At 53.3% G+C, this 68590-nt stretch overlaps 3 protein-coding genes and 1 pseudogene across 5 annotated transcripts in view; 2 read left to right on the forward strand and 2 right to left on the reverse strand.

Moving 5' to 3' along the window:
* The first annotated feature begins 17024 nt into the window (after window positions 1-17024).
* Window positions 17025-33655, forward strand: COL1A1 (collagen type I alpha 1 chain). The gene is made up of 51 exons (XM_004377940.2): window positions 17025-17241; window positions 18990-19184; window positions 19300-19334; window positions 19443-19478; window positions 19570-19671; window positions 20412-20483; window positions 20727-20771; window positions 20940-20993; window positions 21177-21230; window positions 21755-21808; window positions 21926-21979; window positions 22311-22364; window positions 22453-22497; window positions 22615-22668; window positions 22785-22829; window positions 22991-23044; window positions 23283-23381; window positions 23471-23515; window positions 23619-23717; window positions 23850-23903; window positions 24084-24191; window positions 24289-24342; window positions 24635-24733; window positions 24910-24963; window positions 25052-25150; window positions 25849-25902; window positions 26113-26166; window positions 26283-26336; window positions 26443-26496; window positions 26984-27028; window positions 27124-27222; window positions 27459-27566; window positions 27987-28094; window positions 28282-28335; window positions 28475-28528; window positions 28749-28856; window positions 28945-28998; window positions 29113-29166; window positions 29300-29461; window positions 29581-29688; window positions 29857-29964; window positions 30062-30115; window positions 30214-30321; window positions 30723-30776; window positions 30890-30997; window positions 31366-31419; window positions 31790-31897; window positions 31990-32272; window positions 32414-32604; window positions 32908-33150; window positions 33272-33655. Exons 1-51 carry the CDS (start codon window positions 17151-17153, stop codon window positions 33416-33418), a joined length of 4383 nt encoding a protein of 1460 aa, XP_004377997.1. The 5' UTR covers window positions 17025-17150; the 3' UTR covers window positions 33419-33655.
* Window positions 33656-42942: 9287 nt separating this feature from the next.
* On the reverse strand, window positions 42943-53460 carry SGCA (sarcoglycan alpha). Of its 2 annotated transcripts, XM_004377942.2 has the most exons (9): window positions 53382-53460; window positions 52437-52556; window positions 52167-52321; window positions 51210-51282; window positions 50611-50809; window positions 49926-50088; window positions 48387-48595; window positions 48106-48132; window positions 42943-43144 (listed from the first exon to the last, which is right to left on the reverse strand). In XM_004377942.2, the coding sequence occupies exons 1-9, from the start codon at window positions 53416-53418 to the stop codon at window positions 42964-42966; spliced, it is 1164 nt and encodes a 387-aa protein (XP_004377999.1). In that variant the 5' UTR covers window positions 53419-53460; the 3' UTR covers window positions 42943-42963. The 2 variants fall into 2 exon arrangements, with proteins under 2 accessions (XP_004377999.1, XP_004378000.1); XM_004377943.2 differs by lacking the exons at window positions 48387-48595; window positions 49926-50088.
* On the reverse strand, window positions 51760-51859 carry LOC111820887 (uncharacterized; annotated as a pseudogene).
* A 13774-nt stretch (window positions 53461-67234) lies between the features above and the next one.
* PPP1R9B (protein phosphatase 1 regulatory subunit 9B) overlaps window positions 67235-68590 on the forward strand; it is a 16951-nt gene continuing 15595 nt past the window's right edge. For both annotated transcript variants that reach the window (XM_004377944.2, XM_023732770.1), the window contains exon 1: window positions 67235-68590. This exon is cut by the window's right edge and continues 389 nt beyond it. In XM_004377944.2, coding sequence (XP_004378001.1) covers window positions 67615-68590 — 976 coding nt within the window. In that variant the 5' untranslated portion in view covers window positions 67235-67614.

Consider the following 68590-nt stretch of genomic DNA (forward strand, 5'->3'; position numbering starts at 1 on the left):
AAGAGATAAAAGGAAAGAGAAGCAAGTAGAGAGTGGGGGACCTCATACCATCAAGAAAGCAGCGCCAGGAGCAGAGTGCATCCTTTGGACTGAAGTCCCCGTGCCGAGAAGCTCCTAGTCCGGGGGAACACTGATGAGAAGGCCAAGAGAGAGAGAAAGCCTTGCCCTGGAGCTGACATCCTGAATTTGGACTTGTAGCCTACTTTACTGTAAGGAAATAAACTTCTCTTTGTTAAAACCATCCACTTGTGATGTTTCTATTATAGCAGCACTAGATAACTAAGACACCACTTACGATCATTTTTCCGATTTTAAATAACTTGCCCAGATGGCAATGTGTTCAGTATCTGTAATAGTCTAAACCTCTCATTAATGCTCCTAAGAAGTAAGGATGGTTAAGACTTTGGCTTGCTTACTTTGGAAACATCATCAGGAAAGACCAACTGTTAGAAAAGGATATCATGTTTGGTAAAGTAGAGGGTCATCAAAAATGAGGGAAACCCTTAATGAGATGGGTTGACACAGTAGCCTCAACAATGGACTCAAACATACCAACGATCATGAAGATGGCGCAGGACTGGGCAACGACCTTATCTATAACGACCTTATAGATAAGGCCGCCATGAGTCAGGGCCGACTCCATGGCAACTAACAACAGCAATAACAATCCTTAAAGGAAGCAAAAACTTTACAATTTTTTTTGGTGCATTTAAGATAACAGGATTTCTTAAAACCAAACTGCCTTCTCATAATGTATGGCATTGATACTAGGTGACGTCCAGCACTGTCACTGGATAAACGGAATTTATCACAAGCCAGTTCTGCATTCTGTCTGAGAGGAATGTGTGTGATTAATAATGTGGCTGTTTTACAAGCTTCTCAGCAATAGTGTTCCTGGTATCTGTGTTTTACCAAGAGGAATGCTACTTAAATGCTGCCTTTTTAGTTTTATTTTTCTTCCTGCCTTTAGTAAGAAGGAAACCCTGGTGGTGTAGTGGTTAAGAGCTAAGGCTGCTAACCAGAAGGTTGGCAGTTCAAATCCACCAGCTGCTGCTTAGAAACCCTATGGGGCAGCTCTACTCTGTACTATAGGGTCGCTATGAGTTGGAATCAACTCAACAGCAATGGGTTTGGGTTTAGTAAAAAAAAAAAAAAAAAATCCATCAATTTCGTCCTGGAAAGCCTTATTTTGCTTTTGTTTGGGGCGGGGGTGGGGGGGAGAAAAAGCACTAATGATTTACCAGAAGGTCAGTTTGATTTGTTTGAAAATGAAGTGAAAGTCTTGATGGCTTTGTGCCACTATCTGACAAAGTTTCATAACACACAATGTGCCGGGGATTAAGATGGAGCAGATTGCCAGTCCAACGAAGTCCAAGTTCCAATACTGAGCATCATACTATTTATGCTTCTCTTCTTCAGCAGCATGTGTGAAACCATCAGACATGTCCCAGCTCTTAGACATTTACACATTTTTGAACTAGATTCTTGTTCACTATTTACTTTTATAACACTGTTCTCCATCGTAGTATTTGGGTTACTATTTTAAACACTCCTTTAAAGTTTTAATGAACCACTTTTGAATCATTGACTTATTTGGGTTGAGGATATTACCCATTGCAAAAATAATAATCAAAAACCCATAAATGCTATGAAAATATACTGCCTGAGACAAACTGCTCAGACAGTTCAACCAAATTCAGACCCCGTAGCACATGCACAATGTTGAAGGATGTGACAATCGTTAACAACATAATGAGATTTCTGGGAAAATCATAATCGATTCTATATTTCAAATTTTTGAATGAAATAATTGAACTGTACACATAAAATGGTCGAAGTGGCAAATGTTTACATATGTATCAATAAAAATTAAATTAAAAAAAAGAATGCACACACAAAGTCTATTTTTAAATGAGGGAAAATAACAAAAAAATAACATTAGGAGATTGTACAAAATACCTGAACCAGTACTCCTCAAAATTTACAAGACTGAGAAACTGTCACAGACCAGGAGAGGCTAAGGAGACATGGTGGATAAATGTAGCATGGTATCCTGGATGGGATCCTGCAGCAGAAAAAGGAAAAACTAGTGAAATCCAAATAAAGTCTGGAGTTTAGTTAATAGTAACGTACCAATGTTGGCTTCTTAGTTTTGGCAAATGTACCCTGGTGAGTTAGGATGTCAACATCAGGGGAAACTGGGTGAGGTGTATATGGGACTATTCTGTGCTATCTTTGAAACTTTTTTTAAGTCTGAAATTATTCCAAAAAAAAAAAAAAAGGTTATTTGAAAAAGAACACATTAGGAAACCATTAGATGGTGTCATGGATTGAATTGTGTCCCTCCAAAATGTCTGTCAACTTAGCTAAGCCATGATTCCCTGTATTGTGTGATTGTCCACCATTTTGTCATCTGATGTGATTTTCCTGCGTGTTGTAAATCCTATCTCTTTGATATTGATGAAGTGGGATTAGAGGCAGTTATGTTAATGAGGCAGGACTCAATCGACGAGAGTAGGTTGTGTCTTAAATCAACCCTTTTGAGATATAAAAGACAGAAGCAAGCAGAGAGACAGGGGGACCTCATACCACCAAGAAAGTAGTGCCAGGAGAAGAGTGTGTCCTTTGGACCCGGGGTCCCTGCGCTAAGAAGCTCCTTGTCCAGGGGACGACTGATGACAAGGACCTTCCTCCAGAGCTAACAGAGACAGAGAAAGCCTTCGCCCTGGAGCTGATGCCCTGAATTTGGACTTGTAGCCTTCTAGACTGTGAGACAATAAACTTCTGTTTGTTAAAGCCATCCACTTGAGATATTTCTGTTACAGCAGCTCTAGATAACTAAGACAGATGATTTAGAAACAGATAAGATCTAAGTACTTCCAGAGCTGAGGAGAAAGATAGACAGACTTCCCAGAGGAGGCCAAGCTTGGATCTTGGGTGGGATTGGAATGTTGGGACATTGGTGATTGGGTAGTATCCCTGCCCACGGATTTCTTTGTGGACTGTTGGATCCTCGTATTCTTTCTTTCTTTCTCTGTCTCCAGATGCCCCAGGAAGAAAGAACCCATCTGGGCAAAAGAGGGACAGGACTGAGGAGGGACTCAAGCTTTACCCTTAGGGACTCAAGGAAGTAGGCTCACTGGGGCAGAGGGGTGGACATGCAAGCATTCAAGTTTGGACTGGCTTTGGAAGTAGAGCTATTGGAGGGTGGGGAGTGCTTCAGTCCCTTCCTCCCTGCTAAATGATTACTATGGCAGAACCCAAGCTAGAGACCAGGAGAATCCAGGCAAAGGAGGAGACAAAGGCTCTGCCCTCAGTCTGATAGGGGAAGCCCAGGTTATATCCTCAAGGAACTCCAATCTCGTGGGGGAGGCACAGTTCCTGCCCTCAGGGAGCTCTCCGTCTGTAGAAGGAGCCATAACCCCTACCCTTAAGGAGCTCTCTGTCTGATGGGAGGGACACAGCTTCTTCTACCAATCTGAAGGGAAGACAGGACACATTCCAGATGCATAGATTGGGATGCTTGAACTGACCTTTAGACATTATTATTCAGGGACAGGAGGAGCCTGGGAGAAAGGCTCGAGCAGGACAGGACTAGGGAGCAGTGTCCTTCGTAGAGAGAAGGCCAGTATGAAGGGTCCTGGGGCAAAGCTGATGGGCCCCTGGAAGTGTGTCCTGCTCAGACGTGGATGTCCACTCTGACCATGAGTGAACAAGCCCTGACCCATTGTCCCTACAGGGGCTGATAGCAACTGATAAGATAAATGGCAAAGGGACAGGGAGAGACAGGAGATAGATGGATAGGTATGAAGAAGGTAAGTCAGTTTCCAGAAGATCAGAGATGGAGAGATAAAGAATGCGTGTGAGAATGAGACCAAAAGGGAGGCAGAGAAACATCCCTGCTCCCACCCCTACCCCCACCCTATCCCTAGCCCCAGCTGACCCAACCCATTTGCATCTTCTTGCCTCTCTGCTCCCCATTCAGGCTTCGGTGCTACCTCACTGTTGCCCCTCACTAGGTGTCAAGTGCAACCCCGAGCGAAAATCTGCATGTCCCAGCTCACCGAGAAGGAAGAAGAGTGAGAGCTGGCACAGCCCCCATTTACCATGCGGTGTATGCTGGGCAGGGCCAGGTGGAGGACGGCAGGGAAGGCCTGTGCCCTGTTCACCTGTGGGCCTAGGGCGTGACACATTGCCAAGCACCACAGGGCAGTCAGGGACAATTGCTGACTGACTGACTGACCAACTGAATGAATCAGTATTAGAGAATAGGGTGTAGCATAGTGGCTAAAGCCTAGGTTCAAATTCCAGTTCTGCAACTTCCTAGCTGTCTGACCTTGAGCAAATTCCATAACCTGTCTGACCCTCAGTTTCCTCATCTTTAAAATGAAGAGAATAATAATAATAATGGAACCCACATCACAGATTGTTGTGACCATTCAGTGAGCACTGGTACAGTGGGTGGCACATAGGAAACGCTCAGCCGGGATCGGGTGGTTGCAATATGGGTATGATTTTCCTGTGTCTGTTACATACATGTATGCTTGGGGGGGTGTACAGGGGTGTGTACAGTCTGGATGAGTACTGGGGGTGACAGGTGCATAGTGCAGTGGAAAAAGCGCAGGAGCTACAGCCAGCCAGGCAAGGGCTCTTATCACAGCATCACCACTTCCCAGCTGAGTGGCCCCAGCAAGGGTTTTCCTCTCGTCCATATGGCTGCTAACCAAAAGGTTGGCAGCTGGGATCCATCAGCCGTTCCTTGGAAGCCCTATGGGGCAGTTCTACTCTGTCCTATAGGGTCACTAATGAGTCAGAAATGACTCGATGGCAATGGGTTTGGTTTTTTAATGGGTTTATAGAATGAGTGGCACTGTGGTTAAAGTGCGACTGCTAACCCAAAGGTCGACGGTTCAAAACCACCAGCTGCTCCTTAGGAGAAAGATAGGACAGTCTGCTTCTGTAGAGATTGACAGCTTTGGAAACCTATGGGGTCGCTATGAGTCAATTTGACGGCAGTGGGTTTGGTTTTTGGATAGAATGAGTATAAGACCTTCCTCGGGGGATTGTCAGTGAGGAGGATCAAAGTGCTGCTTAAAACACAATTGAGAACTATAGTTCTTCCCAGTGTTGATGGTTTGAGTCCACCCAGAGGCACCATGAAAGACAGGCCTAACAATTTACTTCCTAAAAATCAGCCATTGCATACCCTATGGAGCAGAGTTCTACTCTGACACACATGGGGTCACCATGAGTTGGAATCAACTTGACTGCAACTGGTTGGTTGGGGCAATGTAAAGAAGCCTGATCTGGCTGCCAGGGCACCTGGGTTCTCTCTCACCTCTAGGAGTGCGTCTTAGGCAATGTCCTGACCCTCCGGGCTTCGGGTTCTCTGCTTGCAAGATGGAGTTGTTGAGACTGACCTCCCAGAGTAATTGTGAAGACTAAATGAGATGACGTATGTGGTGTCAGCTCACAATGGTTCCTTGGCAAATGTGAGGGAGATGGCACTGCACAAGAGCTTCCGGGCTACTGCTGGACTTTGATTGGTTTCCAGTTACACTACACTGCGCTTCTGCCTGTGTGTGCACACAGATGGACTGTGTATATGTGTGCAAATAGCTTCTTCTTCAGACTAGGTGGGAGCGACCCTTTGGCATCACTTCCTCCATCCCAGGTCTCTGATTTTCCAAGAGTAGCCGTTAAGCATGAGGGCAGGGTCTGGAACCAGGCTGCCTGGATTTGAATCCCAGCTCGGCCACTTCCTTCCTAGTCTGTGACTTCGAGCAATTGACTTAACCTCTCTGTGTCTGTTTTTCCTACTCTGAAATTGGAGAGGATATTAGCACCTACTGTGGAGGGCTTTGTGAGGAAGACGTTAGTTTAAACGTGTGAAGTGCTTAAAGTAGAGCCTGGTACAGATGTTTGTTGTTATTCCTGAGTCTGGCTGGGTCTGAGGGGTGTGCTCTGCTGCCCAGTTCCCACGCCTTTCCTGGCCAACAGATAGCTCATCCCCTGGAACAGTCCTTTCCAAGCTCTGACCAGTCGCCCTAAGGCTGTAGTTCCTAGAAGGGGGCAGCCTGGGGCCACTCGGCCACGGCCTCCTGCTAAAACCATTACACTTAAAAGGAGGCCCCAGGATGTTGTTCAGACCAATTTTTTGAAAGTGAATGTTGATGTTCAGAACAAAAAGGAGAGGCATTTCTTCTGCAGACTCCCAGTTGGGTGAAGAAGAGTAAGCCCTTCTCTGCTCTTTTCCTTCTCCCTCTCCCATTCTCCCTTCCACTCAAAACCTCAGAAGGAGTCAAGTGCCCAACGGGAGTGGTGCGAGTGGTCTTTGGCAGGGTCAGAGGTCTGATACTCTGAAGTCCAAATATCACATCTCACTGTTCCTCATGCTGGTGATTGATGGAGGGGAAGAACCAGGAATAGGAAAATGCAAAGGAATGGGGAGGGGGTGGTGGAGGTGTGATTGGAATGAAAAAAGAAATGGGGGTGCTGTTTGAGAGGGCAACAGAAATTGTGGAGGTCTGCTGCACCCAAACTAGGCAAAGGGCCATGTGTCTGTGCAAATGCATATGTGAAAGAGTATATTTGTGAGCGTGCGAATGAATGCACACGTGTGTGTATGTGTGTATCAGTGGGTATGAGTAAGCATGTACACGAGTGTCTGTGGTTTATCTGTCTGACTGAGAAGAGACAGAATCTCCAACCAATTCCAATGGTATGGACTTTTTCTGTCCAGCCCCACTATTCTACAGATGAGGAAACTGAGGCTTGGCAATAGGAAGTGAAATGCCCAAAGTCACTAGGCAAGTCACGTTTTAGACCCTTGGCCTCTAGACTGCTAATCCAAGGTTCTTCCCACCCAATTCTGGCAAGAGCTGGGAGGTCTCAGAGGAGAGACATGTTTGGGGAGGAGAGGACTGAGGACTTTTCCTAACTCCTGCCCTGCCCTCTGTCTACCCTCCTCCCCCCAGCTGCCTCTGTGGGCTGGAGGGAAAAGGCAGGGCAGGGCTGCTGAGGAGGGTCAGGACAGGAGAGGGTGGCAGCTGTCTCACAGGGTGCAGGGGCTTCATAGGAAGGGTCCAGGCCCCAGCCTCCACCTGTTATGCAAACGTGGACTCCCTGCCCAGTAAGGACGTGTCACCCTGGAGTCCTCAGTGGCAATGGCCTGTCTCCAGCTTTCCTGCTGGACCTAGCCTTAAATGTGGTAAGGCCCTTCAGAAGGAGGCTTGGGCAGGTTCCCAACTTGGCAAAGTTGATCCCTAACAAGGATAGGGGAGGAGTCTGGATTCATCAAAGTCCTGGCCCTCCTCTACCTGCCCCTCCTCAGTTTCCCCACCTGGAAATGGGAGAAAGGACTGGCAATTCTGCTAGGATCTGTGATCGGGAAAGTGGAGTCTGGGGGCGGGAGTGGAGCAATTCCTCTAAGCTCCGCTCTCACTCCACTGAGGGAGCAGAGCCTCAATGCCATATGGCTTCCCACCCTGTCCAGAGCCTCCTCCTGGGAGGGGCATCCTCTGCCCTTAGTTTGGGGGAGGAGGGGAAAGAGGGTCCAAGGCCAGAGGAGGGGCGCTGCATCAGAGCAGACATTCCTGATGACTCACAGGCCTGGAACGCCTTGAGAGGCAGTGGGACAGCCCCCTGTTCAACTGGGGCAGCAAGAGACCAGGACTTGGGGGCAGGGAGGCATGTGAAGGCAGAAGGTCTGAGGCAGAGCCGAGGAGAGGCCTCTGGCCTAGAGACAGGGTTGGAGGGGAGGTCACGGAGAGGTGTCTGAGGAAAGGGACACAATGTGTCTCCCCCACCTCTTCCATCCTAGCTGTAAATCATACTCCCAATGCAGCAGGAGGGATGAAGGTTAGATCTTACAGAGGACCCGCCAAACCTTCAGGGAAGCCCTCTTCTGGAGAACAGTTTGAAAAGAGGAGATCTCCTATGTCTACCCTTTCCTGGATCTGGAAATAACACCCTTCTGCCCTGAGGAGGCAGAGGGACAGCTGCAATGACCTCCAAAGAACCCCATTCATTGGTTCTGGCCCACTCCAACCCACTCCATTGTCATGCTCCCCCCAGGCCCTCAGTCCCCTCCATTTACTTGTCCTTGTGCTTGTGGAGGGGAAGCGAGGCCTAGAGTGGTCGGGGTTGGGGGGCGGTTGAGGAAGGCATTGCTCCCCCCAAGCCTGCCTGACCTAGCAGAGCTCTGGCCTCAGGGAGGGGCCTGTGTCTCTGCCCTTCCTCCCCCAGTAGAAGATGCAGCTCAACCTCAGTCTACGTGGCAGGGAAAGGGGGGCCTGCGAGGAAGGGGAGCTGGGAATGAGGTCAGCGGGTTGGATGGGCCAGGCCTCGGCTGTGAAGGCATCTGGGCTGCAGCAGTCTGGAAGGTCCGGCCACTCCCAGCCCCAGACCGCCAGCGCCCGCCCACCAAGGCTTCTCTCCCAGTTCCAGCTCCTCCTCACAGCCTTCGCTCCGCCCAGGCCAGATGGTTCGCATCAAACCTCTTCCATGTGGCGGTTCCACCCTGCCCACCAGGCTCCCCTCCCCCTCTGGCCACATGGCTCAGCAGAGAGTTGGGGAGCAGCTCTCTTGCCCTGTTCTCCCAGATCTGAACTGGTGTAAGGTGAGTTCCCTGTGTCATGCCAGCCTCCCAGCCCCCAATTGCTTCCATGGCAACTACCAGCTCCCCTCACCCCCAGTATCCAGGATCTTGAAGTACAGCTGGGATCTTGCCTCTGACAATCTCAGCTGTGTGACCTTAGGCAGGTCACTTCCCTTCTTTGGACTTCAATCTTCTTATCTGTACAAGGAGGGGAGGGCAAGATGAGCTCAAGGTTTCCTTCCAACTGAATGTCTCTTGTTCTTTGATAGCCCCACCTTGGGACTCTACAGGGAAGCCTTACAATTCTTCAACCCAACAGAGGGTGGGCATCAACTTTGGAGGAGTCATTTAGTCTGCCTCCTTGCCCACTCCCAAGCTTCTTCTTCTTCTTGATCCCCAGATCCACAAGTCCCACCCATTTTCCTTGAATCCCCCCCTTTCCCAAGGGCCCCAGCTTTCTCACTTGAGTCCTTCTGCTGTCACCCAGGTGACCTCTATGACCTGAGGTCCTCTGAACCAGTGTTTGGCAGAAGGGTCACAACCAGGCCCTGCTGAAAAGCAGCCACTGGCTCCCTGTGGCCACCAGATTGAGTATAAATTCATCTCCAGAATCCCAGGCTTCTAGAAGTTGGCCCAAGGAGACCTGGTGACACAACAATTAAGCACTGGGCTGCTAACTGAAAGGTTGGTGGTTCAAACCCACCCAGCAGCTCCATGGGAGAAAGACCTGACGATCTGCTTCTGTAAAGATTACAGCCAAGAAAACTCTATGGGACAGTTCTACTCTGTCACATGGGGTCACAATGAATCAAAAATCGACTCAATGGCACCTAACAACAACAACAAGATAGGTTGGCCCAGCCCACATTTCCAGCCTGATCTTCCACTTCCCCTTGCTTAAGGCCTTGCCTTTCTATCTCTTCCTCTGTCAGGCTTCCCAAAAACACTTTCCCTCCCATCTCCCTGCATTTGAATCTTGTCACCTGCCTCCCAGGCCCAACTGAACTGCAGCCTCCTGCATGAAGCCTTCTGGTATTCCCCTCTGGCATTCTGGTAACCTTTTGTGTCTTTCTGGAGGCTTCCATTTACTGTGCATGACATAGGCCATCAAGGTCAGTCTTGTTATTGTCCCATTTCACAGACTGGGAAAACGAGGTTCAGAGAGATGAAGCAACTTACTCAAAATCACACAGCCAGTGCTGACGTGTCTGAGAGACATTTCTGTGTTTATTTTCTCTTCCTTCCCACCTCATACGCTCTCTAAGGACAGGGACTGTTCTCCCCATGGTGCCCAGCACAGAGCTGGCTCAAGGAGGCCCACATCCCTTGAACAAAGGGCTCTTGAATCCACCCTTTTCTCTCTGTTTCCATTTCCATCCACCTGGTCCCAGCTCAATCAACTCTTACCTGGGCTACCATAGCAGTAGCTTTGCTGGTCCTCCACCTTCCACTGTAGTGCTCCTCCAGTACCTACTGCACCGAGTGACCGTGGTGATCTTTCACAGTGCAGATCAGACTGTGATCCTCTCCTGCTTCAGACCCATCACCAGAGCCTATAGCTCTACGGATAAAGTCTAAAACCCTTGATGCGGCTCCTGTGGCCTGCTGGGCCTTTGCTTTCACACTGGACTTCTCTGGATTCCTTGGTCATGCAGAACTTGCCATGCTCCCTCCTGCCCCACAGCATTTGCCCATGTGATATCATCACACCCACCTCCATTCCCCACCCTGCCACCTTCCCCTTACCTTAGTTACCTCCTATTCATTCATCCACTCATTCAGGGAAGACCTACTGGGCCCCCAGGACTACGGCAGACCACCTATGATGCTGGCCCACTCGGAACTCTGCGTTCCTCTCCTTCAGGAACTTTCTAGTTGTTGAGTACATGTCGATGTGTGTGATTTCACTAACAGCTGTCTCCTTCACTGGACGTAAACTCCGCAAGGGTAGGCACCAGGTCTGTTTTGTCCACCACTGGATCTCCAGTGCCCAGCAAAGTGCCTGACATATAAATATTGTTGAATAAATAAATTGGTAAATGAATATGTCCCCTCTGTAAAACGGGAAAGGGGGCTTCTGGAAAGAAGGTAGGGCCATGTCATCCATACAGGATCCTTTCTGTGTCCAAGCCAGACTCTGGCCAAAGGGGTGCTCCACCCAGGGCTGGCTCATGACCTGACTGGGATCTCCTGCCCTCCTCACCCCTCACCCACCCTCCTATCCCCAAAAGACTCCAGAATCCCAGGTTTGCCGGGAGGAACAACTAGTGACTGGTGCAAAGGGAAGAGAGGAGACACCTGTGGCCAAGCCTTACCTGGGCAGTGGGGTGAAGGAAGAAGACCAGGATTTGCACAGGTGCCTCTACCTCACAGAGGTTGTCCTCTCCTCCCCTTCCCCCACCCGTTCTTTTAATTCAGGCTTCAAAGGAATCTTACGCATTTATCTCCTAAACACTTCAACCAGACATCTGGTTGTGATGCAAGCCTCGGCCGCCTTCTCCCCCGCCTTCCTTTGCTGCTGCAACTTTCTCCTCTGTGGACAGCACGCAGCATCAGGAGACCGGCTCAGAACGCCGCCCCCCAGGATGGATGGAGGCCGGAAGTGGAGATAGATACCAGAGATACTGGAAGGGAATATGAGAGAAAAAGAGGGAGGGAGAAAAAGGAGTGCGTGGGTGGAGGGGTGGGACAACGGGCCAGAGGCAGAGGAGAGAAAGAAAAGGACTGAAAAAAAAGCAGACAATTCAGTGAAGGAGAAGAAGGTTTGAGGGAGGGAGGATGGGGCTGGCAGAGAAAGAGAAAAGACAAAAGAAGAGAAAAAAGAAAGGAAGAAAAGGGGCTGGGATAATAAAACAAGAACAGAATTGAACCAAACCAGAAAGGGGTAAAGAAAAATGTATAGGACATTTTAAGGGCAGCGAAACTATTCTACATGATACTATAATGATGGATACACGACATTAAGCGTTTGTCAGAAACCTTTGTACAGCAAGGATGAACCCCAAAGTAAACTATTGACTTTAGTTAGTAATAATGTATCCATAATTGGTTTATCAACTGAAACAAATGTACCATGAGAAGCTGTGTGCAGGGGGGAGAGGGAGTATATTGCAACTCTGTACTTTTTGCGCATTCTTTCTGTAAACCTAAAACTGTTCTTAAAAAAAAAAGCATATTAAAAATCAAAAAGAATTTCAACTGATACACTCAACCAACCTTTAACGAGAACCTACTCTGCCTCTGGAGTCCCTGGGTAGTGCAAAGGATTAAGCATTCAGCTACTAACTGAAAGGTTGGCAGTTTAAATCTACCCAGAGGCCTCCTGGAAGAAAGGCCTGGCGATCACCTTATGAAAGGTCATAGCCATTGAAAACCCTATATGCAGTTCTACTCTGAAACACATGGGGTGGCCATGAGTTGGAATCTACTCGATGGTAACTTGTCTGGAGGTAAGATGAGGAGCCTGACAGCTCTCTGCCTTGGGGAGCTCATATGTTAGCGGGAAAGAGGGACACCCACCCGCAGCAAGGACTGGGATCCCCAAGCCCAACATCATCCCCCATCCATGCATCATTCTCCATGAAGACCTGATGGGGTGGCTGGAGTGGGCTGGGGGAGCAGCGTTAGCATTCCAATGTCACCTGTGGGCCATGCCCCAGCCTGTCTCTCTCCAGCCCATCCCAGCTCCCCCACTGGCTCCTCCTCCCCTAAGTTTCCTCTCTTGGACTGGACTGGGGGTGGGTTCTAGAGAATGGGGCAGGGGATCTGGCCAGGACTGGGAATCAAGCCTCATCTCCAAGAACCTGGACTCGCGTCTAGCTCTAGAAGAGAATGAGGTGGGGTCAGGGCCTGGGTGAGGATATCTGAAGCTTCAGTTCACCTGGAAGAAAAGAAAAGGGGAAGGAAGGGCAAAAAAGAAAAAAGAGAGATCCAGGAAAAGAGGCTCCAGAGAGGGGAGGGTGGAGAAAGCAGTCATACAGAAGGGAAAGATAAGGGAGGCAGAGGAGGGAAGAAAGAAAGGAGTAGAGAGGGGAAACAGTGTAAGGAGAGAAAGAAAAAGGGAAGGAGGATGAAGTATCTACTCTCTTTGACAATGGAACTCCTCTGTGGACTTGGGTGCACTCTGACTCTGTTTCCTCACCTCCCACTCACTCCTCAGCCCACTCCAGTCTGCCTTCCTGGCTGCACTCCACCAAAACAGCTCACACTTGGGACACCAATCACTATCGTGGTGCTCAGTCCGGCGAACGTGTTAGTCCTTATCATACTCGTCCTCTCTGCAGGATGTAACTCTCCCTCCTTCTACAACAGTCTTTCCTCAGCATTCATGACACCTCCACCACTCCCATCCTTGTCCTTCTACTTCTCTGGCTACTTTTTCCCATCGCCTGTGCAGGCTCCTCTACAAGAAAAACCAAACCAGTTACTGTTCAGTAGGTTCCCACTCATGGTGACTCCATGCGTGCAGAGTAGAGTTATGCTCCATAGGGTTTTCAAGGCTGTGGCCTTTTGGAAGCAGATCACCAGCAGGCTTTTATTTCAAGGCACCTCTGGTTCGAACCACCAATCCTTCAGTTAGTAGTTAAGCACTTGACCATTTGCACCACCCAAGACAGAGACTTCATCTCCTCCTTCTCTAAACCCAAACTAAACCCATTGTTGTCGAGTTGATTCAGACTCATAGTGACCCTATAGAACAGGGTAAAACTGCCCCATATGGTTTCCAAGGCTGTAAATCTTTATGGAAGCAGACTGCCACATCTTTCTCCCAATGAGGGGCTGGTGGGTTTAAACTGCCAACTTTCTGTCAGCAGCCAAGCACTTAACCACTGTGCCACCGGGGCTCCTTCCTCCTCCTCTACCCATCCTTTAACACTGAGGGTCCTCAAGACACAGTCCTACCTGTCATCTCTCCTCAATCTCTGCTTTCTCCGCAGACAATTCCATCCACACCCACCCCTTCAGCTACCATCCTCTTGGGAATCCAACATGAGTCTCTCCTCTGAACTCTAGACCCAGATACTTAGGGCTTCCTCTACATTTCCAATTAGATATCTCACAGGCACCTAACACTCAATGTGGACAAAACTTAATTCATCATCTTCCCTCTAAGCCTGGAGAGGAAGGATAGAGGACCCGAGTTGAGGCTGAGGCATAGAAAAAGCAGAGCTATGCCTATGCCTGGAAGCTAAGCAGCCCTCATACACAGACAAGCAACACAGGGGAAAGGGAAGGGGAAGGGATCTTGCACACCCGGATCTCTTCCCCAGGGTCCTTCAAGAGGACTTCATGCAGGGCTCCATGATGGGGACAAGAACCTCATGCTGGTGGTCTTGTCTTAGACCTGCTTCTCTTTTCGCTTCTCAACCCTTCTCTCCCCTTCTCTCGGGAACCTGCTCTGCTTTCCACAGCATCAGCCTGGAGCCAGGGGTGGGGAGAGAGGAGGATTCTGTGGGGCCAGAGCAGTGAGGGAGTGGGTAGAACCTCAGCAGGAATGAAGGGGGCCAGAACAACTGGCCTGGATGTTTGGGAGGGGTGTGCCCTGCCCACCCCCCAGCTGTACCAACACCTGCAGCCACCTCCTCAGAGGTGCTCTTCTCCCTTGTTCCATACCATGGAGTCCAGACTGGGGAACTGGGGGACTCGGAGTGGGGAAGCTAGGGAGCCCCTTCCTTCTGGGGGCACTTGGGGAAATTTGGAGAGGGGGAGAGCTCAGAGCTCAGCACTTTCCTCTTTCTGTTTTTCTTTTTGAGGGTTTTTTCCCTCAGTGCTGATGACTTTACCATTTCTTGGGTGTGGGGCTGTATGCGGGGGGAGATTTGGGCTTTTGCTCCCCCCATTCCAAGTCCCGGACGAAGTCTTACATTCCACAAGAAACCAGAACTTCAGAGTTTCCTAAAGATGAGGTGGCGTCTCCTCCCCTCTCAAGCCCACACTCCCCCAGCCCCTCCCCTCCCTCCTGTCTCCAGCCCTCAGTCCTGTCCAGGGAGGCCCAAGCAGGCCGGGAGAGACCCCAAGCACATTCTTGCTCTCACTGTCATATTGCAGAAATTAAAGACACATCTTTGGGCTGGGTGTCTGCCAAGCACTTAGCCAAAAAGCGGCAGAAGAGGCCCTAGGCCTCAGCTCTGTGCCACGTGTGAAGAGTGCTTGGGAACCGTCTGCCTGCAGCTCCTGGACCGAGGTCTGGAACTGGACATTGGGGCAGCAGCTGTCACACACCACACACATGGATCCCCCCAGTCCCAGGGGTCCCCAAACACCTCTCAGAACCCCAGGCCCATGACATAGTAACCCCCAATCCGCACCTCTGAGGCTTAATCTTTTCTCTCAGGTGGGTACAGGGGAGCCCTGGACAGGATGCATATGGGAAGGGGGCTGCAGGCAGGAGCCCTTCTGGCTACAGAAGCTGTCACACTAACTTTCACACCAAGCCCTGTGACACTCCGCACCAGACAACCACCCCAAGTGTCTGCTCCTTCTGAGGGACAGGATCCTTGTCCCCTGGTGAGGAGGGAGTGTTCCTTGGAACTGACCCGCAGTGGAGGGCAGGATTTCGGGTGGGTCCAGTGACTGCCATCTCAGCACCTCAGGCCCCCAGTCCTGCCCTGCCGTCGCTGGCACTAGGCGGGGGCAGATCCTGGTCCACAAGTTGCTGCCACATGGTCAGGATAATTGATGAAGGCCCGCCCCCACCCCCCACGCCATCACTGTCTCCAGCCCAGCCTCTCTGGAAACTCTATATTTTCCCTTTAATTATAGCCCCTGCAGTCTCCCTCCATTGCCCCACCCGCCCCGCTCATCCTGGCTGCCCACAGCCGACGTGGCTCCCTCCCCTTCTGTTCCCTGGGTCTTTTTTTTCGCTCTGCCTTCGTTGCACAAAACCAGCTGGGGGAGGGCGTGGAGGGGAGGGAGGCAATGGAATCTTGGATGGTTTGGGGGAGGCGGGACTCCCCTCTTCCACGTTTGCAGCTCTGGAGTGACCTGGGAGTGGGGGAGCGTGCAGGAGGAAGAGGAGCTGACCGGGCATTGCAAAGAGACCCCCATTGCCTCTGCTTGGGGCCACAGATTTTGGCAGACAGAGTGGCTTGGCTAGATTGGGGCTGAGGACAGAGCACTGTTGGGAAGATAGGATATTGGGGAAGGGAGGACACTGGCTTCTGGAGGCACCTCCCCCAAATATCACCTAATAAACCAACTCTCATTCCCAAAGCACTTTGTTGATGTGGTTTGCATTGCTTTTGGGATACAGCGATTCCCTCCTGGTTCCGAAGGCAGACAGCAATGGTCTGGATTTTCAGGAAAAAGTGGGGCAATGGGAAACGTCCCCTAAAATAAGATCACTCATCCCCCTCTCCTGCCATTCCACCCCAAACTCCCAAGTTCTCCCACACATTCCTAGCAGAAAAGGGGCTTTATGCAGCTCCTGCAGAGAAGATCAAACGCCCTCCTTCCAAGTTCACTCTGGTTTAGCTGTGCTGGCTAGGAGGGTCTCTACCCAGCCCCTGGCCACAGACTCTAACACAAGACCTCTTTCTAAGTCACCTGTAGAAACTCACAGCCCTCCCCCTACAAACTCACTCCCCATTTCTGGAGTGGATAAGCCCCATCACCCCCACCCCTGCCCCATCACTCAATACCAAAGCTCCCTTCTGAAGGGCCACGTCGTCAAATTTCCCACTGAGCACCTCAGCCTCGCTGCACCATCTCTCAATCATGCCAGGGCTTGGGGAGGACATTTGAGGCCATCTAGGAACCTCAGGCATGGCAGAATGGCCATCCTCAAAATAAAAAACCCTTGCCTGCCCCTTCCCCCCCGCCGAGTAACTGATTCTTAGTGTCTATAAAGGAATCTAAGCTGTTCCCCAAATTTCCAGCTACACCAGAAGACACCCCAAACAGGGACATATTTTGAATTCCCAAGTTCTCCTGTTTAGGAGAAGTCATCAGCTGGCTTCTTTACACCCATCTCTAGCTCTTCCCAAAGATGTCTCCCGTCTGTGTCAAGAGGGCGACTGAGGCATGGCCAGGAGGACGCCTCCCAATTACCCCCACCATCCCACCTTTGGAGTTCCCCATCCAGCTCCTCAACTCCCCTCCTCCAGATTGAGGTTCCATGGAGAAAGGCAAAGGGGCTCCCCTACCCAGTTCTTAGCCCACATCACGCTGAGGACCCAGCTGCATCCCAGCGGCAGCATCTCTGGCCCAGGCCGGGCTGGGGGCCTGGGGGAGCAGAGCTTCGAAGAGGGGGATGTGGGGTGGACTCCCTTCCCTCCTCCTCCCCCTCTCTGTCCCAGCTCCCAAACTGGGGGCCGGGCCAGGCAGTCCTGATTGGCTGGGGGGCGGGCAGCCGGCTCCCCCTCTCCGAGGGGCAGGGTTCCTCCCTGCTCTCCATGGGGAGGGTATAAAAACGGCCCCGGCCGGACGTCGGAGCAGACGGGAGTTTCTCCTCAGGGTCTGAGCAGGAGGCACGCGGAGTGTGAGGCCACGCATGAGCGGACGCTAACCCCCCACCCCAGCCACAAAGAGTCTACATGTCTAGGGTCTAGACATGTTCAGCTTTGTGGACCTCCGGCTCCTGCTCCTCTTAGCGGCCACCGCCCTCCTGACGCACGGCCAAGAGGAGGGCCAAGACGAAGACAGTAAGTCCCAAACTTTTGGGAGTCCTGGGCTACTTGGTATCGCACCCTGCACTAGGCCCCGGGGGTTCGCGACTTCCACAGAGGCTCGGGGTGCTCCGGAGACAGGGATAGGAGGGAGACGGCGAGGGAGCCTTCCCCTGCCCCCGGGAGAGAAGAGAGTTTACTTTGGGGTGGGAGTGGGGCTGATCGCCTCCTGGGAGTGGGAGATGAGGATGGAGCATAGCTTGAGTTGGCACAGAAGGGAGTACCGAGCGCTCACTGTGCGGCGCAAGGGGGAAAGTAGGGGTCTGGCCGCTGTTTGGGGGGCGGGGGGGAAGGCACGTCGAAAACGGGGTGGGGGCGCCGAGCTGGGATTTGGAGCCCAAGATGTAAAAGCAATCAGGAAGGCTGTGGGATGATTCATATGGAAAGATTGCCCTCTCTGCAGGCTAGACAGTGTTCCTGGGGCCGCGGGGGTGCTGGGTCGAGGGGGAGGGGGCTCGGTGTGTGGGCGGGTTGGAGGATGAGAAACTTTGGCTTGGAGTTGGCAGGGCGGGGTCCTTGCGCCCCCTGCTGATTATTACTAAGCACTGCGCCTCCCTGTCCCGCGCTTCCCTGCGCAGGGGCTGGAGCGGGAAGACCAGGGCTGTTGATGGGCGTGGACTCCATTCCTTGACCGAAAGAATAACGCAGGGAATGGGTTAGCCTCTGTCTCCAAAAGAAGTGGGTAAAACCAAAACCAAACCCTTTGCTGTCGAGTCGCACTCGCAGTGACCCTATAGGACGGAGTAGAACTGCCCCATAGGGTTTCCAACGCTGTAAATCTTCACGGAAGCAGACTACCGTATCTTTCTCCTGCCACATCTTTCTCACGCACAGCGGCTGGTAGGTTCAACCGCCAACCCATCGGTTACCAGCTGAGCGCTTAACCACTGTGCCACCAGGCCCTTATTAAAGAAGTACCTAGTCCGGGAAAAATTGGCCCCTCCCAGTCCCCATTGCTTTGCGTTGCCTGCCACCTAGTGGCCGTCTGGGTAGATGCTCGCGTGGTGGGCTTGGTTAACTATTACCACTGGCAGACTTTTCGGTTCTTTGGGTAAGGAGTGACCCAGAGAAATTGGCTGGCTTTGGGAAACAGGGCTTGGCCCCAGAGCGGGCTTTTGAGATGTCTTAGCGCTGGAGGTTGGGGTGTATCCTACTTTTGGGGTACATCTTCAAGTCTCGGGGCGGGACCGAACTTCAATCAGCCCCGCCCATCCATCTAGACTCGCCCATGCCATCCCACCTGCCCAGGAATGGGGTGTGATGGGGGGCGGACCTCCCTTCTCCCTCCCACCCCTCTTTCTGTCTCCATCCAAACCACGCCCCACTAGCCTGCCCTCTCTGTGGGGCCCCTCCTGTTCTCCCTACCCCAACCCCCACCCCATGGCTTTTTATTTCCCTTGGCTTCAGTGCCAATGAGCTGAGGTTGGAATTGGAAGCAACCCTGGCCTAAAGCTTTGTTTAAATTCCTAAGAACTGGAAAGAGTTATAGCTGCTCTGGCCTGGCGCCTCGGCGCTGTCACTGGCGCTGATGAGGAGCAGATGAGCTTTAAAGGATTTAGTGGGCGGGGGCGGGGCGGAACCGAGAGGAGGAGGCGGGAAGTGGAAAATCTAACTGTGTCTCTAGGGCAGAAGGGCGGGAAGGGCTGGGTTGGGACCTCTGGAGCCCCAAAGTGGTGGGAGGGGCTCGGGAGCCGCTGACAGCCGCCCCTTCCTTCCTGCCCCAGTCCCATCAGTCACCTGCGTACAGAACGGCCTCAGGTACTACGACCGAGACGTGTGGAAACCCGAGCCCTGCCGGATCTGTGTCTGCGACAATGGCAACGTGTTGTGCGATGACGTGATGTGCGACGAAACCAAGGACTGTCCAGGCGCCACAGTCCCCGAGGGCGAATGCTGTCCTGTCTGCCCTAACAGCGATGGTATTGCTCGGGCCTAGGGCTGTGGGCGGGGGGCCTCGCCCTTGCTCCTTGGAGGCCTCTGCCGCCAGGAGCACCATTAGCTGAGCCTGCCTCTAACCGGCCTCTCTTCTCCTAGCGTCACCTACCGACCAAGAAACCACAGGAGTCGAGGTAATCCTCTGCCCTGGACTCTCGCCCCCCGCCTCCCCGCCCGTGACTCCTCATTGCCCTCCCTTCTCTAACCCGACTTCTTTTGTCTCTTCTCCCCCAACTCCATAGGGACCCAAAGGAGACACTGGCCCCCGGGGCCCGAGGGTAAGCGTTGCTAGCTCTTGGCTGTTGTGGGCTGTAGGTGGGCGTGGCTCCTGGCGGGCTCTCACCCCGGCTCCGCCTTCTTCCCCTGCAGGGACCTCCCGGCCCCCCTGGACGAGATGGCATCCCTGGACAGCCAGGACTTCCCGGACCCCCTGGACCCCCTGGACCTCCTGGACCCCCTGGCCTTGGAGGAGTAAGTGGACAGTCAAGACACCCACCTGCGGAAAGCCTGCTGCTTCTCCTTCATTTCTTCCCCCTTGCAGATGACATACCTTCATATTTTGAAATAATTTCAAGCTTACAGAAAAGTTGCAAGAATAGTTCAAACAGCTGTCGTATACAAGTCACATTTTGCTGCAATTGCTGTATCAGTCTCTTACTGTGTATACATATTGTTATCATTATTTTTTTTCCAAGCCACGTGAGAGTAAGTTGCTGATATCATGCCCCTTTGCTCCTAACTACTTCAGTGATACTCCCTAAGAACAAGCACATTCTCTTACACGATCATAGCACGATAATTAAACTTAGATTTGACATTGATACAATACTATTATCCAATATACAGTCCATATTCAAATTTCACCAACGTCTCAATGATGTCCTTTATAGCAATTTATTTTCCTAATCCAGGAACCAGTCCAGGGTTATGAAATGAATTTGATTTTCATGTTTCTTTAGTTTCCTTTCATCTGGAACATTCCTCAGTCTTCCTTTGTGTTTCACAACACTGACATTTTTTAAAGAATTCAGGCCCATTGTGTCCTCATGACTAGATTCAGGTGATGCATTTTTGCCAGAATATCTCACCGGTGATGTTATGTCCTTCTTACAGTATCACATCAGGAGACATGATATCAGCTTATTTTATTATGGGTGATGTCTTCTGCCTTTCAACTCACTCATGCACTCCCTGTCTCTTGTTTTTTCTAGAACTTTGCTCCGCAGCTGGCTTACGGCTATGATGAAAAATCACCTGGAGGAATTTCCGTGCCTGGCCCCATGGTGAGCCTCCCAGGGTGGCAGGATAACAGAAGAGGAGTGGATGGGGATCTAGAGGAGATGGGCCAGTGTTGGGGGCATATATATCTTGGGAGGTAAAGACCACCCTCGGGCCCTCAGAGTCCAGAGGAGACACAGGATAACTGGGTGCTCCCAACAGGAACCATTGAGAAATACCGAGACTGCAATAATGTTGTGCTTTCCTACAGACATGTCACCATGATCCCCTTTCTTTTCCTTCCATAGGGCCCCTCTGGTCCTCGTGGTCTCCCTGGCCCCCCTGGTGCACCTGTGAGTATCCAGGATGTCTATTTACAACAATTTGGGCTTAGGGCTTTGGGCTTTTGGAGGGAGGATTGGAATGAAGGTAGGGAAGGTGCTCAGAGATCACTTGGTGAGATGGGGAAAGGTTGACAGAGACTGGCCTTCTAATCCCACCCCTCTGTCCTTGTTCCCCAGGGTCCCCAAGGTTTCCAAGGTCCCCCTGGTGAGCCTGGCGAGCCTGGAGCCTCAGTAAGTGCCCCCCAACTTGTGCTCTCTATACAGATACACATCCCTCTGCAAATGTGTGGCTTCTGCTATTGAAGGACTCCCACACACACTTGGGGTCTTCCTCACCTCCTCTTTCTAGTCCCAGCCTTCCCCTTCTTTCTTCCTTACCCTGATGATTCTAACCTCCTCTCCTATCTCCTCTAGGGTCCCATGGGTCCCCGTGGTCTCCCTGGCCCTCCTGGCAAGAACGGAGATGATGTAAGTAGTCTGAGTGAGAAGATCCCATCTGACTTCCACCACCTCTGTAGACTAGGTCACCAAAATCTCCACCTCGGTGCCCCCACCACCTTTGGGGGTGATACCCTGAGGAAGGAGGGCAAGTTCTCCATGATGCACAGGACTGCCTGGGACCTTTGAACAGTGATCTTCACCCTTCAAGGGATGGTTTTCCCCATCTCCCCAACAGGGGTGACTGTTCCTCCCTTGTCTCCAGGCACCTTAAAACAATTCCCAGCCAACTCCCTAGGGTAAACAACTTCCTGGGCACCTCATATTTGGTCTCCATCTGGTGATATTAAGAGGCATGTGACAGAAATTCCTTCAGAGGGACTCAAATTTCACCAAACAAAAGTTTCACAATAGATTTAGACTGAGCTCTAGGTTCAAAGAGAATATTCTGGGCTCCTAAGCCTGACCTTCAACCATCCCAAGAAGACTCAAACTTTCCACACTTTTCCAGCCCAGGGGCTCATTGGTATGATGGTCTTTTCTCTCCCTCTCAGGGTGAAGCTGGAAAGCCTGGTCGTCCTGGTGAGCGTGGTCCTCCTGGGCCTCAGGTGAGTAGGGTGGTGTGGCCAAACCCTGGGCTTCATTACATTTAGGCTTCATTGGGTATCTGTCTCCACAGTGGTGTCTTCTAACCTTCCTTTATTCTCCTTTTCCTTTCTCCCCAGGGTGCTCGGGGATTGCCCGGAACAGCTGGCCTCCCTGGAATGAAGGGACACAGAGTGAGTCCTCTTTGATTCATCTAAGTTCCCAAAGTCTCAAGCATCCCACAATTCCAACTCCCTTCCCCAAAGGATTCTGGTATGCATCATGGGTGGGTGGTCGCTGCAGAAGTCTCAAGGGATATACAATAAATATACAAAAGAACTTCCCTCCACTGGGAAAGAAGTCCTATTAAAAGAATTGGGTAAAATCTTGGACCAGTTGGGGTTTAGTCTAGCTCAGAGACAGAGGGATGGCTGTCCCCCTGAGACATCCTCTCAAGCCTAGGTGGCTGTGAAGATGGTCCATATCTTCACAGTGTCTCACCTTGGTCCTCCTTCTTTATCTTAGGGTTTCAGTGGTTTGGATGGTGCCAAGGGAGATGCTGGTCCTGCTGGTCCCAAGGTAAGAACTCGTCTGGGTGTTGTGGTCCTTCACCTTCTCCCAGTCCCACCATGAAAAAATTCCTCACCTTCAACTTTCTGTTCTATAGGGTGAGCCTGGTAGCCCTGGTGAAAATGGAGCTCCTGGTCAGATGGTGAGTGTGTCCAGTTCTAGAGGGGAGGAAAGGAGCAGGGTGTTGGGGCAAGATGGAGACTTGGGGAGAGTGGAGGTGTCCCCCTTCTCATTTGGCTACTCTTGGTTTTGTGGTCAGGGCCCCCGTGGTCTACCTGGTGAGAGAGGTCGCCCTGGACCCGCTGGCTCTGTTGTAAGTACTCTTGGCCCCTTGTGGGGGGTCGCTGGGCCCTGGAAGGGGTTCCCCAGGAGCTGCAAGGACTGGCCAGTCTCAGTGGACATAATCAGGGCTTCCTCTCCTTCCTGTAGGGTGCTCGTGGCAATGATGGTGCTACTGGTGCTGCTGGACCCCCTGTGAGTATGGCCTGGGAGTGGGAAGGGGTCTCAATGTCAGCTCTTGGGGCTGACAGGGGCGGCAGAACCATGTTGTTCTGAACCCCAGGGCCTCTTGGGTCCCAAGGTATGACTTGCACCTGCTGCCTTCCTTCTTGCTAATGTCTCCATTTCATCCACAGGGTCCCACTGGTCCCGCTGGTCCTCCTGGCTTCCCTGGTGCTGTTGGTGCTAAGGTGAGACCTTGCCCTCCCTCTGAGCACAGCTCTCACAGGCCAAAGGGTGATGTCTCCCTCCTCCCCAAACCAGAGGGACCCAGAGGGGCAAGAAAGAAGTCCATTCCCCAAAACCTTTATCCTGGGATCTCCTCTCTGATCTTGGAGTCCTGATCCTTGGACTCGGCTCTATCCCTTCTCTTCCCCCTCCATTCAGAGGTGAGGCTGGGCTCCTAACATGTCCTTTCTTCCCATCCAGGGTGAAGCTGGTCCCCAAGGATCCCGGGGCTCTGAAGGTCCCCAGGGTGTGCGTGGTGAGCCCGGGCCACCTGGCCCTGCTGGTGCTGCTGGCCCTGCTGTGAGTTGTCTCCACGTCAGTGCCCCCTGTGTCACTCCCCACCCTCAAAGTCCTTGCCTGTCACTCACCCTCCTTTGTTTGTGCTACAGGGAAACCCCGGTGCTGATGGACAGCCTGGTGCTAAAGGTGCCAACGTAAGTGTCCTGTCAGGCCTCGGTCCTCCCTAAGGTGCCCACCTCCCACCTGCCCTGTGCCCTCCACTCCTGGGCCCTCATCTATCTGTTCTGTCTCCCACAGGGTGCTCCTGGTATTGCTGGTGCTCCTGGCTTCCCTGGTGCCCGAGGCCCCTCTGGACCCCAGGGTCCCAGTGGCGCTCCTGGTCCCAAGGGTAACAGCGTAAGTACCACCCACTTGCTTCTGCCCCAGCTCATGCCCTGGCTCCAGTGTGGCCCTCCTCCAGGGACCAGGAAGATTCGGGCCACCTGAGCACCCAACGCTCAGCTCACCCTCTTCTTCTCCTCCGCACAGGGTGAACCTGGTGCTCCTGGCAGCAAAGGTGACGCTGGCGCCAAGGGAGAGCCTGTAAGTCGCCTGCCACGCCTCCTGCAGCTCAACCCATCCTGCCCTGGAAGCCCTTGAGGGAGGTCCAGGGAGGAGCGGGATCCCCTAGTCTACCGAGGGAGCCCCCACCCCACCCCCAGGAGCCTCTGGTGCTGGAGGCCCAGCCTCACCACAGGCCACCCTCCTCTCTGCCTCCTCCAGGGCCCCACTGGTATTCAAGGCCCACCTGGCCCTGCTGGTGAAGAAGGAAAGCGAGGAGCCCGAGGTGAACCCGGACCCACTGGCCTGCCCGGACCCCCTGGCGAGCGTGTAAGTACCCCTAGCCTGCCCCTCCCGTCTTCTGCACCTCCAGTGCCAGCCTGGTGCCTGGGTATCTCTGAGCACAATGGCCTCCTCTCATCTGCAGGGTGGACCTGGTAGCCGTGGTTTCCCTGGTGCAGACGGTGTCGCTGGTCCTAAGGTAACTTTGCTTCATGGCCAGGAGGCTGACCCGCCACAACCCGGGCATTACCTTCCTCTTCCGGATGTAGTCAACCCCCTCCCCGCAAAACACATAGTTATCAGTGCTCTATGCAGGGGCCACAGATTGCTCTCTCTTCACACTTGGCCTCACCTTGACCTTCCCACTCCTACCCCACCTCTCAAAGCCCACCTGAACCAGCCCCCACCCCAGGAGGGACAAGGTATGGCCCGTGGTAGAGAGGCCCAGACCTGAGATGTCATTTGTTCCTGTGCCTCTTCCCCCCAACCAGGGTCCCGCTGGTGAACGTGGTTCTCCTGGCCCTGCTGGCCCCAAAGGTTCTCCTGGTGAAGCTGGTCGTCCTGGTGAAGCTGGCCTGCCTGGTGCCAAGGTGAGGCCCCAGCTCTGCCGCTCAGCTTGGCGAGGACTCTGCCCCCACTGTGGCGGGGGAGGTCCCAGATGGGAGCAGGGCCACAGAGTCGGCCCTCAGGGGTGCTCCCCTCTTTCTCCTCCTCTCCCCTCCCCCTCTTCTCCTGCCACACTTATACCTCTCTGCCTCCCCGCTAGGGTCTGACTGGAAGCCCTGGCAGCCCTGGTCCTGATGGCAAAACCGGCCCCCCTGTAAGTATCACCTCCCCCTGTGCCCCGTCCCTCTCTCCCACCTTCCCACTCTCTGGCCTCACCGCTGCCTTTGTGTTGCCATCTGCAGGGTCCCGCTGGTCAAGATGGTCGCCCAGGACCCCCAGGCTCCCCTGGTGCCCGTGGTCAGGCTGGTGTGATGGGATTCCCTGGACCTAAAGGTGCTGCTGTAAGTATTCATCAAGAAATGATGCAGAGCCAGGGACAGATGGCGGCCTGGGAGGAAGTTCTGCCCCTTTTGGGGCCTCAGTTTCCCTATCCATAAAATGAGGGATCCCTGCTGGCTCTATTATCACTGTTCTCACTGGTGCCCCCCCTACATATGGAGATAGGATGGGCCTTTTATGATAGTCACCCCAAATCTTGGTGGGGTTCTTGGTGGTGTCAAAAGGAGATGGAAGCCCTTTTCAACTCATGTCACTGCAGACATGACGGGGGAAGGAAAGAGAGAGGGTGGAGGGAGAAGGAGCCTGAAAGGACATCTGGTTTTGGGGAGAGGTTAAAGGACCTAGCCATGAAGCCAGCAAAGGCGTTTCCCCAGGGGACCAAAGCTTGTCAAGAAAGAGAGCTTGCAGAGCCTCTTGATAGGAAGTCCCTTGAGAATTTCTACACATGAATAGATACGGGAAACCCGGGGTGGAAGGGAGGAGTGTGCTGTCACAGTATAGGGAAAGCAGTTAGGGTCACATAACAATGTATGTATAAATTTTTGTATGAGAGACTAACTTAGATCGTAAACTTTCACTTAAAGTACAACAATAAAATTAAATTAAAAAAAAAAAAATTCTACTCAAAGTAAACCAGACGGACCTGGGAGGCCCTGGTTCCCACTTCAGCCTGCTCAACCCTCACTCCCTCTTTCCACAGGGAGAGCCTGGTAAAGCTGGAGAGCGCGGGGTCCCCGGACCCGCTGGCGCTGTTGTGAGTATCTCCTTTTGGTCCCTTGCCCCTTCTACCCCTCCGCCCAGGAGGGATGCAGGAGGCCTCAGCCCATCACCATGGTGTCAGGAGACACCAGCGGGGTCTGCTTTGTCCCTGAGCACCCCAGGGCCCTCCCATCTGCACCTGTCTTCCCCCAGCCCACCCGGCCTCACCACCCTGAGTTCTTTCTGCTTCATTCTCTCCCCACAGGGTGCTCCTGGCAAAGACGGAGAAGCTGGAGCTCAGGGACCCCCCGGCTCTGCTGTAAGTGCTTTGACTGGGCAACCTGGGGAAGGGCACTGTGGGACAGGTAGGGGACACACTCCCTGCCCCTCGTCTTCTCGGCCTTTGCCTGACCTCAGCCTTCTTCCCCATGATAGGGTCCCGCTGGTGAGAGAGGTGAACAAGGTCCCGCTGGCTCCCCTGGATTCCAGGTGAGGCCTCATGGCTGTCACGGTGTGTGGGCGGTGTGGGGAACATACCCTTCATTCTCTTCCAGACTAAATCCTCTCTCTTCCCTTGTCCGTTACCCACCTACAGGGTCTCCCTGGCCCAGCTGGTCCTCCCGGTGAAGCAGGCAAACCCGGTGAACAGGTAAGAGGTAGCAGCTGGCCAGAGGGGTGAGAATGCAGGAAAATACAGAAGGAGAGACTGCCCTTCCTAGCTAATCAGATGACCATAAGCTACAGGGGGGAGGTTAGACACCAGGAAGGACTTCCTGTCATGAAGGGAGTTTCATGGAGGGAAGCAGAGAGCTGCAACTCTGCATGGTGTAATCTGGAAGGAGCCAGGTGACTGCTAGTCTGGGTGACGTCTTTTTAGACCTTCCAGGATTCTCTCTGTGACTTCTCAGGCCTTTTGGTTATAACTCTTGGCCCAAAGTTTGCAGGGGCGGGAGGCTGTCTTTGACATATCCCGAGGAGGAATAGAGGGACTGTTCCGGATAATCCCAATTTGGTGCTGAGAAGGGGCTCATCTCTAATCCTGGATCCTGAGGGCCAGCCCCAAGGAGCGGGGACGGGAGTTCTTTCCAGTGGGGAGCCTGGTAGGCTTTGCTCACATCTGTTCCTCTCCCCCTCAGGGTGTTCCTGGAGACATTGGTGCCCCTGGCCCCTCTGGAGCAAGAGTAAGTAGAGTCTGCCTCACTGCTCGCTGTCAAGATGCCGTGCACTTGACCTTGTCTCTGGAGCAGCCATCACGTGCCCTGTCCTTCCCTTCTAGGGCGAGAGAGGTTTCCCCGGTGAGCGTGGTGTGCAGGGTCCCCCTGGTCCTGCAGGTCCCCGCGGGTCCAACGGTGCTCCTGGCAACGATGGTGCTAAGGTAAGGGCGTGACAGGGAGGTGCGCCATCAGAGCCCAGGGACCAGGGAAGACTGGCCGTGACCAAAGCCATCTATATGGGGGAGGGACAAGATGGGGGTGGGGGCTCACAGGCAGCCCCAAGCTCTGGGCCACAAGTCTTCCCTCTGAGCTGGTGCCTGTCTTTGGTCTCAGAAGCGAGCCTGGGAGACATCAAGAGACCCCAGACCTCACTCCAATCTTCTTGGTTGTCACCTAGGGTGATGCTGGTGCTCCTGGAGCCCCCGGTAGCCAAGGCGCCCCTGGCCTTCAGGGAATGCCTGGTGAACGTGGTGCCGCTGGTCTCCCAGGCCCCAAGGGTGACAGAGTAAGTTCAGCCCCCTCTGCCCTGAGCCCTGTGTGGCTCCCATTTCTCTCCTGCCTTGGGCCTTTCAGACTTTCTCCTTCTTCCTCTGGCCTCTTTGCTGACGAATCCTGTACCTGAGGTCACCTTCCATGCCCCACTCTGCCTTCTCTACTTTCGGAGCACCTCTCCCCTGAGTTACCATGGCAATGAGAGGTGGGCCAGCTCCTTGATGGAGCCTCCCTTATCCATTCCCCATGCAAGTCAGGGGCCTCTAAACCACTGTTCCATCTGAATCCCCTAAAAAGATCCTGAGTCCTCGGCACACGTTGGGGCAGGTCAGAGCTGGAAAAGGCCTTGGGAGGTCCCAGACTTGAGCAGGACACTATAGATGGCCTCCTGGCCTCACACTGGAAGTCTCAGGCTTTTTTTCTATGTCTTTAGGGCGATGCTGGTCCCAAAGGTGCTGATGGTTCTCCTGGCAAAGATGGCGCTCGTGGTCTGACTGGCCCCATTGGTCCCCCTGGCCCTGCTGGTGCCCCTGGTGACAAGGTGAGCCCTTCACACAAGCTTCCCCAGCAAACCTGGGCATGGCTCTGCAGGGAAGGCTAGTCCTGCTGGCCTGAGCTGTGGCCCAGGAAACTGGAGGGACTGGGAGGAAGGGGAGGTTCTCCTGGGGTCATTACAGGAGTATTCAGGGTGGGCCACCTGACCTTGAGCCTCTTGTCCTGCTTCTCAGGGTGAATCTGGTCCCAGCGGCCCTGCTGGTCCCACTGGAGGTCGTGGTGCCCCCGTAAGTACAGAAGACTCCAGTTAAGGTCCCTTCCGTCCATTCATGCTGTATCCCTGGCCCTCTTTCTGTCCCTCCTCTGCCCCCACCCCATCTTCCCCCTTGTCAGAGCATCTCGCCAATTTGCCTCCTTCTCTTCCAGGGAGACCGTGGTGAGCCTGGTCCTCCCGGCCCTGCTGGCTTCGCTGGCCCCCCTGTGAGTACTAAAACCCCCCTTCATTTTTTATCACCAACGGGGACCGGGGACCTTGAATGACTGAGAGGAGGACAGAAGCTTTGGCCTGAGTCAGGGGAGAGGGATTGTCTTCCATTCAAGCATCTCCCTGTGTCTAGTTACGGCTCCTTCCCCAGCCCCACAAATGCTTCCATCTCGCCATATCCCTCTTCTCCGCTTACCACACTCCCTCCTCCCCCAGGGTGCTGATGGTCAACCTGGTGCTAAAGGTGAACCTGGTGATGCTGGTGCTAAAGGCGATGCTGGTCCCCCCGGCCCTGCTGGACCCACTGGAGCCCCTGGCCCCGTTGTGAGTATCTCACCTTCTACGCCCTGAGCTGCTGGCAGGCCCCAACCCAGAACTGGCCCAGTCTTGACGTCCCTGTGCTCTCCTGCAGGGTAATGTTGGTGCTCCTGGAACCAAAGGTGCCCGTGGCAGTGCTGGTCCCCCTGTGAGTATCCCCACCTCTCTACCGAGCTTCTCCTAGGACAGCGCTGGGAGGTGGAGCGGTTGGGCCAGGTGAGTTGGCTGTTCTCCCGACTCCTCCTTTGTTCTCTTCTGCCAGGGTGCTACTGGTTTCCCTGGTGCTGCTGGCCGAGTCGGCCCCCCTGGCCCCTCTGTAAGTATCAGGGGTGGAGACTCATTGCTCCAGGGGTGGGCCGAAGAGGCTGTCAGGAGGGTGGTCAGCCAATGGAGGCCTCAGTGGTGCTCCAGAGCCCACTGGAGTCTGACTGCCCCCATCTCCCCTCCAGGGAAATGCTGGACCCCCCGGCCCTCCTGGCCCTGCTGGCAAAGAAGGCAGCAAAGGTCCCCGTGGTGAGACTGGCCCTGCTGGACGTCCTGGTGAAGTCGGTCCACCTGGTCCCCCCGGCGTCACTGGCGAGAAAGGATCCCCTGGTGCTGATGGACCTGCAGTAAGCGGGAGCTCAGATCTCAGCAGCTCTGGAGTTGCCCGAGGACACCATGCCCCAGAGCCAGGGAGCAGGTCCTTGTGCCACCTGCAAGGTGTCTCACCCCTTGTCTCCTCCCACAGGGCGCTCCTGGTACTCCCGGACCTCAGGGTATTGGTGGACAGCGTGGTGTGGTCGGCCTGCCCGGTCAGAGAGGAGAAAGAGGCTTCCCTGGTCTTCCTGGCCCCTCTGTGAGTACCCCCTCACCTTGGGATACCCTGAGGAGAACCATCTCAGGACTTGAAGGGTGCACGCTGGGGGTGGAGGAGCCATGAGGATTTGGTGGAGATCACCTCAGGGGCTCTAAGGCCCTTCCCTAACCTGTCTGTGGCCTGACTCTTTCTTCTCTTCTCCCTCAGGGTGAACCTGGCAAACAAGGTCCTTCTGGCCCTGGTGGTGAACGTGGTCCCCCTGGCCCCGTGGGCCCCCCTGGATTGGCTGGACCCCCTGGTGAATCTGGACGTGAGGTGAGCAGCGCCGGCCCTTGCCCTTGCCATGACTATTCTGGCCTTGGCCTGAGTTTCCTCCCCTGGGCTGACTCTCACCTCGCCCCCATCCCTGCAGGGCTCTCCTGGTGCCGAAGGCTCCCCTGGACGAGATGGTTCTCCTGGCCCCAAGGTGAGACTCCAGGCCAACAGCCCTGCCTGCCCCTCCCCCGGCCCAGCCTGGCCCTCTCAGCGGGAGCTGACCTGTACTCCCTCCCCTCCCCCTCCCAGGGTGACCGTGGTGAGAGTGGCCCTGCTGGACCCCCTGGTGCTCCTGGTGCTCCTGGTGCTCCCGGCCCTGTTGGCCCTGCTGGCAAGAGTGGGGATCGTGGTGAGACTGTAAGTGACTGGCTTCAGCTTCCTGCTCCTGGTCAGGGGAGGGTCTCTCCAGGGCTGGAGAAGGACACTTGACCTCAAAAGATGTCTTGTTGGGGAGGGCCTTGAAAGATGTCTGGGCCCTTGGCCTCCCTGGAAAAGTTGAGCCACAGCTCAACCTCGGGACTCCTTCTCCCCAAGGGATGGGGTTTGTCCCCAGGTGCTCGTCCCAGCTCACGTGCAATCTGGCTGTAGGCTGGGGGAGGGTGGTTTCTGGGGGTCAGGAAAGAGATGGACACGGTGGGAAAGGATGTGAGGAAAGGGATCTGCCCAGGGGGCATCTCATCCTGTGGCTCCACTCTGCCGCCCCAGCCTCGGCTTCCCTGACTAGGATCTAAACTAATGCTTTCTCTACTCTCCTCCAGGGTCCTGCTGGTCCTGCTGGTCCCGTCGGCCCTGCTGGTGTCCGTGGCCCCGCTGTAAGTGCCCCTGCTCTGGCCCCCATGCCCTCAAATACTTGTCCCAGAGTGGACAATACCTCACTCAGTGCTAAGGACCTTCCACCTGACGGCCTGTCTCTGCTGTCTTCTAGGGACCCCAAGGCCCCCGTGGTGACAAGGGTGAGACAGGCGAACAGGGCGACAGAGGCATAAAGGGTCACCGTGGCTTCTCCGGTCTCCAGGGTCCCCCTGGTCCTCCCGTGAGTATGCGTAGCCCCTCCCAGCCCCCTCCCCGCCCCAACTGCCATTGTCATCTCCTCATGCTGTGCTGTATGATGCTGGGGGGACACTGCCTCACTTTCCCCTCTGGATAGTCATTCTGACTCCTCCCTAGCGGGGACGGGATCTAAAACTTCATGAGTATTTCCAAGTAGCTTCTGGGAGGGTGAGGAGTGGAAAGAGAGAGCTTGTGGGAGGGGTCTCAGCCTGTGGGCATCCTGTGGCTAGATTTCCAGAATAATGAGATCAGAGGGGAGAAGGTTGCTGTTGCTGCCCCTCATCTCCCCAAGCCAGACCCCTGGCTGCTGACTCACACTGGGCCTGAACTGCCTTTGTATTTATCCTCCAGGGCTCTCCTGGTGAACAAGGTCCCTCTGGAGCTTCTGGTCCTGCTGGTCCCCGAGTAAGTCAAGTCTTCTGTCTTCTGTTCCTGGATCCCAAGCCCAGGCTCACCTAGGGGCCCCTTGCTTGGGACACAGGTGTCCCTCACCTCCCTGGGGCAGGGAGTGGGGGAAGGGAAAAAGAGTCCAGGATGAGGAATCTCATCCAGCCCTTAGCATCCCCCTGCCCCGTTCCTTCCTCCCACAAAATGTTTCCTGGCCCAGTGGTGGGAATAAGCGGTGACTCCTCTTGTGGGGAAAGACAGATACAGGCTCCATGAGGCAGGAGCCAGGGCCAGGCAGAGAGGGGTGGCCTTCTCCACAAGAGCAGGGGCTATGTTGTGCTTTCTGGAAGGCTTTCTCTAACCATCTCCTTCTCTCGCCTCCCCACAGGGTCCCCCTGGCTCTGCTGGTTCTCCTGGCAAAGATGGACTCAGTGGTCTCCCAGGCCCCATTGGTCCCCCTGGTCCTCGTGGTCGTACTGGTGATGCTGGCCCTGTTGTACGTAGCCCCTGACTCTGTCTACCTCATGGCCCTCCAGCCTGAGAGTGCTTGGACCCCAGTAATCCCCACTCTCCTCCCTCTCTACACAGGGTCCCCCTGGCCCTCCTGGACCCCCTGGTCCCCCTGGTCCTCCCAGCGCTGGTTTCGACTTCAGCTTCCTGCCCCAGCCACCTCAAGAGAAGGCTCACGATGGTGGCCGCTACTACAGGGCCGATGATGCCAATGTGGTCCGTGACCGTGACCTCGAGGTAGACACCACCCTCAAGAGCCTGAGCCAGCAGATTGAGAACATCCGGAGCCCTGAAGGCAGCCGCAAGAACCCTGCCCGCACCTGCCGTGACCTCAAGATGTGCCACTCTGACTGGAAGAGCGGTGAGGGCCTGCTCTCTGTCCCCTTCCTCCTCCTCCTCCTCCCACCATGACAGGGCTGAGCTCAGGGGACCCACACACCACTGTCCCATGCCCCTATGTGTCCCACCTCCGCTAACTCCATCTCTCCCTACCCCACCACAGGAGAGTACTGGATTGACCCCAACCAAGGCTGCAACCTGGACGCCGTCAAAGTCTTCTGCAACATGGAGACAGGTGAAACCTGCGTGTACCCCACTCAGCCCAGTGTGGCCCAGAAAAACTGGTACATCAGCAAGAACCCCAAGGAAAAGAGGCACATCTGGTATGGCGAGAGCATGACCGACGGATTCCAGGTGCGTGAGCTGGACTCTGGAGCCACTCTCCTGAAATGGGCTAGCCCAGTACTCAGAAGGGGCATAAGAGAAGGTTCTGGGGTAGGCTAGACCTCTGCTAAGTGTGACGCACAGAACTGGGCTGGGCGGCAGGTGTCCTGGATTCTTGATGCTGGCTCAGACTCCAGGTGTCCGTGGACAAGCGATGGCCCTCTTGACATGGGAGTTACTTCGGGTGCTCTCTGAGAATTCTGGGAGAGGGGGCCAGGACTGGAGGTTCCTGCACAGTCACTCACTCCCTGCTCCCCACCACCCCAACTGCAGTTCGAATATGGTGGCAGAGGATCCGATCCCGCCGACGTGGCCATCCAGCTGACCTTCCTGCGCCTGATGTCCACCGAGGCCTCCCAGAACATCACCTACCACTGCAAGAACAGCATAGCCTACATGGACCAGCAGACTGGCAACCTCAAGAAGGCCCTGCTTCTCCAGGGCTCCAACGAGATCGAGATCCGGGCCGAGGGCAACAGCCGCTTCACCTACAGTGTCACCGAGGATGGTTGCACGGTGAGTCCCCGGCAAGACCCAACCTCTCCGGGCTTTGGGGTTTCGGACAGACCCAAACTCCCCTCATCTCATCACTCCCACTTGGTAACACCCCTCTCCCATGGTCTCCCCTTCACCCCAGAGTCACACCGGAACCTGGGGCAAGACAATCATCGAGTACAAAACCACCAAGACCTCCCGCCTGCCCATCATCGATGTGGCCCCCTTGGACGTTGGCGCCCCAGACCAGGAATTCGGCTTCGACATTGGCCCTGTCTGCTTCCTGTAAACTCCCACCACCCCAACCTGGCTCCCTCCCACCCAGCCCACAGCCCCCCACCCCAGGCCCTGGAAACAGGCAAACAACCCAAACTGAATCCCCCAAAAAGCCAAAAACGGGAGACAATTTCACATGGACTTTGGAAAATTTTTTTTTTCCTTTGCATTCATCTCTCAAACTTAGTTTTTATCTTTGACCAACTGAACATGACCAAAAACCAAAAGCGCATTCAACCTTACCAAAAAAGAAAAAAAAAGAATAAATAAATAACTTTTTAAAAAAGGAAGCTTGGTCCACTTGCTTGAAGACCCATGTGGGGGTAAGTCCTTTTCTGCCCCTTGGGCTTATGATACCCCAACTTTGCCCTTTCTGCTCCTTTCTCCATCCCCCCTTGGGGCTTCCCCTCCACTGCTCCCCAAATCTAAGTCTCCCCAAAAGACACAGGAAATCATGCATTGTCTGCCCAGCAACCAAAGACAATGCTGAAACATCCAAGTGGCTCCTATGCCCCCAGTCCACTCCCTCTCACCCAGCACCCCCAAACCCTGGGGGACCTGGGATTCTCAGACTGCCAAAGAAGCTTTGCCATCTGGCACCCCGGTGGCCCCTGAAACACACCCCTCTTTGTTTTTGAGGGGGGTGTGCCGGGGGAGCTCCTGGCCTCCCACCAGGTTTGGAGGCGAGTCAGGCACCACAGGCGGAAACATCGGATTTGGGGCAAACTTGTCAGTCCCCGTGCAGCAGGGCTGGGTCAGAGATTGTTCTGTTCCTTGTGTAATTGTGTTGCTGAAAGACTACCTCGTTCTTGTCTTTATTGTGTCAACCGGGGCAACTGCGTGGGGGCAAGGATGGAAGGGGCTCCCCGTTTTCTATCAAAGGTGCTACATCTATGTGAGGGGCGGGTGGGGAGGGAATCACTGGTGCTATAGAAGTTGAGACGCCCCCCAGACCAGCAAATGTTCCTTTTTGTTCAAATTCTTTTTTTATTCTTTGTTTTTACTTTTTTTTTTTTTTTTTTTGGTGGATGGGAACTCATGTGAATTTTCTAAAGGTGCTATTTAACACGGGGGAGAGAGTGCTGCAGGCTCCAGCCAGCACCCGCTCACTTTCCACCCTCTCTTCTCCTGTCTCTCCTCGCCCCATCCTCTCTTTTCTAGAACCTTCTCTCCTGCAGCTTCATCCCATCCCCACCAGCTGTCTCTCACTCTTCTGTGTCCTCTCTCTCTCGCTGGGTTTCAGAGCACGACTTTCCAAAGCACAAAGCAGTTTTTCCCCCTAGGGGTGGGAGGAAGCAAGAGACTCTGTACCTATTTTGTATGTGTATAATAATTTGAGATGTTTTTAATTATTTTGATTGCTGGAATAAAGCATGTGGAAATGACCCAAACATATCTGCAGTGGCCTCCTAATTTCCTTCCTTGGAGTCTGGGAGGGGGAGGCATGGGGAGGGGGCTTTGGGGTGGGTGGGCTCACCTTTTTCTTGCCCTTAGCCAGCCCCTCGTCCTCCTCCCCTTCTCTTCCAGTTCCCTCGCTAGCCCCTCCCGCTTCCACTTGCCTTTCTTATGCCTTAACCCTTTTTCTTTCCTCTTTTATTTTTCTCTCTTGCAACCCTTGCGTTTCTTCTGTATAATGCCCAGACAACCCACACATGGACAGCAGCATACACGTGCGTGCATGCGCGTGCTCACACACACACACACACACACACACACACACACACACACACGCACGCACACTTTCCTTCAGGTTCATGCCCAGACCTCATGCCGGCCACTTGCCTCCCATCTGAGCTGTCAACTGTCCCTGCGCACTCCCCTGCTGTGGCACCCTGGAGGGTTGAGGGCTGTGGGTGGGGAGATACAGAAGTAGGATGTGGTTGGAATTGAAAGGACTCCCTGGGGTAGGGAAGACTCTGCTGATGGGGCACTGGAAGGTCCCCACCGGGTGAAGAAGGTGGAACTGGCCAGGAGTACCAGGGAGTCCCTCAGCAAGGCCTCTCCCCTCCCTGGACCTGGGGTTGGCGTACTGGGCAAACACACAGGATCATCTGGCCTCTCCTTCCCCCTCCACCTCTCTAAGCACCAGCTAACCAGCGACAAACCCTGCAGCATGAGGGGGTCTGCTGAGCCTGCTGTGGCTGCAGGGAGACCAGAAGGAAGAAACACTTCCTGCTGGCTCCTGTTTCTGGGCTTCCGGGGAAAGAGGGTAGCCTGGTCCCTGAGAGAGCGGCCTGGGAGAGCTGCAGTCAAGGCATGTACAGGATGCGATCAGGAAGGATGGGTACCCCAGCCCTCTGATCATATACTGAGTCCTTCTTAGCCTTCTAAATCCCCAGAACACAAGACCCCCGGGTGTGGGGTGGCCTGGGGAGGTAATTTTATCCAGTCCCTGACTCCTGCCCAGTCCTCATCCTTTATTTTTTACAAAGTGCTTTCTTCCCCTCTCTCCTCCTCCCTCCCTTCCCTTTTCTCCCACCATCTGCCTGCTCCTCCTTCCCTGCCTGCTGGAGAACCTGAGGACCCCAAAGGGAAGGTGGCTTGTCAGTGCCCCAATCTCAAGGAATGGGGACAGCAGTGTGTGGGAAGTGAAAGGACAGAGGAGAGGACCCAGACAGCCAGAAGCCTGGAGCAGACCAGGTGCCCAGATACCCAGAGGCAGGGAGAAGATGCCAGCTGTCTACCCCTCTCACTGAAGGTCTCAGGGCCTGACCTCAAAGGAAAGAAATGTAGTGTCCCTCCCTCGGGTCTACAGAGCGGTGGACAAGTCTACAGACGCTAATCCATGGACGTTATGAAGTATTCATGGCTATTCATTATGGCCTTTCATAATTCCCCATTAGCACTTCTACCACAATTGGGACTGTAGAAAAGGAAGTAGTCTAGAGAGGATAAGAAATTATGACATGTAGATGAAGGTTTATTCACATGCAAATCACCCAAAGCTGTGTGGTGCCCACTAATTGATTGATCAATCCTTGATTATTGGTCATGCCTGACACAGCGCCCAGGTAACTTCCATCTACCCTGGACCAGGACCCCTGGGATTCTTGGCTGTCCTGGCCTCATGCTCATCTCTTCCCACAGAGGATCCAGAAGCATCCTGAGCCTAGCGGCTACCCACCTTTCCCCCTCCCTTATCTACACCTGTCCCACCAGCGAAAGAGGGTAACCGACACTCCTGCATATGCACCACACTTCCCCACTTCTAGGCCTTTCTTTATGTCTCTTCTTCTGCCTGGAATGATATCCCTAATCTCTCTTTACCCAACCCTCCACCCTCTAGGCCATGCTCAAATGACTCATTCTCCCCCCACTCCCCTACCCAACCCAGGCTGAGCTTGAGTTTCCAAAGCACTTCATGTCTACAAAATCTGTCTCAGCCTGTATCTTAGAGATTGTTGCCATTTTTGCGGTGTCATGTTTTCACTGTGTTATTCTCACCAGGCCAAACAGAGTTCAGAGGACAAAGGCATATCCTGGTGAGACTAAAGAGAGACAGCACAAGCTAGAGTGGAGGTCCTTGTAGTGTGAAGCTGTGTGCCTTTGTGCACAGGTTTGAGCGAGTGTAAGAGGACGAGCAAGTGAAAACAAGTCTGAGTTGAGAGCAAACAGGGTGGAAGTCTCTAGGCAAATGCTCTCCAATAGGCTCTCTGCAAGGATGAAAGTTCTATATCTGTGCTGCCCAAGACGTAGCCACTAGCCACATGCAGCCACTGAGCATTTGAAATGTGGTTAGTATGACTGAGGAGCTCAATTTTTAATTTTCACTGATTTTAATGTGGCTAGTGACTACCATGTTGGACAGCACAGTTCTCCGCAAAGGGGGGATATGTCTCTTGCTACATATGTACAAATCTGCACGTGGGTGCACGAGCGTGTGTGCATGTGTGTGTGAGTGTGTATGTGCACGCACGTATGGGGACACATGAGGTGAGCACCGTGTGTCAGGGCTGTGGTGATGGCAGCTCATGGGCAGGCCTTGTGTGGCTGTGCCCGGCTGTACATCTCCCTGTCAGCGTCACGTGGTGTGGGGCCTGGTATGTGGTTTGAGTGTGTGTTCAGGACAGGACGGGAAGGGCACAAAGGGGCCATTGTACCACATTCGCAGCTCAAACCCTCCTTTCTGCTGACATCACAGCTGCCCTAAATATAGCTGTTCAGACTGGCTCCCCCAGACCCTCACTGCCCCTTGAATGGTGGCATAGTGCCTGCTGTTCCCAGCACTGCTCTGTGGGATTCATCTTTGTGTTCTCCCTAAAGAGATGGACCATGTTCCCGTGGCTGATATTTCAGTCAAATCCAGATGGAAAATTCTAGAAAAGGAGGGGGCTTCGCATGGATTTTTAATTTTTGCTACTGTCCCAGAATCCTGGGCCCCTTTTGTGACCTGAGGCCATCTCCTGGCAGGATTTTCTATGACTGAAATATGGTGGATTTCCCCCCTTTTCTTTTCAGCTTCTTAACCCTCAGCTTCCCAGATGCCTCCAAGACTTGCCTAGATGAAGCTGGGTAAGATTGAGGAGGGGGAGAGGTGGACAGAGGGCTTCCTAACTTGGGGTGAGAAGGGAAGAGGGGACTGTGTATATAACAGGAATGAGTGTGAAGCCGCATGTGAGAGAATGTGTGGCTGTTCACAAAGCCAGCACCCACATGAAGAGGTCTAGGCCATGCATGTGAGTGTGTGAGGCTATGTGAGCATGTGAGGCTATGTGAGTATGTGAAGTGTGTGAGTGAGGCTGTGTGAGAGTGAGGCTATGTGAATGTGTGAGGCTGTGTGAGTGTGTGAGGCTGTGTGAGTGTGTTAGGCTGTGTGAGCGTGTGAGCGTGTGAGGCTGTGTGAGTGTGTGAGGCTGTGTGAGTGTGTGAGACTGTGTGAGTGTGTTAGGCTGTGTGAGCATGTGAGTGTGTGAGGCTGTGTGAGCGTGTGAGGCTGTGTGAATGTGTGAGGCTGTGTGAGTGTGTGAGGCTGTGTGAGTGAGGTGTGTGAGCATGTGAAGTTATATGAGTGTGTGAGGATGTGTGAGTGACACTGTATGAGTGTGCGAGGCTTTGTGAAAGAATGAGGCTGTGTGAGTGTGTGAAGTTATATGAGTTTGTGAGGCTGTGTGAGTGAGGCTGTATGAGTGTGAGAGGCTTTGTGAATAAGCGAGGCTGTGTGAGTGAGGTGTGTGAGCGTGTGAGATTGTGTGAGTATGTGAGGCTGTGTGAGCATGTGAAGCTGTGTAAGTGAGTGAGGTGGGTCCCACCAAATGGCCCCTGTGTGGGCTTCTAGGTGGGTGCTTGTATGGATGAAAGCGTGTCTCTCTCTGCACACCCACTCACCTATGAACAAATGTTCAAGGGGCCCTACACATGTGATTGTGGACTTGTCGGGGGGTGGGGATTTGTATACGATGGGGCAGTTTCCCCACACCTACGGCAGCCGAAAGACAACAGTGGACTGCGAGGAGGTGTGGGTCCAGGTATTGGGGATATGTGTGTGCACATGCATGAAAGAGGGAATGGGAGGTCTAGATGAGCAAGTGAGAATGAGTGGGGATGGAGAGCTGGAAGAGAGTGGGAAAATCTGAAAGAAGAAGCTTGGTGAGGGAGGGGACCACTGTTCTAAAGTCCCTGGGTGAGTGGGAGCCCTGGTGCTGGTGAGAGGCTATGTCCGTGGCCCCTTCCTCTCTGTGCTCCAGAGGGTTTCACAGTCAGACAGAGAGCACGTTAACAGGCAGGGAGGCAGAACCCTAGAAGAAGGAGTCCACACCCTTGGAAGAAGGGCAGCCCTTGCCTAGGAGGATAATTTGACCTTTATACACATGGAGATTCCAACACTTCGCAGAAGATGCACAAAACAAGACCTGGAGGGAGGTGAGTTTGGTGCACAAGGTGCTGAAGGATGAGAACCATGGTGGGGTTTAAAGCTGAGGCCACACTTTCAAGTTCCAGGTAATTCACTGTGTGGGCCAACCCCTTCTGCTCCCCAAACCTACGGAGAGCTCTGATGCCCACCCAGAGGCCTGGTGTGAGCAGGTTTTCTACAGAAAGTAAGGAAAGGGGTGTGTTCTGAGTTTGAACTCATCTGGGGTCAAAAAAAAGTAACAGCCATGAAACCAGCAGCGCCCGATGCAACTAAAATGTGAGCCACAAATCTAAGTTTTCATTTTCTAGTGGCCACACTAAAATAAAATTAAAAAGAAATGGATGAAATTAATTTTCATGCTGTCTTTTATTTAGAGTCCCTGGGTGGCATAAGGTTAACATGATCAGCTGCTAATCAAAAGCCCACCCAGAGGTCCCTCGGAAGAAAGTCCTGGTGATCTACTTCCAGAAAATCAGTCATTGAAAACCTTACGAAGCACAATTCTACTCTGACACACATGGGGTCACCACGAGTCGAAATCGATGCATCAGCCACCACCACCAACATCCCAAACTATTATTATTTCATCATTACACTTACAGCACATCTCCATTTGGACTACTCATGTGGCGGTCCTACCACACTGGATGGGGGAGCATTAGGCAGCAGATCAGCACCAAGGATGGTGCATATTTTAGCCTCCGTCCCAGATTCACAGGGAGAGATTGGACTTTTCACAGGCATAGGATGGAAATGAAGCCAAGTTTATCTGGATCTTAGGGGGCAGGGAGACTCCACGGACTTCTGGCTTTGGTGTGATTTGTGAGTGCTTACATGTAATAATATTTCTATTCCTGGGAGCTACTTGTTCGATTATCACAAATTCTCACTACACCCTCCAGGCACTTCTTCTGCTTTTCATTTGATCACTGGTCTCCCTCTTAGCGGGGTAAGCCAGCTGTTGTGTGGCAGAGCCATGATTGCACTCTGCTCTGTCTGAGTCCAAACCCCAACACACTCAGGTGTGTTGGCCCCGAGGGAGTTCTCTGTGAAATGGTGCGTGCGCTTTGCCCTGTGGGAAGTTTCATGAAGAAGGGAGAAGGGTCCATCTGGGGGCTGAGGGCAGCTTTAGGTGGTGTCCTGCATCTGCAGGTCTGGCTGAGATCATCCCAGAAGTGTCCGGAGAGTCATGCCACTCATAAGGACTTGTTTAGCATGAAGATGGAGGCCACACACTGGGCCATGGGGGCAGTGCCCGGCTGTGGGCTGGAGGGTGGAGCAGAGTGTGAGAGTGAGTCTCAGGGTGGAGGTGGATGTTGTCCTGGGGCTGTTGGTGGGAGGGGGTAAGGCGGGGACAGGATGGTTGCCACTATTTGTCCTCGGTTGTTGGCATGTCGGGGGTCGGGGGGACATTGACTGCTGGGTGGAATCTCACCCATCAGAGTGAGGGGCTAAGTGCCCAGTGAGCAAAGGGGTGCTGAGTATCTGTGCCTTTCTTTGCGTGACTGCCAGGGAGACGGGGACATGTGCGTGTGTGCCTAGGCACAGCTCCGTGTCTCTGCAGTCACGCCATCCTCCCACTACTTGTCTGGGCCACTTCCTCCCAGGCCAGCAGCCAGGCTACCATGTGCTCCTTGGAGCTGAGCAGGAAGGCGCTGCCAAGTCCCCAAGGCCGGAGCTGGCCTCGAACTTTCCCATTCCTGGCCAGCATAGGAAGAGCATGTAGGGGGCCCGGGAACTGCCTGGCTACGGGAAGCAGGAGCACAGAGGCGGAGGGAGAGGGCAGTCCCCTGTTTTAGGGGGCTGGGGTCAAAGAGGAGCCACCTGGATAGCAGCAGCTTAGACACTTCCATCTGCACCAACTCTGTGCACCTTCTGCTTTCATTCTGATGATGGGCCCATGGGGACGGAGGAAATAGTAAAGGAGAAGTCAGTGGTAACCTTTTGTCAAAGAAACCGTTTGGTTGGGGGGCTGGGCACTGACCCCATAAACCTTTGTTGAGCACATACACCATGCCTCCACCTGCCTCAGCAAGTGCTTTTGGCATTAATGTTTGATTGATTGATTAGTGGGGTGGGATGCCCAGCAGGGAGGGGGAGGACAAGATGATAATGGTAGAAGCTGAGGCAGTGGCCTTGCTCATCCCCTAGCCCAGGGAGGGGGAGCCTCCTGAAGAACTCTGAGCAAACCCAGCAAAATGGCATCAGCCATGAATTTGTCTGAACAGCTTTCCTGAGTGCCTACTCTGTGCAGCACTGCGCCCCCTGTGGGCAGACAGAAACCCTGCCCTCCAGGAGCTTCTGTCCCAGTGAGTGAGGAGGGCTGGGAAAGGCCGGACAGCGTGGGGCTGGGAGAGGGCACTGCTTTGCATGGGGTGGTCAGGGTAGGCCTCTCTGAGGAGATGTCATTGGGCAGAGACTGGAACGACTACAGTGAGCGGGAGTTGTGAGGATATCCACTGTCCCTCCTTATCTAGTCCTGGCCTGTCCGTGAACTGAAGGTGTAAAATGTGAGGTTGGGTGTGGCCTCCAGGTGGCAGTGGGCAGGGACAGAGCTGGCCTGCTTTGGCTGTAGCCACTTGGGAGCAAGCTCAGGTCTCTTCATGGTCAGCTGAGCTCTCCAGGGCTCCAAGGGTTTTAGGGACAAACCGGCAATATTCAGCCCAACAAGGGATCTAGGCTCTGTGGTGTCCTCTGCACCTCTGCCCCGTCCCTGGAGGACCCCACCAGGACGGGGGCTGTTGGTTCTGGGTCATTCAGGGTCCTGCAGCCAGCCCTCACTCTCTCTCTCTGTATCTAGATTGGTTTCCCTCCCAACAGGATGTACAAAGGGGCTCTCTCTCAAGGGGATCCTGACAGGCTCATCAACTGTCAACTAATTCTCCAGACAAGAAACAGCCTGATCCCCTGCTTCCAGAACCCCTCAACCTTCCAGAAGGCAGTGTGGAGGCAGACACGCCAGGTTTGAATCCAGGCTCTGCCACTTAGCTTGGGTAAGTTACTTACTCTCCCTAGGCCTCAGTTTCCTTACCTGTAAAATGGGGATAATGAGCTAGTAAGCCTTCGCTATCCATTTCCTGTGAATCCAGGGTCACCTATAGCAGCTCCTTTCCCTTTCTTCTGTAGAGCATTTGAGAAAACAGCAAAATACCAAGAGTCCAAAGGGCAGGGTGGCATTCCCTGGCTGCCTCTGGAGACTCCCAGGAGATAGAAAGGGAAACGAGAAGGCAGTGAAGGCTGGGGAGGAGGCAGCTGAGAAGACACTGGCAGAGACAGAGGAGCAGAGCAGTAGGTATTTATTCGGTGGTCCTGACTCCAGACAGCCTCTCCCACCCCACCCCCATCTCTCTGTTTGTTCTGCACCTGGGCCCGGTCCGGGCCAGGGGCTGGAATCAGCAGGTGGGACATGACCGTGGCTGCTCTCTGTGTGGGAAGAGAAGGGAAGATGAGGCCAGGGCTGGAAACGGACAGCAGGAGAAAGAGAGAGTGGGCGCTGTGAGGGCTAGGCCCTGGCTCTCCTGCCTTCCCCACCCTGACCTCTGACCCCGAGTGCTTGAGGGCATGGCACTGACACTGCTGAGCTCAGAGGCAGGCAGGTCTGTGCCTCTCCCCCTGGGCCTCCGCCATACTTCACCATCTGCCCCAACTACTTTGTTCCCAGTAAGAGGAGGCTGGCACTGCCCAGTTGAACCCACCTGGCCGGGCCCTCAGTGCTGGTCCAGGATGAGGGGCACCTGGGCGCTGTCCACACGGGGAGGCAGCCGTTCGCCCGTGCGCACGTTGAACATGGGCAGGGTGGAGAGTGGCCGGGGCACCTCGCGGCTGGCTGCCATCTGCCGCAGCTCCTCCGTGTTCCCGCGGATGGTGCCATGGTGGACCATCTGGATGCTGGGGGCAGGCAGGGCCAGCGGAGATGTCAGCTCTGGCAGCTTTGCACAGTGGCCTGGGAGTCAGCTTCTCTGACCCCCACGCCCCGCCAGCCTCATCAATGGTGAGGGGAGTGATTCACCAGGCCAGCCTTGTCTGGCGCCCCCTTGGACTCGCACCCGGGGACAACTGCCTCCCTCTAACCCCACCTCACTACACCTCTGGGGCCCAGCCTAGCGCTGCCTCTGAGCCACCCTGCAGTCTTCCCCACCCATTATGTGGGGGAGACTCAAACATACCACGGGTAGGGATGGGACAAACCAAAAGCTCTCTGTTGCTAGCTCAGTGCCCAGTGATTGAGGCACAGACTCTGGGGGAGGCAGCCTGGATTCAGAGCTGCGTGCCTTTGCTTAACCAATCCGTGCCTCAGTTTCCTCAGCTGTAAAATGAGGATGATAACAGTGCCCAACCCGTAGGATTGTTGTGGGGGCTTAAATGAGAAAATGCAGGCTCAGGTTGTAGAACAGTGCCTAGCAAGTGGTGAGTTCTCAGGAGATTCTAAGACACGAATTGATATCACGGTGGATATATGTCCCCACATCTGAGTTTGCAGTTTGTGTTTGATGTTCTGACAACCCTCTGGGCCCCCTTGAGCACTCAGCTCCCTCCCCCATGCTTTCTCCAACCTCCGGGCACCCTTCCCCCCATCTCTGTGTTGGTGTAGCAACCTCGCCTTCTCCTTCACCTTTTCACACTTCTTATCCTTTGCTCAAGCTGCTCCCCTTCCAGGAACACTCTCTCCCATCTCCTGCCAGGCCTTGACCATCTCCCTTTGGCTCCTCAGGCCTGTCTTCCACTCCCTTCGAACCCCCTCTCAGTCCCGCCCAGGCTGCCCCTGACACTGACCTTCCACCTTGCTCCAGCCGCAGTCTGGTCTCCCTGTCTTTGTTTCAGACCATGGCTCCTTGAGGGCCGGGACCAGCCTCAATGGGCTGGAAATCCCAGCAGGACTGAGTGGAGTGACTGCCACACCCATCAGAAAGTCCTTCCTGAAGTCTAGTTCCAGTTTTCCTCAGAATCCTTAACCCCATTCTCATTTGATATTCTCATGGGCTTGCTTTCTACTATTGTTGAGCCAGCTCTAGATCTTTCTGAGAGGCAGGGTAGCAAAGTGGTTAAGCAGGAGGACTTGCTTTGGGCTTGAATCTGGATTCCACTGTTTATTGGCTGTGTGACCTTTGGCAAATTACTTAACCTCTCTGTATCTCAGTTTTCTCAGCTGTAATACAGTTGTTGTATGAATTAAATAGTTAATATAGGAAAAGCACTTATAATATCTCTGGGTCAGCATGCAGCAAGGTAGCTATTATTATAGGGAGACTACAGTTGCTATTATTATCATCATCACTGGTGTTAGTTTTTTACAGCAAGCTCACCCAGTGAACTTGGCCTTCAGTGGAGGATGTTTTCAAGCCCCTTTACACAAACCCACCGACACTTGTGGGCCCAGCCTGGAGAGTTTCCTAGACTACCATGTTGCCAGGTCAGACAGACAATGGAACAGGGACTTTTCATTAGAAGCAATAAGAATTGGTTTTCTTGGAGGGGTGGGTGTCCCAGGCAAAGCTGAAGCAACCTCACTTGCCCCTGGATTACTGATCAGATGAGGAAGGGGAGAGATCCCCAGCCATGCCCAAGGCTCAATTAGTAGACGCAGACTCCAGCTAGAGCCTGAGAGGTTTGACTGTAAGAAGGACTTACTAGTCTCGCACCAAATAGACCACACTCCTCCTGGGGAGAGTGGGACCAAGTCCTGTCTAGCCTGCAGGAGGTGGAGTCACCATCTAAGTCTGGGGGAGGGTCAAGATGAGCTCTCAAGTCTGGAATTTGGCAATCGAGTTCTCCAAAACACAGTTTTCCATTCCCGGGCAAGGGGAGACTGAGGGGGAAGGGAGAGCAAGAAGTGTGTGGACACCAAGAGCAAGGCAGCCAGGCAGGTAATGCCCCCTGGTGGAGGAAGGGCCTTTAAGAGCCCCCCTCCCGGCCCTCCAGCCACATCTGGGTCTCATTACTTTGGCAACTCAGAGAGATGGAAAAAAGTTCTGCGATGGTTTTCTAGAGCAGAAGCAGAAGCAGAAGCCAGAGCCCGGTGCCTCCGCCGACGATCCTTCCACATCAGCACTTGGGCAGACAAACGGGCAGGCATTCCTACAAACACACATACACAAACACACACACACACACACACACACACCACTGTGGGTGTGGCTACTAGACCAGCCGGGAGGCCCCAAGGCCTACCCCACCACCAACACATGGGCCCCTTACACCCTGCCACTGACACCCAGACCCACAGTTGAGGGTCATGGGGGTTGGGGGACTTTGTGACAAATAAAATCTGATATAAATGGAAAACAGGGAGCAGAATCATAACTTACGGATAATCTGAAAAATGGCAGACACTGAACAAGGGAAAAAACAGGATTTTGTAGAACTTAATCAACACAAAACCCAAACTGACAAGGGCTAATACCACACACGGTAAAATTTGTTATTGATTCAAAATTGATGGAGGAAGCAAATTTTCCTGAGAAGACTCGAGTCTACAAAACCGACCCAGGAAAGCTGGACGTGGTGGAAATACTGATCACAAGAGAATATCCACAATGGCAGATCTAACTGATCAAATTTGGCACAGGCCCCAAAAATAATGAGGAATAAAATCCTCTGGGTAAAATTTACATAGAAAATCATTGCTCCCATTGTGGAAAAATATTCTATAAAATAAAAATGAAAGCAAACAAAAAAAAAGTGAAGACTTTAACTGTTTTGTATAGCAAGTTGATGGAGGAACTAAATTTAGTTAAACAGGTCAAGGAATTCTGTATCTATTCTCTCTGGAAAATACATTCTCCAGAAAAATTCAAAACCTGTTGCTGTCAAAGTTGATTCCGACTCAAGGTGACCCCATATGTTACAGAGTAGAACTGCTCCATAGCATTTTCTTGGCTGTAACTGTTATGGAAGCAGACAGCCAGGCCTTTCTTCCAACGTGCTGCTGGGTGGATTCGAACCACCAACCTTTAGGTTGGTAGTCGAGCACAAACCACTTGCCCACCCAGGGACCTGAAAATTCGCAAATGCTGATATCATTCTGATTTTTAAAATGCTTGTATTCCTCAGCCCAGAGACTCAAACATTCAGTGGGTCAAGATGGTGGTGTCAAGATGATGGTTTAAAACTAGGGGCTCAGAACACCCTGAGATGGGATCCCTCACTGCACATATGTGCATTCACAGGTGTGCAAACTCTGTGTGGATCTATGTATCTGGGTCCAGCCATCCTACCCCTCCTCCCCAGGACCTGCCCACGCGACCTGGCACTGCCCACCTGCCCCTGCTACGAGGGAACAATGGGGCCACTGTGACCCCCGCAGGATTCTGGTAGCCTCACAATATCCCCCTGAGGTCACCACAGAGACAAGCTTACTGCCCCCTGTACCCTCGGCACAAGTTGGCTGAGGCCAGCCGTGGGTGATCATCCTTGCTCCTCTCTGACCACCCAGGGGAAACCTCGGGCCAGAGCCCTACAAGGAAGGCTCTGAGGGAACCAGGAACCGGGACACACCTCACCCACCCACCGAGGAGCAACCCAGTGGAGACTTCTGGCTGCCACCCTGGAGGTCCTCGCACCCAGCTCCCTTCACCTACCCCAGGGAGAGATGCAGAAAGACACCTCGCCACTGCCGTCAACTGTGCCCTTGGCCTCCAACCCTGCCCTTGGAGGAGGCCGGCTGCCCAGTACGTCCGGTATCCCTAACAAGAGTGAGACTGGGCACCGCGCCTTTCCCAAACCCCACCGGAGGCCCAGCATGTCCCGGGTGATCCTGGAGGCTGTGGCTGACAAGGGGGCGCGCCACCGCGTGTCCCTGCCCACCCTGAAGAAGGCTGTCACCGCCATGGGCTACAACATGGCCCGAAACGCTTGGCGCTTCAAGCGGGTGCTCAAGGGGCTGGTGGACAAGGGCATGCTCAAGCAGGTGACAGGCAAGGGGCTCTCCGGCTCCTTCCGCATTGGCAAGAAGCAGGCCTCCAAGTCCAAGCCCAAGCTCAAGAGGAGGCAGCCACTGCGACGGCAGCGGCCTGGGCATCGGCAGCCTGGGCATTGGCGGCCTGGGCATCAGCGGCCTAGGCTGCGCAAACCTAGGCAGCACCGATCACCGTTGGGCTCCAGACAGGGGCACAAGTGCATCCGAAGGGTGGCCAGATGCCGTGGCAATTAACGAGGCAGGCGGGCAGGTGGGCAGGGGTGCCAGGCCCGCTACAGGCTCAGTCCAGTGCGAATAAAAGGAGCCTAAATGATTTCAGACTCACCTCCTGGAATATTTGGGGCACAGGGTAGTGGGAGAGGAAGAAGAGTGGAGTGCAGAGGAAGGGTAAGGCCATGGGTGGGGAAACCTAGGGCAAATTAAGGGTGAGACAGATTTGGGAAGGGCTGACGAAATGGCAAACATCCATAGACATCAGCTAGTCCCATCACCTCATCTTACAGGTGGAGAAACTTAGGCCCAGAAAGGAAGTGTGCTTGGCGGGAGTCAAAGTAATTATGTGGCAGAGCTAGCCTGGAACCCAGGAGTCTGACTCGTATTGAAGTGTGTGTGTGTGTGCGTGTGTGTGTGTGTGTGTGTGTGTGTGCTGGGAGCTTCTTAAGTTGGTTCTCAAACCCTTTCCCCCAGGTTGGCAGCAAACCCCTGAAGCCCTGTCCCACATGAGACTCTTCCATTTATTCTAGAAAATAAGGCAAGGCCAGGATGGGTCAGACCCAGCATCCAGTCAGTCCTGGCTGAAGGCTCAGAGATCAAGGGTGGCCCCAGCATCCCAGAGTAACAAAAGCGAGACTAGTTCTGGTTTGTCTCTGCTGCTTAGGGGGCTGGAGGGTCCAGCACAAGTCTCCCACCCAGCCCCCCACTCTCCCCTACTCACTCAGAGGTGACCAGGTCTCTCTTCAGCCTGTGGAAAAGCAAAGGGAGAGGGTTAGCCAGCCCTGGGCTTTGCCCCCTTGTGCCCCAGGGGCTCGGGTATATGTGGAGGGGCTCATTTGCACGCTGACGTCTCCTGGTATTCAGAGGACTCAGAGCTCTCCTCTTCTGGTCAAGGACCCCACTCCCTGAGGGGTCTGGGTTCCCACGGAACACAAGGACCACAGGGGTCCGCGGATGTGCGTGCCAGGCTCAGCGCCCCCCCGCCCCTCCCCCAACACTCACCGTCCCTCCCGCCGGCAGCACATGACATAGGCCAGCAGCAGAGTGAGCAGCAAGGCCACCAGCAGGGGCACCAGAAGGGTGACCAGTGCATCGGTCAGGAAGTCTCGGGCTGTGGCCTCAGTGGGTGGGCAGAAGAATGGGTCATGCTCCAGGATCCCATCGCCTGGGGTAGGCATCTCATCCACGGGCTCTGGCACTGACTTGTCTACCTGCTTGAGGAACCCAGGGCTGACCACGAGTGGCTGGTAGGACACAGAGGCCCCCCAGGGGACAGGGCAGGGCCCCTCCTACCTGCCTTCCCCAGCGTGTGTGACCTAGAAAGACACGCACTGAACTAGCAGGCGGGAGAGACAAGTTCTAGGAGAAGCAGGATAGTATAATGGTTAGAGCAGAGCCCTAGTGTCAGATTGCCTGGGTTCAATCTTGACTCGGACAAGTGCTTAGCTAGGTTTGCTCACCTCTAGGAACCTCGGTTTCCTCATCTGTAAACTTGGAATGGCAATAGTGGCACCTATCTGCTAGGGTGGTTGTGAGGGTAATACACGTGATTGCCATGTCTAGCATATAGCAAGCGCTCAGGAATGTTGCCCACAGCCAGTCCCTCCTTACTCTGTCAGTCAGTTTTCAGGAAAAGAGTTCACCAGCAATTCCCAGCCAGGAAGTCAGGGTCTCCAGGCCCTAGACTGTTGCTGTGTGCTGTTGAGTCGATGCCAAATCATAGCAACCCCATGTGATAGAATAGAACTGTCCCATAGGGTTTTCTTGCTGTAATCTGTACAAATGCAGATTGCCAGGTCTTTCTCTCCCCGAGGCATTCAGTGAGTGGGTTCGAACCACCAACCTTTTGGTTAGCAGCCAAGCACTTAAACATTGTTCCAACAGATACCTCTGCTCCGTATCCCAAACAGCAAGGGCAACTGTCTTTGGTTTATACAAAATGGGGATGAGAGTTATTTGCTCCTTACCCTGGTGGCGCAGTGATTAAGCTCTTGGCTGCTAACCAAAAGGGTTGGCAGTTTGAACCTACCAGACGCTCCGTGGGAGAAAGATGTGACATTCTGCTTCCGTAAGGATTTACAGCCTCGGAAATCCTACGGGACAGTTCTACTCTGTCTTTTAGGGTCGCTAATCCGACTCAACGGCCTGTTTTGTTTTTATCACAGGCAGGTTTCCGAGGTCACACCTTCAAGGGACGCAGACTGAGCTGTCACACAGAGGCGCTTGGTGGGGAAAGAGTTTGTGACCGCCCTGTGGGGAGTGACTGATGGCTGTAGCCTTTGGTCTGGACCGGTATGCGACTCCCAGAGTTGGAGGCTGCATCTGGATTGTGGACTCTGTCGGCCTCTTGTGGGAGGAGGTAGAACTTCAAGATGTGTGTGCGCACGCGCCTGCGTGTGTGTATCTAAAGCTGAGATCACAGACTGGTAATCAGAGAAAGAGACAGGCACTGAGAGACTGGGGTGGGAAGAAGCGGGAGGGCGAGGTCTGTGTTGGGGATCATGCTCCACCTCTACCCCTGGAGCCAGGGGCCCTCCTCACCAGAGACACATTGCACCAGGCAACACGAAAGTTGGGTGCCAAGGTGTCATAGCAGGACAGAAGTGGAGGCTGGCCCTGGGCACAGCGGGCCTGGCTGTCGGGGGATGCCACCATCTTCAGGCAGGTGGAGAAGGGTGAGGCAGAGCCCACCTTGACGTATACCCTGTACCCAGATAGAAGCTGCTGTTAGTAACGTGGGGGAGGGGTTGCCCAGCCCTGGAGATGTGGGGGTTACAGGGCTCACCCTGAGACGGGGGTTATGGTCAGAGTGCACAGAGCATGCTATACTTCCAGGGAGCCTTGACCCTCCAGGACTGTTCTTAGATGGATGGATCCTCTGTGTCCTCATGAGGCACCAGGAAGTGCAGAGTCTGGGGTTACTAGCGTTTGGGCCAAGGAAGCCAAGAGGGAGATGAAGGGGTGGCTGGAGGGGACACAGTGGTGTGAAGCTGGGAGGTACAGATGGGCCGGGTGAGGATACTGGAGGGTAGGTAAGCCCCACCTGGCACTGTGGTTAAGATCAGTGGTTTGAACCCACCAGCTGTTGTGCAGGAGAACGACTCAATAGCAGTGGGTTTGGTTTTGGTTTGGTAATTAAGGAGACCCCTGTGCTAAGCCCACAACCCAGGTGATAGGCAAGCTGTCTCCTCCTTTTACAGGAAGGCTTCCTGGGTTGCACACCTACCCTTCCTTGCGGCCCTCAATGGGAAGGGGCACACGGCCCCCGCGGTCCAAGGCAGAGGTGATGTTGATGAGCTGGAGCTCCCCTGGCTCCCAGAGCCCCCCCAGGGCTGTGAGGAAGCGGCCGGCAGGCATCGAGGGCAGCATCTCCTCCACGTCATGGCTCTGCACCAGGAACTCAGCCTGGTGCGGCAGCAGGGGGCCTGGGAGGGCCAAGTGGGTACTTCAGACTGCACCCAGCCCCCAGCTCTGCCCCCCAGCCTCACTGCAAGCTCGTCACTGCCTCCCCTCACACCCCTTCCTGCCTCCCCTTCCCCCTACCCAACACCCTACACATCACAGGCCCAGCAGCCTCCACTACTTGCCCAAGGCCACACAGTCTGTCAGCAGAGAAGCCAATAATAGAATGCCAGAGTCTGGAATCTCACACAGGGCTCATCCCTTAAAAACCTTTCAGATGTCACCTCCTCCCTCAGAGTCCCCACTTTCCAGGATGCCCTGCTCTCCACTACTCTCCAAGCTTCTCCCTTCCACTATGCCCTTTAGCCTCCACCTTCGGAAGATCCTCACTGGTGGGATGGGGTGGAACAGGGCTAGTAGTACCTTCTGGGTCCCCAATCAACAGCACCAGTCTCTGCCGGGTGGTCTCAAAGCTGTCCCGATTGTAGGCTACAACCTGGGGTGGGGGTGGGGGGTGGGGAGAGAAAGGAGGTGGGATTGGGGAGGAACGTAGAACAGCTGGGGCCTGGCAGGAGAGGACTGGGATACCACACCACATCAGAGGTATGTAAATTATACGTGGAGTTCCTGGGCGGTACAAATGGTTAATAGTTAACCTGTTGGCTGCTAACTGAAAGGTTAGAGGTTCAAGCCCACCCAGAGGTGCCTTGAACGAAAGGCCTGGTGATCTACTTCCAAAAAATCAGCCTTTGAAAACCCCATGGAGCAGTTCTACTCTGACACATCAACTCACCATGAGTGGGAATCTACTCGATAACCAAAAGCCCTTTGCCGTAGAGTCCTACTCATAGCGACCCTATAGGGCAGAGTAGAACTGCCCCATAGGGTTTCCAAGGAGCGGCTGGTTGATTCGAACTGCTTGACCTTTTGGTTAGCAGCCGAGCTCTTTAACCACTACACCACCAAGGCTCCAAAAAATATGGAAGATTTCACAAATTTGCATGTCATCCTTGCTCAGGGGCCATGCTAATTTTCTCTGTATGGTTCCAGATAGCAACTGGTAAAAGATTATATGTAAATGAATGTGAGCAGGGATGGATTAACCTAGGCAAGGTACCCACGGGTTTATATTAAGCAAACTATGCACAGGTTTCCTTGTGCTTACTTACTAATCTATAGTGCGCAGTTTGACATGGGTTTCACCACCCCTTGTGGTATCGTGCACTGCAGATTAGTAAACACAAGTAAGCCGGTGCAGACCTTGCTTACTGGGTAATCTGCCCCTGAATGTAAGCAAACACGAAATCCTCCGAGGCCACAGGGACCACCCCGCGATTTTCTGAGGGGGTGGACACAGCCCACTGGGGTCCCTGCTGGTACCTCGATGACCTGGCGGCTGTGATCTTCTGGGGTGGCTGTGCCATACAGGAAGCCGGGGTGGTGGGGGCTGCGCTGGGTGTAGCGGAGCCACCGGGGCAGGTCTGGGTGTCCCTGGAGGTGGGCATGGTAGGTGATGCGAACAGAGGGTGGGACGGCTGGTGGAAGAGAGGAGAGAGGGTTGGAGGCAGAACTGGAGCCTTCACCAGTCCTGGGCAGGCTTCCTGGTCTCCAGCACAGCCCAGCCCCAGGCGTCCACGCAGGCCTGCTCACCGACATTCTCAGGGAGGCGCAGGAAGGTGGCATGGTCCAAGGTGTGCACAAAGACGCGACCCACGAGCGGGTGGAGGGTGGTCTGCTGGAGCTCCGTGCCCGCCAGCCCTGCCAGGAGACCTGTCGGGCCCCCAGAACCCCACACACAGGTCAGCCTCAGTCCTGGGCCAGGGGATAAGAAGCGCCCCTTCCCCACCAAGCCCCTGGCATCCCCATGTGAGAGGAGGGGGCTCCTTCACTAGCTCCCAGGAGAGGGCGGGGCGGGGCTGAGGTAGGGGACGGCTGGGTTACCCGACTTAATCAGTAACAAGACCCCTTTTGAGACTGACTCCTTCATTTGGATTCATGGGAAGGGGCGCCTACCTTCCCACTGCTCATTTTAGGCCCCTGTTGGGGTCACAGTGGGCAGAGTCTGATGTTTGGCTGGAGGAGCGTGCATGCATGTGTGTTTGGAGACAACAACCCCACCCTGAGTGTCTGGGAGGCCGGGAGGGGAGAGACGGAAGAAGGCACCTTGGAGGGGGAGGGGGGCCATTCTGGACACAGCACACCCCCTTCCTCCCCTAGTGTACTGGGAGGGGCAGGGCCTGGCCTATGGGGCTGAGCACTGGGACCTGCATCAGAAGAGGACCCTGGGGCCCGCCCAGCAGCCCCCACCCTGCTGCCCAGGGCCAAATTTAGCCTGGGCCTAGACAGAAGTGGCAGCGGCCCAGCCAGCCCATTAAAGGGCCCAGGACCCGGAGGGTCCTAGAACACCATCAGCCCTCAGAACTCCCGGTGCCCACACCCCAGTTCCCCGGACCGCTAGGAGCAGACACATGAACACCCCAAAGTCCCTCCAGCCTCTGCCTCACCCATCCTGAAGGACCTCCAAACTTCCATCTCACCAGTCCTCAATGCCACCCCTCGCCCCAGGCCTCTCCCCTGAAGAGGGCCCCAACTTGCCCACAAGGAGAGCAGTCCCGACCAGCGCTGCTGCCATGGCTGCCCCGGCCTAGCTAGGCCCCTGTGAGTGACAGGGACAAGAGCAGGGAAGGGGGGGCGGCAGGGCGGAGGGGGAGGCGTCCGGAGCAGCTGGGTCCTTCCCCATCCCCACGCAGAGCAGGCATTGAATCTGGAGTGGGCACCGTCCTCATGGAACAATGTCCCTCCTGTCATCTTCCACCCGGTGCCCAGAGTATGTTTTTCTAAAACGCCAACCTGGTAACATCAAAAACGAAAAAACCAAACCTGTTGCCATCGAGTCAATTCTGACTCATGGTGACCGTCGCCCCCTTAAAGTGCTAACGGCTGCTATTGCCGAGTTCACCAGCTGCTGATGGCTACTGTTACAGATTGAACTGAGTCCCCCAAAAATATGTCTTGTAGATTGTAACCCCTATACCTGTGGTTATAATCCCATTTGTTATATTAATGAGGCAATATTAGTGTAGGGTGTGCTTAAATCAATCTTTTTTGAGATATAATAGCAGATTAAGCAAACGATCAGAGACGGATGCCATGCCACACAAAGATCACCAAGGAGCCAAGGAACAGAAGCTAAAAAGAGCTGACACAGAGAGAGAAAGCTTCCCCTAGAGCCGGCACCCTGAATTCAGACTTCTAGCTTCCTAAACTATAAGAAAATAAATATCTGCTTGTTAAAGCCCCCCACTTTTAGTATTTCTGCTACAGCAGCACTAGATAGCTAAAACACTAGATAGCTAACCCAAGGCTCTTTTTGTACCTGGCCATCCCATCTTGAATCTTCCACAGTATTCCTCCGGCCACCCCTACGCCCGGGCTGCTGCCCAGCCACATCCTGCTGCTCCCTAACCTGCTGTGTTCTCTCCAGTCTACAGACCTTTGCACAACTTCCCTCTGCCTGGAGTTCCCTTCCTGCCCTCATCCAACCCCCATCCAACCTGCAAACTTCCACGACCCTTTCCAGACTCGGCACAGGTACATGCTCCTCTCTGAAGCCTTTGTAACCGGCAGAGCTGGGTGCCCCTTTAGCTCCTGTGCACATCCCTATTCCAACCCCAACCACGCAGCATTGTGGGAGTTCTGAGCTCTTTGGAGACTAAACCAAAAACCCAAACTGGTTGCCGTATACTAGATTCCATCTCACAGAGACCCCACGTGTTTCAAAATAGAACTGTCCTCCATAGGGTTTTCAGTGGCTATGATCTTTTGGAAGTAGATCACCAGGCCTTTCTTTGGAAGCACTTCTGGGTGGATTGGAATCACCAGCCTTTCAGTTAGTAGCCAAGCACTTAACCATTTGCACCACCCAGGGACTCCCCTTGGAGATTAGGATATTATTAGCTTTGTGTCCCTGGACCTGGTGCAGGGCCTAGCACATAGTAGGTATCGGAGGCTAGGTGACATTTTCCTTAACAGCACACTAAGGTGCCCATTCATTGAGCCTTTATCCCTAGACCAAGCATCCCCAGAGGGTACCCCAGCAAGGACCAGCCAGGTGGATATAGGTGAAGTGAGGAGGTGCCCTCTCTGGCTCACAGGCACAGGGAGCAGTGGCTAAGCACACAGGCTTGGAGGCTGGCAGGCCTGACTGAGTCCCACCAGGACCACTTGCTGGAGGTGTGGCCTGGAGCCAGTCACTCAACCTCTCTTGGCCAGTTTTCACAGCTGCAAACAGGTGAGAAAAATGCTCCCCTCTCAGAGTCACTGTAAGCAATCAACAAAACCATGAATTCAGCACGTGTTTACTGAGCACCTACTATGTGCTGGGCACTGAGGGTACGGTGAGAGATAAACTCCTGTCCAGGCAGAGCCTGACCCTTGACTGCTACTGTGCTGAAGCTTTTACATATGGTTACATATATTAACTCATTCCATCCCCACAGCAGTTCCATGAAGCAGGTATTATCACCCCCATTTTACAGATGAGAAAACAGGCACAGAGGCGTGTGTAACTTATCCAAAGTCACACTTCAGATGAGTTGAATGCTTGTAAGTCACTTTCTATGAATAAAGCCTCAACAGATGACAGCTGTTGATATACTTGCTGGCTGGACACCACTTCCCCTTCCTTCCTGCATCTGGGTCCTGGAGTAAAGGAGAGGGTGCCCTTCTCTTCCAGGGCCTCCCACTCAGAGCAGGCAAAGGGACAACCTTCCCCAAGTGCCCTGAGAGGGAGGCAGGGACTGATCCACGGATGCCCTGTGTCCACACTTCTTGGTGGCTATGTGAGCATCCCTCAAGGGCTACAAGCTGAAGGGTGCTGTCCACCTCAACCCCAAGCAAATGCTCCAGGCAAGGACGTCTGGAACCTGCCTAAGATCAAGCCTCAGGGGAAGGGTACTGGTCTGCACATTGGGGTGACTGGTTGGTAGGTTACATAGTCCTTGTCCTTTCCTCTCTCTCCCCACATGACCATCCCACCTGTCCCTGGGGAGCTACCAAATTCCAGAGTCAGCAGTGTCCACTCAACCTCTCAGGTGGTGTAGTGTTTGCCCCAGAGTCACCTTGGCATCCCTCTGCCTTCTCAGAGAGGGAGGACAAGAGGAAAGAACGTTCTGGAGGCAAAGGAAGAGCTGGAGGGCTCTGGGCCAGCTGCCCAGGCCTCAGCCCCTCGGCTGCTCCATGTGACTCCCCTCCCTCCCCACTGCTGCCTCCCCTGCTATTTTTGGAGCCACCCACTCACACCCTCAGCTGTCTTAAGGTGGCAGTGCCTGTACCCAGTTCCACCAGACCCACAGAGGCCTTCCTTACTGGGAAAGCTACAGCCACTTTCCCTGGGGGAGATCCTCTCGCCCCCTTCAGCGGAGCGAGGGGCTGTCCCAGGAGCCAGCTAGAAGCCTCCGGAAAGCCACTCCAGGTTCCTGGCCCACCAGAGGAGCTCCTGTCTGGGTTGCAAACTGTATGTAACACTCAGCACCTCCTGTCCTTTGGTCACTGGGAGCTGGAGTGAGGGACACAGATTTTTTACCCCACCTTTTCTTTAAACTTTTATTTTGGGCATTGTAAAGTAAAACAAAAGTACACCGAATAGTACAATGAGCCCCTATGTATCCGTTACCCAGCTTCATCAATTAACAACTCATACTCAATCTGGTTTCGGCTATACCCCTCCCAATTTTTCCCTCCCATTCGATTTCATCTATAAATATTTCAGTGTGTAACTCTAAAAGATGTTACTGTTGTTGTTAGATGCCATTGAATCGATTTTGACTCAAAGCTACAGAGCAGAACTGCCCCATAGGGTTTTCTAGGCTGTAATCTTTACGGGAGCGGATCGCCAGGTCTTTCTCCCACAAAGGTGCTGGATGGATTCTAACCACCAACCTTTCGGTTAGCAGACGAGTGTTTAACCGTTGCACCACCAAGTCTGTAAAAGATAATGACTCCTTTTTTTTCAACATAATCACAATTATTACACCTAATCACATTATTTTATCTAAAAATTAATTATAATTTCTTAACACCAAATTTCCAATTGTCTCATAAATGTCATAATTTGTTTTACAATTTATCTGTTTGATCAGGGTCCAAATAAGGTGTACACATTGTAATTGATTGATAGATCTCTCTTCAGTCTCTTTTAATCCTCAGATCCCGCCCCACTCTCTCTTTCTGTACTTCACGAAGAAACCAGGTCATTTGTTCTGGAGACTTTCTCACAGTCTGGATTTTGCTGATTGCGTCTCTATGGTGTTCTTTCACGTGTTCCTCTGGCCTCCGCATTTCGCATAAATTGTATTTCCTTTAAATTATTGTTTTCTATACATTGTAGCTGGATCTATTGGCCTGAGCAAGTTCAATTTTTCTCTGGCAAGACCACTTCATAGGTGGTGGTGTTGCTTCCTCTATCAGGAGGCATATATGTCTCTTTGTGGTGTGGGCAGTCACTGACGCTCAACGCCTCGTCCATCAGTTCATTATGGTTTGCAAAATGGTGATATCCAAATTTGGTCACTCGTTCTTTATTAGCTGGAACAATTCTAGACTAGAGAAACTAACCCTCCCTTGCTATTTGGCTTCCCAGGGGCATAGTTCATACAGGAAAGGCAGGATAAATGCTTGATTCATTTTATTTACTAGTTTTGAAATAACGAGTTGGTTCCCGAGCATCCTCCAAACAGTGACCAGTTAGCTTTTTTTAATTAGTAGTGCCATTTTGACCCTGTGGCTTTAAACCTATTTGCTTGCTTCAATCCTTTGCAGCTAATGTCCTTCCTGGTTGTCCCATCTTTGGGAGTCGTTTGGCTCGTTTTAGTCCTTACCAGTTGGCGCATCCATCTGGGAACTTGAGGAGTCAGATCGGCATTTCTGTTTCGCTCAGCGGTGTCTCTGAAAGCTCAGCCAGAGCTTCCCTTGTACACGCTTTTCTCCTGGTGCCCCAGCCCTACCCTCAGCTCCTAACCGGGCTGGTTCTCCGGCTCCGCTTCGTTTCCGTCAGCATCTGTCTCCCCAGATTTATGCCCAGTATCTGCCCGTCAAAGCCTCCGTTTAGTGCCTCTGGTTCTTTGTCTCCGTCTTTCCTCAGCTCAGTGAATATTTGCTGAGTGAATGAATGAACGAATGAACCCATCTCCCAACTCCGGTTCCATTTCAGATTCTTTGAACCTGTCTCCCTAAGTCTCTTGATCTCTGGGGGTCGTTTTTGTTTTTTTATTTTCCTTTATCTGCATCTAAAACGGGGGATAATATGTTGTCATGAGGGACAAAAGAAAGGAATTCTCTTCATTGTGATCTGATTCTCGCATCTGCCTCTCAGACTCCACCCACATTTTTCTCCCCCACCGCTTTCGCCTCCCCAAGCACCAACAACAAAGGGTGAGAGTCGGTCAATCCGCCACGAGAGAGCGCCTTCTCTTGCTCCAGCCCAGACCTGCGCCTGCGCACTATTGAACCGGGGGGGTGGGGGAGATGGCGGCGGAACGCCCCGCCCCGAACTGGGGATGCGCGTCAGAAGTGCGTGTAGAGCGCGGCGGTCAGAGCGGGCGACAGAGGAAGGGATCCAAGGCTTGGAGCCCTTCTTCGTCCCCCCCCTTCCAGATCCAGAGGATGTTCTTCCAAACGATTATAGGGAGGCGAACCCGCATCGAGGCAGGGGACTGAACATAATGACATTTCCCCGCCCCTCACCCACCCCACTCTTCTATATCCACCCTCAGACCTTGAAGGATATTTCCGTATTTCCCCAGCCCACCTCCACCCCCACAACGACATTTTAGGGCACCAGCCTGAGGGCCTAAGTGTACCCTGTTCTTTAATCAAGGGGGTTCCTTGAGCCTTGTGACCTCTGGAAGTCATCCCTCAGAGTATGAGAATGCCAGAAACCATTCTTGGTCAAAGTTTTTTTTAGCTTGGACCCTGGTGGTGCAGTGGTTAAGCCTGCGGCTGCTAACCAAAAGGTTGGCAGTTCGAATCCACCAGCCCCTCCTGGACAGAGGCGAGGGACCCTTCGGAGGTCCCACAGCACAGTGTGTTCTGCAGATCCGTTTCCACCGAGACATTCCCTCTCTGGAAAGTGGGGGTAACAAGGATCAAATGAGATAATGGAAGCCAAAGTGCTTTGTAAACTGTGAACCTCTGGAGAAAGTAAGGGGTCTTTTATTTATTTATAACTCACAGTGCTTGTCAGTAGCTGCCCAGGGCCGCCCATTGGCACAGCCTGAGAGCTGGGAGAGGTCAGACTTAGAAGGATTAGGAAAAGAGACAAACATCTCTCACATTCTTTGCAGATGATATGATTATTTATCTAGAAAATCCAAGAGCTTCTATAGGCATGTTATTAGAGTTGTTAAGAGACCTCACCAAAGTTGCTGGACAAAGTTCAACCTACAAATACAAATAAAATAAGATACAAAATTCATCAGTGTTTCTATACGCTAGCAATAATTTATTAGAAATTGTAATATCTTTTTAAAAAGAAAACATCCACAATAAAATTAAAATTGCACAGAATCCGGAAAAAAACTTTCAAAATATGTTTCACGATACTTATGCAGAAAACATTATTATGAGCTATAAAAGGAATAAATAGATGTATTAAGTTTATGGAAAAGAACCTTCAATGTCGCAAAGACAATTCTCTCCATATTAATCTATCAATTCAATGCAAGTCTAATAAATATCCCAACAGGATTTTTTTATGGAGTTAGGCAAACTGATTCTAAAATTCATATGGAATAGGAAAGGGCCAAGAAGAGGCTACACAATTCCAAAAAAGAATAAGGAAGGAACCTGCCCCTATCAAATAGCAAGACTTATTTGAAAGCGATAGTAATTAAAACAATGTAGTAGTGGTGCTGGACTAGACAAAGAGATCAATAGAATAGAGTACCCAGAAACAGATCCAAGCCTATGTGGGAATTTGATTTATAACGATGGTGGCATTGTAACTCAGTGAGAGAGAACAGACTATTCAATAAAAAGTGTTGCGACAGTTGGCTTTTTTTTTTAATTGTAGTAAAAACATACATAACAAAACATTTGCCATTTCAACATTTTTTACATGTACATTTCAGTGACATTATGTTCATCATGTTGTACAACCATCACCACTATCTGTTTCCAAACGACAACTGGCTTTTCATATGAAAAATCTTCACACCATCCACAAATATTAATTCCAGATGGCTTAAAGACCTAAAAGTGACACATAAAATTTTAAAATACTTGGAAGAAAATGTAGGGGATCTCAGGGTGGGAAAGCATTTCTTAGACAACTTGAAAGACCAATCAATTTTACTACATTAAAAAAAAAGCCCTCTGCTATGCAAGTTACATCATAAACAAAGTTAAAAGACAAGTAACAGCCTGGGAGACAATGTTGGCAGTACATAAGACAGATAAAGAGTTAATATCCAAACTATGCCCTTAGGCTGTGGAAACGGTTAATGCACTTGGCGGACAACTGAAAGAAGAAAGACCTGGCAATCTACTTCCAAAAAATCAGCCATTAAAAACCCTATGGAGCACAGCTCTATTCGGACATACATGGGGTCCACTAGATGGCAACTGGAGAGATCCAGAATATGCAAAGTCGTCTGACAAATCAATAAGAAAAGATAGAGCTTTTGAGTACCAACTCAAATGGCATTCTGTCTCATCTCCTTCCCTAATAGAATCCTGATTTTACTCAGGATTCAAGGGCCTGGGCTTTGAGCATTACTGGGCCCTGCAGCCCTGGTGGTGCAGTGGTTAAGAGCTATGACTACTAACCAAAAGGCAGGTAGTTCGAATCCACCAGCCACTCGCTCCTTGAAAACCGTATGAGGCAGCTCTACTCTGTCCTATCAGTTGGTATTGACTGCAGCAGTGGTTTTTTTTGGGGACTTCCCCAGCCCCATCAGGTAAACTGCGATTGGTCCGAACATACCATGGCACCTGGGTGTATATAAATTTCTGGTCAATGAGACCTGAAGGGAGGTGTACTGGAGCCCAACGGGAAAGAGAACCTAAGAAGAAAACATTCACTTTCTTCTGTGTCTGGACATTATCTGCATAAGACGCCCGGAACTGAGGCAGCTGTCTTGGGATTGTGAGGAGGTCCTTCTAAGAGGCCAGCCAACGTGATGAGGAGGGTCTTTGATGTCACAGTTGAGCCTCTGAATTACACAACCCTGGAACTTCTTGAAGGAGCCCCGGTGGCTCAGTGGTTCTTCACTGGGCTGCTAACTGAAAGGTTGGTGGTTCAAATGTATCATCCGCTCTGCGGGAGAAAGATGTGGCAGTCTGCTTCCGTAAAGATCACAGCCTTGGAAACCCTATCGGGCAGTTCTACTCTATCCTATAGGGTCACTATGAGTCAGAATTGACTCGATGGCAATAAGTGGTTTTGAGACTTCTTGCTACATGAGATAATAAAATTTCCTTTTTCCTTAAGCCAGTTCTAGTTGGATTTTCTTTAACTTGCCACAAAAGCTAAATAGGATAGCAAAGGATATGGATAAAAGCAATTCACAGAGGAGGAAACCCAGATGGCCAATAAGCATGATAAAATGCTCTACTGTATAGGCAGGGAATGTAGATTCAAATGAGATACCATTTCACACCCATCAGACTGGCAGAAATAAAAAGCCTGACAAGAGCAAATGTTGGCAAGGATGTGGTCAAACAGGACGCCTTGTACACACACTAGCGGTGAGAGCATACGTGGTTCAGCTGATGTCGAGAGCAGTTTGGCAGGGCTCATTACCTTGAAAACTTGCCTGCCCTGCAACCCCAGTTTTCTGCTTCTAGGTATACACCCTGAAGATGCGTTACCATCCATGAACCTGGAGACAAGTATGAGGGTGTTCACTGCAACCCTGCTTATAATAGCAAAAAAACAGAAACAACCTAAATGTCCATTAGTAAAGGAACTGATAAATAAATAGTGGCATAGTCACATGATAAAACACTAAACAGAAGTTAAAAGGAACGAACCAAAGCCATATGTATCAACGTGGCTCCATTGTGAAAACCATGTTGAGTGAGAAAAAGTCAGACACAAAATGACACATACAGTATGAAGGTGATTAAATAAATATTTAAAACACAGAAATCACTAGTATATGTTGTTTTATAAATACCCGAATGTGTAGAAAACGTAAAATTTGAAAGGATGCATTCCAAATTGGTGAGAGTTGGGAGTGAGGGCAACGGGACTGGGGAGAAAGATAAAGATAAAAGGGACTTCACCTCAAACGCTACAGTTCTATTTCTTTTATAAGAAAAATCCAGAAGCAAAAATGACGGAATGCTAGCATTTGTAAAGTCTGTTTGTTACATGATTCTCTGAACTTTTCTTATTTAAAACAAAAACTTTTCAAGCTAAAAGTAAAAAATAAGTATGAATAAGCATTTTTTTCTTATGAAAGAAGAGTTGTCTGAAGTAAGGAGCCCTGGTGGCCCAGCAGTTAAGTGCTTGCCTGCTAACCGAAAGGTTGGTGGTTCAAACCTACCAGAAGTACAACTGACTTGAAGTGGCAGGATTTCTGAACATGTCCCTCCCAACCCTCAAGGTCATCTAAAGTTCAGGGGTTGAGTGTGGGAGAGGTGAGAGTTGCCGTTACTGAGCCTGTATCTGTGCCAGGTGCCATGCCAGCCTGGCGGATCCTGGTGGAGCCAGTCGGGATGGGAGGGGGCAGGAGTGGGAGGCTTGTTCCCCTGACCCAGGGTAGGTGAGGTGGAGGCTGGCAGAAGGTGACTCTGAGCGTCAGCTCCCTCCTCAGGCACCCACTGCACAAGACCCAGAGGGCAGAGGAAAAATAGAAATCATAAAAGACAGGAATGTATTAGCAGTTGGAGCAGACAGCAGTAAGAGTTCTTCGAATCTGCTGATGACAAAATATATTGCCCAATCTTTCCGGTTAGTTTTTTTTTTCTTTGACCTCCCTGTGTATCCCAGGAGCTCCCATGGCTATAGCTGTCTGAATTGCAAAATACATATTTACAGCCCCTCTAAGCCCAACTAAATATAGGCTTTCTTTTAAAGCAACTGATGATTTGGAGAAATGTTTTGTCTGTCCCACCCCCTCCCCCCAACAACACACACACACTCTGACTCCTCTTTCTTGAGGCTCCAAGATGTATCTGAACTTTCCAAGTGGCTTTAGAGTGACTATGGAGAATGAGTAAAAGCGAGGGGGACAGAGTAGAGGGACATGGGCAGCAAGGCAGTCTCCCAGTCTCCCCAAGGGACCCCTCTCCCTGCAGGAGAACCAAGCGGCAGGAGTGAAAAAAATCCTTTGGGAGGCAGAGAAGGGAGGCCACCTTCACTCTAAGAATGATCCCAAAAGATTTTGGGGAGCTGCAGGCAGGGGGTGCTTATATTTCAGAATTTCTTGTAATGGACCTTGGAAAGAAATGAGAGGTCCAAAGCCCCGTGATGCAAACAGGAATGTTCATTTTCAGCCACATCTGCTCACACGCATGCACACATGCACACACATCCATACATGCTCAGACACACACACAACGGGCAACACTGCAAACTCCAGTTTGTGCCAGGAGCTATTCTAAATGCTCTATGCATTTTAGAATCCATTTAATCCCCCAACAACTCTATGAGGTTGGTATAACATCTCCATTTCACAGACGAGGAAATCTGTCGAAGTCCAGAAGCTGGGAAGTGGCAGGTTGGGGATTCTAACAAAGGTGATCTGGCTTTAAAGTCCATGTTCTGTTCTGCTACACCCACCCACCCACACACACACACACACACACACACACACACACACACGGAGTGGGGGAGACCTAGGGTCATCCATCCTTGGGAGACCGACTCAGACATTCACATTAAGCTTTTTGAGGAAACTGAGACTTATGGAGGGGAAATGACATGACCAAGATCACCCAGCAAATGGGTGGAGCAAGGACTCAATCCAGGCCTTCTAAATCCCACAACTTGCCTCTTTTCTCTACTGGCTAAGTCATTTCCTCCCACAGGTCTCCTCAGTCTTCCTCATTCCCCTGTGAAGGGGTCAGTTAAGGGCCACTAAAGGCATTCTGGATTTGACTTCTCCCACATGTGAGCATGTACACACATGAACACCTTTCTGGCATCTGAGCTGATGCCCAGACCCCTGGCAGAGGAGGATGGATGGAGGAGAGCAGGTGGGCCAGGGATCACTGGTCACCACAGCACCGCCGAAGCGCGAGGTCTGAGCTGGTTTCTGCTCAGATGATCACAGCCGTAGAAACGCCACTTTCAGAGGCTGTCTCAAGGTCCCAGGGCTGGGAAGAGAAGCCAGCCTTGGCACCCAGCCTGGGCCTGAGCCCTGGGTGCTAAGGGCGTGGAGCTTATCACAAATCAGGCCCCTCCCAGCCTTCATCGCCTGCCTCTGCAGTCACACCTAGCGTTTGAAGCTAGCAAGCCTCCAGGCAGAGCATTAAAAAGAACCTCCCAGAGGGCCTCCATGGGGCCTGGGGTGTGTGTGGGAAAATAGGGAGGGGCTTTACTGGGAGGAGGGCTGGGGGCAGTTCTCTGCCTATAGAAGACTCAGGCCTTTTTGGCAAGGGCTGGTGGTACAGGCCGGCAGCTGCAAGCAGTTTGAGCTGACTACTAACCTAACGGTTGGCGGTTGGAACCCACCCATCAGCTCCTCAAAAAAAAGGTGTAGCCATCTTACTTCTGTAAGATTACAGCCAAGAAAACCCCATGGAGCAGTTCTACTCTGTAACACATGGGGTTGCCATAAGTTGGAATTGACTCCACCGCAAGGAGTTTGGTTTTGGTTTGGTGGCACAGGTGCCTGCTTCCCCACCCACCTCACATCACACAGCTAGTAAGTGGTAGAGCCACAATTTCAAACCTGGCAGTCTGGCTCCTGGGTCAGTCTTGGGACTCACTCCGCCATCTGTCTGCGGGACAAGGTCAGGAAGAACTTCCACACAAACAGAGAAGACTACCAGGCAGCTTCGCCATCAAGGCCTCCTCCATAAAGGACGATGGAAAGAGAAAGGGTATTATCCTGGGGTGCTACTGGTGAGGATTACCGTAGGAGAAATGAAAATTAGGTTTAAACCCTTCAATTTGGATGGTAATCCTCCCAAATGAAATTCCCCTCCCAGTAGGTGAAATTATTGCCCCAGGCAGGCAGGGAGGAGATTGGGGAGATTACACCCCATTCTCCACCTATGTCACAGGCCTGCCAGTCTGGTGCCTGGCCTTGGGGAAGCATTTAGCATCTCTCCTAAAAGCTTCTTGTGGAATTCTGGCTGCGGGTGTTGCTAAACTAACCAGGAGCCTATGAAATAATAATCCTACCCCTTAGCTTCAGTCACCCAAGCTCTGGGCCAGCTCCACCCTCTTGCATCCCAAAGCGTTTAAAGGAGTTTCATCCTTGGGAGCCTCAGGAGGAGGGAGACCCAGGCTTGCCAATATTTCCAGTTCATTCCAAGCTGTTGCTGGAGATGTTGGGGGGGGGGGTCCCAGGATCTCTGGGCTTGTCATCTGAGAAACTTAGCAACTCCTCCTTCCCTCCAAAGCGGGAGAGGCTTCCCCACCTGGCCAGAGGCGTGGGCACAGACCCCTTGGGCTGGGAGCAGTTACCATGACTCACCCCAAAGGGTGTGGTTGATTCTGGGCAGTACACCCACTGGCCTGTGCCCTCCTCCAACTCACACAGAACTTCTGAGGACACTCTGCCCAACCCCCCAAGCCCCAACTGGTTGAGATCTCTCTCCTCCCCCAACTCCCATAGCAGGATTGAAGGGCCATGGGAGGGGGTTTCCAGCCCCAACCTTGAGCTTGGAAACCTAAGTCCCAAAGCTTGTTCCTGCAAGAGGTCTTCTAAGAAGGGTTAAGAAATAGGGGAGCCTGAGAGCTTCTTCACCCTGCTGCTCCCAAAGTGCAAAACTGGGGAAGGGGCAGTTTCCTGGGCAGCTAAGCAAAGAAGAGGCAGATGACATTGGTAAGCCTGGGTTCATTTCCGGCTCGCCAGCTCAGAACCCAAGTCGTCCCTCCCCTTTAGCACCAGCCTCAGGATCCAGCCCTGTGATTCCTGGCCCCTCCCCATCCCAATATCCAGAGTTCCCAGGCGGCTTCCCCGCACCCCACCCCCAACCCTGTACAGAGCTCCTTTGCACGTGCTAACGGGTTAATATCCCACAAAATCCACACACAACCCTCCAGTGGTGCGGTGCTAAGACTCCCTTCGCCAGCCATTCCACGCCAGCGGGAGAGAGTGGAAGCCTGGGTAAAAGGAGGAAGAGGATGGAGAGGAAGAGGGCGGGGGAGGACGCAAAGGCCGCAGGAAAGCCTGAGATGCAGGAAGCAGCTGGGAAGGCGGGGGGGAGGCTTTGTGCCTGAGTTGTTCTCTGGGTCCTAGGGTCCACCCTGTTCATCAATCTCTGGGATCTGGAGCAAAGCAGAGGCGCTGGGGTTGTGGTTTGGGGTTTACATCTTCACACACAGAGGCAAGAGTGCTCCTGTAGGTAGGGGCAGGAAGAAGGGGACTGTGCCCCTTCCGTTCCAGCCTGGGGTGCAGAGCAGACAGGCTACTGGGACACCTCTACAGACTTCCAAAGGGCAAAGGGTAGCTTTCGGGATCTCCTGCCCTTCTCGTGATGGGGGCCATCTCCTTTCTCCATTCTCTCTCCTCCCTCCTAAGGCCAGCAACACTGTACCAAAGTTTCACACATTATAGAGTGTATAAGATTCCCTTAGAGGAAAATTGGTAAAATGCAGATTCCCGGGCCGCTCTCTGAGCTTCTGATTCACAAAGTTTGAGGGAGGGCCCAGAATCTGTATTTTTACCGTGTCCCAGTGATTTTGATAATGAAGGCCTTGAACAACACTAGGGAGCCCTAAGAACCTGGAAGGAAATGAGCCTTTGCCCCTGCCCACCGATCCCCCTTCACGTTTGGATGGAGACGGGCCGCATTAAAACCACTGTGGTTAGACTGCCCTACCCCCAATATTTAATGGGGGTGCCGTTATGTGGGTTGTGATAAACCGCAGCCAGAGGTTGGGATGGAAGGCGGGAAGAGGATTGGGCAGGGCCTGGGGGGCAGCGGAAGGCTCTCGGCGAGGGACCGGCAGGGGAGGGGATTCATTTGGGTGGAAGGGAAGGGGTGGGCTCCCAGACTCTGGCCCCGGAAATCCGATCCCTTTAGGACCCAGAGGTGCCAGTCCCCCAGCGGCGGCGGCGAGAAGGGCAGCCGCTCGGTCTCGGGCAGCCGCCGCTTGGGCACAGCGAGAGAAAGACCGGAGCTCGGGGCGCGGGGGGGAGGGAGGGAGGGAGGGAGGCGCGGCAGCGGAGCGGCCCGGGCCGACGGAGCAGCCATGGGCGCCGGGGTGCCCGGCCCCCCGAGAGCCGAGGCCTCCGGCCGGGGTGGGGGACGCCCGGGCTGCCAGCCCCGCTGACACCGCCTCGGAGGATGTGAGCCGGCGCCGCCGCCGCTGCTTCGCGGGCAGGGTGCGCTCTCCCACCGGCCTGGCCGCTTTTCTGTTTTGGGTGGGGGCGACCGTACCAGGCCGCTTGGGCTTTTTAAAAGGGGCTGACTGTCTTTGGCAGCTTGATTGGGGGAGGCTACCCACACAGGACGCTCCAAGATTTTTTCCTTTTTTTTTAAAAACAGGGTTAACTGTTTTTGGCAGCTTGGTTTTTGGGGGAGCCTAGAAAAGGCCCCTCGGGGTTTCTTTTCGGGGGGGGGGGACAGTGGTCCCGACTTGGCCACTCGCCTGTTGGCGGGGGAGAACGGGGAGCAGGGGGATGCGAACCCGGCTCCCCCCACCATGATGAAGACAGAGCCGCGGGGGCCCGGGGGTCCCCTCCGGAGCGCCTCCCCGCACCGCAGTGCCTACGAGGCGGGCATCCAGGCGCTGAAGCCGCCCGACGCGCCCGGGCCCGACGAGGCACCCAAGGCAGCACACCACAAGAAATATGGCTCCAACGTTCACCGCATCAAAAGTATGTTCCTGCAGATGGGCACGACGGCGGGGCCGGCGGGCGAGGCGGGCGGCGGCGCGGGTCCAGCAGAGGCCCCGCGGGCGCCCGAGCGCGGCGTTCGCCTGTCGCTGCCGCGGGCCAGCAGCCTGAACGAGAACGTGGACCACAGCGCCCTGCTCAAGCTGGGCACCAGCGTGTCGGAGCGCGTTAGCCGCTTCGACTCTAAGCCCGCGCCCTCCGCGCAGCCGGCGCCGCCGCCGCACCCGCCCTCCCGGCTGCAAGAGACGCGGAAACTGTTCGAACGGAGCGTCCCCGCTGCCGCAGGCGGCGACAAGGAGGCCGCAGCGCGGCGGCTGCTAAGGCAAGAGCGGGCCGGCCTGCAGGATCGGAAGCTGGACGTCGTGGTGCGCTTCAATGGCAGCACCGAGGCGCTGGACAAGCTGGACGCCGACGCCGTGTCGCCGACAGTCAGCCAGCTCAGCGCCGTCTTTGAGAAGGCAGACTTGAGGACCGGCCTCCACCGTGGGCCTGGGCCCCCCAGGGCCGCGGCCGCTGGGGCTCCGCAGGTCAACTCGAAGCTGGTCAGTAAGCGTTCCCGGGTGTTCCAGCCACCACCGCCACCGCCCGCCCCGTCGGGGGATGCCCCAGCCGAGAAGGAGCGCGGCCCCGGAGGGCAGCAGCCCCCGCAACACCGAGTGGCCCCCGCCCGGCCACCCCCCAAGCCCCGGGAGGTGCACAAGATTAAACCGGTGGAGGTGGAGGAGAGCGGGGAGTCGGAGGCCGAGGCGGCGCCGGGGGAAGTGATTCAGGCCGAGGTGACGG

The sequence above is a fragment of the Trichechus manatus genome, unplaced genomic scaffold, assembly GCF_000243295.1.
Source record: "Trichechus manatus latirostris isolate Lorelei unplaced genomic scaffold, TriManLat1.0 scaffold00054, whole genome shotgun sequence".
Lineage (NCBI taxonomy): Eukaryota > Metazoa > Chordata > Mammalia > Sirenia > Trichechidae > Trichechus > Trichechus manatus.

Coding starts and splice junctions, on each gene's coding strand:
- COL1A1 (XM_004377940.2), top strand. CDS start 17,151: ATGTTCAGCTTTGTGGACCTCCGGCTCCTGCTCCTCTTAGCGGCCACC. Junction 28,857..28,944: donor CTGGAGCCCCTGGCCCCGTT/GTGAGTATCTCA, acceptor GCTCTCCTGCAG/GGTAATGTTGGTGCTCCTGG. Junction 28,999..29,112: donor GTGGCAGTGCTGGTCCCCCT/GTGAGTATCCCC, acceptor CTCTTCTGCCAG/GGTGCTACTGGTTTCCCTGG.
- SGCA (XM_004377942.2), bottom strand. CDS start 53,418: ATGGCAGCAGCGCTGGTCGGGACTGCTCTCCTTGTGG. Junction 51,283..52,166: donor ACAGCCGCCAGGTCATCGAG/GTACCAGCAGGG, acceptor CCCCCACCCCAG/GTTGTAGCCTACAATCGGGA. Junction 48,596..49,925: donor CCTGGTGCAATGTGTCTCTG/GTGAGGAGGGCC, acceptor TTCCTCAAGCAG/GTAGACAAGTCAGTGCCAGA.